The 60,948-nt window shown below is 53.2% G+C and overlaps 1 protein-coding gene and 1 pseudogene across 2 annotated transcripts; both read right to left on the bottom strand.

The window, feature by feature from the left end:
- Positions 1-12,368: 12,368 nt before the first annotated feature.
- On the bottom strand, positions 12,369-37,013 carry LOC149432961 (uncharacterized). 2 transcript variants are annotated; one of them, XM_089664760.1, is made up of 3 exons: positions 36,896-37,013; positions 21,291-21,395; positions 12,369-15,305 (listed from the first exon to the last, which is right to left on the bottom strand). In XM_089664760.1, exons 2-3 carry the CDS (start codon positions 21,325-21,327, stop codon positions 14,053-14,055), a joined length of 1,290 nt encoding a protein of 429 aa, XP_089520886.1. In that variant the 5' UTR covers positions 21,328-21,395; positions 36,896-37,013; the 3' UTR covers positions 12,369-14,052. The 2 variants fall into 2 exon arrangements, with proteins under 2 accessions (XP_089520886.1, XP_089520887.1); XM_089664761.1 differs by lacking the exon at positions 36,896-37,013 and adding an exon at positions 21,947-22,239.
- A 21,958-nt stretch (positions 37,014-58,971) lies between these two features.
- Positions 58,972-59,657, bottom strand: LOC149432960 (uncharacterized; annotated as a pseudogene).
- Positions 59,658-60,948: the final 1,291 nt, after the last annotated feature.

The following is a 60,948-nucleotide window of genomic DNA, read 5'->3' as shown; positions in this document are numbered from 1 at the left end:
CTCTCTCTGGATTGGAGGGTTTTGTCGGATCTCTTGGTGTTCGGATCCGCTGGGCTCTCTCTGGATTGGAGGGTTTGTTGGATCTCTTGGTGTTCGGATCCTCTGGGCTCTCTCTCTGGATTGGAGGGTTTTGTCGGATCTCTTGGTGTTCGGATCCTCTGGGTTCTCTCTCTGGATTGGAGGGTTTTGTCGGATCTCTTGGTGTTCGGATCCGCTGGGCTCTCTCTCTGGATTGGAGGGTTTTGTTGGATCTCTTGGTGTTCGGATCCTCTGGGCTCTCTCTGGATTGGAGGGTTTGTTGGATCTCGTGGTGTTCGGATCCGCTGGGCTCTCTCTGGATTGGAGGGTTTGTTGGATCCCGTGGTGTTCGGATCCGCTGGACGCTCTCTCTGGATTGGAGGGTTTTGTTGGATCTCGTGGTGTTCGGATCCGCTGGGCTCTCTCTGGATTGGAGGGTTTTGTTGGATCTCGTGGTGTTCGGATCCTCTGGGCTCTCTCTCTGGATTGGAGGGTTTTGTCGGATCTCTTGGTGTTCGGATCCTCTGGGTTCTCTCTCTGGATTGGAGGGTTTTGTCGGATCTCTTGGTGTTTGGATCCGCTGGGCTCTCTCTGGATTGGAGGGTTTTGTCGGATCTCTTGGTGTTCGGATCCGCTGGGCTCTCTCTGGATTGGAGGGTTTGTTGGATCTCGTGGTGTTCGGATCCGCTGGGCGCTCTCTCTGGATTGGAGGGTTTTGTTGGATCCCGTGGTGTTCGGATCCTCTGGGCTCTCTCTGGATTGGAGGGTTTTGTTGGATCTCGTGGTGTTCGGATCCGCTGGGCTCTCTCTGGATTGGAGGGTTTGTTGGATCTCGTGGTGTTCGGATCCGCTGGGCTCTCTCTGGATTGGAGGGTTTTGTTGGATCTCTTGGTGTTCGGATCCGCTGGGCTCTCTCTGGATTGGAGGGTTTGTTGGATCTCTTGGTGTTCGGATCCGCTGGGCGCTCTCTCTGGATTGGAGGGTTTGTCGGATCTCTTGGTGTTCGGATCCGCTGGGCGCTCTCTCTGGATTGGAGGGTTTGTCGGATCTCTTGGTGTTCGGATCCGCTGGGCGCTCTCTCTGGATTGGAGGGTTTGTCGGATCTCTTGGTGTTCGGATCCGCTGGGCGCTCTCTCTGGATTGGAGGGTTTGTCGGATCTCTTGGTGTTCGGATCCGCTGGGCGCTCTCTCTGGATTGGAGGGTTTGTCGGATCTCTTGGTGTTCGGATCCGCTGGGCTCTCTCTGGATTGGAGGGTTTTGTTGGATCCCGTGGTGTTCGGATCCGCTGGACGCTCTCTCTGGATTGGAGGGTTTTGTTGGATCTCGTGGTGTTCGGATCCGCTGGGCTCTCTCTGGATTGGAGGGTTTTGTTGGATCTCGTGGTGTTCGGATCCTCTGGGCTCTCTCTCTGGATTGGAGGGTTTTGTCGGATCTCTTGGTGTTCGGATCCTCTGGGTTCTCTCTCTGGATTGGAGGGTTTTGTCGGATCTCTTGGTGTTTGGATCCGCTGGGCTCTCTCTGGATTGGAGGGTTTTGTCGGATCTCTTGGTGTTCGGATCCGCTGGGCTCTCTCTGGATTGGAGGGTTATGTTGGATCTCGTGGTGTTCGGATCCGCTGGGCTCTCTCTGGATTGGAGGGTTTGTCGGATCTCTTGGTGTTCGGATCCGCTGGGCTCTCTCTGGATTGGAGGGTTTGTTGGATCTCGTGGTGTTCGGATCCGCTGGGCGCTCTCTCTGGATTGGAGGGTTTTGTTGGATCCCGTGGTGTTCGGATCCTCTGGGCTCTCTCTGGATTGGAGGGTTTTGTTGGATCTCGTGGTGTTCGGATCCGCTGGGCTCTCTCTGGATTGGAGGGTTTGTTGGATCTCGTGGTGTTCGGATCCGCTGGGCTCTCTCTGGATTGGAGGGTTTTGTTGGATCTCTTGGTGTTCGGATCCGCTGGGCTCTCTCTGGATTGGAGGGTTTGTTGGATCTCTTGGTGTTCGGATCCGCTGGGCGCTCTCTCTGGATTGGAGGGTTTGTCGGATCTCTTGGTGTTCGGATCCGCTGGGCGCTCTCTCTGGATTGGAGGGTTTGTCGGATCTCTTGGTGTTCGGATCCGCTGGGCGCTCTCTCTGGATTGGAGGGTTTGTCGGATCTCTTGGTGTTCGGATCCGCTGGGCTCTCTCTGGATTGGAGGGTTTTGTTGGATCTCTTGGTGTTCGGATCCGCTGGGCGCTCTCTCTGGATTGGAGGGTTTGTCGGATCTCTTGGTGTTCGGATCCGCTGGGCGCTCTCTCTGGATTGGAGGGTTTGTCGGATCTCTTGGTGTTCGGATCCGCTGGGCGCTCTCTCTGGATTGGAGGGTTTGTCGGATCTCTTGGTGTTCGGATCCGCTGGGCGCTCTCTCTGGATTGGAGGGTTTGTTGGATCTCGTGGTGTTCGGATCCGCTGGGCTCTCTCTGGATTGGAGGGTTTGTTGGATCTCGTGGTGTTCGGATCCGCTGGGCTCTCTCTGGATTGGAGGGTTTGTTGGATCTCGTGGTGTTCGGATCCTCTGGGCTCTCTCTGGATTGGAGGGTTTTGTTGGATCTCTTGGTGTTCGGATCCGCTGGGCTCTCTCTGGATTGGAGGGTTTTGTTGGATCTCTTGGTGTTCGGATCCGCTGGGCTCTCTCTGGATTGGAGGGTTTGTTGGATCTCTTGGTGTTCGGATCCGCTGGGCGCTCTCTCTGGATTGGAGGGTTTGTCGGATCTCTTGGTGTTCGGATCCGCTGGGCGCTCTCTCTGGATTGGAGGGTTTGTTGGATCTCGTGGTGTTCGGATCCGCTGGGCTCTCTCTGGATTGGAGGGTTTGTTGGATCTCGTGGTGTTCGGATCCGCTGGGCTCTCTCTGGATTGGAGGGTTTTGTTGGATCTCTTGGTGTTCGGATCCGCTGGGCTCTCTCTGGATTGGAGGGTTTGTTGGATCTCGTGGTGTTCGGATCCTCTGGGCTCTCTCTGGATTGGAGGGTTTCCCGTTTCCTGTGATTAGCGCACTTTCTGCGTCGGATTCATTACTTCCCAATCGTTGGGCGGAGTCCCGGCGTCACGCCATGATGGATTCCCCACTTGTGGGCGGAGTTGGGTGTTCTCACATTCCAGTTCCTGGAGCCGCCTCCTCCTCGCCATCATGGCCGCCCTCCACCCACATCAGCTATTTCCTGCGTTGGGCTGACTCCAGAAATGAGGACGCGGCGGGCTGTGCATAGTGTGGTCAGTGCGGCTTGCAGCGCTGCCATTGTGAGCTCACATCCCCGCGGGGCTCTGCATGGGGTGTGTAGGGTGATCTCCCCACCAATCAATACTGCCCGACACAGCGCTGGGCCGGCCCCTTCCAGCCTCCTGTGCATAGCGATTGGCCCTTGAAAATGGTGGACAACCTCGGCGACCAATAGCGAGGGAGGAGGCGGGTGGGAGCGTGCCAGCAGTGGCATCATAGAGCCCCGCGGGGGCTGGGCACCTCATTTCCCAGAATCCTCTCTGATTTAGTTCTGCCTTCATGGCTAAGCCCCACCCATTTGCCATGGCAGTGGGAGGAGCTCGGTGGCAGCAAGACTCCCTTGTAAAGTGTGACCCCGCTCTGCTCTATGGCCCATCCCCCGGGGGGTGGGGGGGAGTCCCCTCTCCATAGCAAAGTGCCCCCCCCCTCCCTATGCTGCTTGGGATGGACAGGAAGGTGGGGTCACTCGCTTGCCCCGCCCCCCCACACAGATTCCGGAGGGGACCTCACCTTTTTGTTCCTTGGTGTAGAGTTCCCCCCGAAACCTCCGATCCGGATTGGGGGACCCCCGCGCTGCCTTCATGTCAGTTCTTGTTTTACATCCTCAATCCCCTCTGACAGCAAGGATGACTCGTCGTTGCTAGGACGCTGGCGGGGCCCGGCTCCCTGACAACCAGAGACTCATCCCTGCTACTGACAGTCACAAGTTGTCACCAGAACAGGAAGTGGTAAGAAATGTACAATGTAACGTTGTCACCAGAACAGGAAGTGGTAAGAAATGTACAATGTAACGTTGTCACCAGAACAGGAAGTGACTGAAATGTACAATGTAACGTTGTCACCAGAACAGGAAGTGATAGGAAATGTACAATGTAACGTTGTCACCGGAACAGGAAGAGACTGAAATGTACAATGTAACGTTGTCACCAGAACAGGAAGTGACTGAAATGTACAATGTAACGTTGTCACCGGAACAGGAAGTGACAGGAAATGTACAATGTAACGTTGTCACCAGAACAGGAAGTGACTGAAATGTACAATGTAACGTTGTCACCGGAACAGGAAGTGACAGGAAATGTACAATGTAACGTTGTCACCAGAACAGGAAGTGATAGGAAATGTACAATGTAACGTTGTCACCAGAACAGGAAGTGACTGAAATGTACAATGTAACGTTGTCACCGGAACAGGAAGAGACTGAAATGTACAATGTAACGTTGTCACCGGAACAGGAAGTGACTGAAATGTACAATGTAACGTTGTCACCAGAACAGGAAGAGACTGAAATGTACAATGTAACGTTGTCACCAGAACAGGAAGAGACTGAAATGTACAATGTAACGTTGTCACCGGAACAGGAAGTGACAGGAAATGTACAATGTAACGTTGTCACCAGAACAGGAAGTGACTGAAATGTACAATGTAACGTTGTCACCGGAACAGGAAGTGACAGGAAATGTACAATGTAACGTCACCAGAACAGGAAGTGACTGAAATGTACAATGTAACGTTGTCACCGGAACAGGAAGTGACAGGAAATGTACAATGTAACGTTGTCACCAGAACAGGAAGAGACGGAAATGTACAGTGTAACGTTGTCACCAGAACAGGAAGTGACTGAAATGTACAATGTAACGTTGTCACCGGAACAGGAAGAGACGGAAATGTACAATGTAACGTCACCGGAACAGGAAGTGACAGGAAATGTACAATGTAACGTTGTCACCAGAACAGGAAGTGACTGAAATGTACAATGTAACGTTGTCACCAGAACAGGAAGTGACTGAAATGTACAATGTAACGTTGTCACCAGAACAGGAAGAGACTGAAATGTACAATGTAACGTTGTCACCAGAACAGGAAGTGACTGAAATGTACAATGTAACGTTGTCACCAGAACAGGAAGAGACGGAAATGTACAATGTAACGTTGTCACCAGAACAGGAAGTGACTGAAATGTACAATGTAACGTTGTCACCAGAACAGGAAGTGACAGGAAATGTACAATGTAACGTTGTCACCAGAACAGGAAGTGACTGAAATGTACAATGTAACGTTGTCACCAGAACAGGAAGTGACAGGAAATGTACAATGTAATGTTGTCACCAGAACAGGAAGTGACTGAAATGTACAATGTAACGTTGTCACCAGAACAGGAAGAGACGGAAATGTACAATGTAACGTTGTCACCAGAACAGGAAGAGACGGAAATGTACAATGTAACGTTGTCACCAGAACAGGAAGTGGTAAGAAATGTACAATGTAACGTTGTCACCAGAACAGGAAGTGACAGGAAATGTACAATGTAATGTTGTCACCAGAACAGGAAGAGACGGAAATGTACAATGTAACGTTGTCACCAGAACAGGAAGTGACAGGAAATGTACAATGTAACGTTGTCACCAGAACAGGAAGTGATAGGAAATGTACAATGTAACGTTGTCACCAGAACAGGAAGTGATAGGAAATGTACAATGTAACGTTGTCACCAGAACAGGAAGTGACTGAAATGTACAATGTAATGTTGTCACCGGAACAGGAAGTGATAGGAAATGTACAATGTAACGTTGTCACCAGAACAGGAAGTGGTAAGAAATGTACAATGTAACGTTGTCACCAGAACAGGAAGTGATAGGAAATGTACAATGTAACGTTGTCACCAGAACAGGAAGAGACGGAAATGTACAATGTAACGTTGTCACCAGAACAGGAAGAGACGGAAATGTACAATGTAACGTTGTCACCAGAACAGGAAGTGACAGGAAATGTACAATGTAACGTTGTCACCAGAACAGGAAGTGATAGGAAATGTACAATGTAACGTTGTCACCAGAACAGGAAGTGATAGGAAATGTACAATGTAACGTTGTCACCAGAACAGGAAGTGACTGAAATGTACAATGTAATGTTGTCACCGGAACAGGAAGTGATAGGAAATGTACAATGTAACGTTGTCACCAGAACAGGAAGTGGTAAGAAATGTACAATGTAACGTTGTCACCAGAACAGGAAGTGGTAAGAAATGTACAATGTAACGTTGTCACCAGAACAGGAAGTGACTGAAATGTACAATGTAACGTTGTCGCCGGAACAGGAAGTGGTAAGAAATGTACAATGTAACGTTGTCACCAGAACAGGAAGTGACAGGAAATGTACAATGTAATGTTGTCACCAGAACAGGAAGAGACGGAAATGTACAATGTAACGTTGTCACCAGAACAGGAAGTGATAGGAAATGTACAATGTAACGTTGTCACCGGAACAGGAAGTGATAGGAAATGTACAATGTAACGTTGTCACCAGAACAGGAAGTGGTAAGAAATGTACAATGTAACGTTGTCACCAGAACAGGAAGTGATAGGAAATGTACAATGTAACGTTGTCACCGGAACAGGAAGTGGTAAGAAATGTACAATGTAACGTTGTCAGCAGAAGAGAGAGAAAAACTATCAACTGTCTGAAAGGGGAAAGGGGGGGTGAGGGGCCTGACTTTGTAAAGATCTCATCTCACTTCCTGTTGTGTCTCCAGGACAGGAAGTGAAGGGAAATCTGACTAATGGGGACACAGACAGCAAAACATTTTTTAAAGGCCTGACGGGGGGTATTAACCCTTCGTGACTCCATTCCATGCTCTGTCTGGGCCATGACTGACCTCCAATCACCTCTCACTGCAATGCTGGCGATGGGGTCTGGTCGCTATGGGTTACCGCAGGCGGGGCGGATCAGTCGCTATGGTTACCGCTCTGCACGGCTGATGACTTTTTGTGTTGGTCAGGAAGTCGCATTCAGGAACAACCTCCCCCCACAGAGGAAGGGATGAGGTCATTGTGTACCGGCGACTCATCGGTGCCACGCCTGGGGGGGATTCTGTCCAATGATTGGATCCCCCCTCCCCCGCCCTGGAGCTGTGGAAGGATTGGAGCGACTCTGCCGCTGTGTGCGAATTCTGAGTCCCTGCGACTCCAACATCAATCCCTGCACTGCGTTCGTGCAGCTGCAGCACGGTGTGCATCGAAGTCGCATCAAACTCGTACTGAAGTCACTCTGAAGTCGCATTGAAGTTGCACTGAAGTCACTCTGAAGTCGCACTGAAGTCACTCTGAAGTCGCATTGAAGACGCACTGAAGTCACTCTGAAGTCACTCTGAAGTCGCACTGAAGTCGCACTGAAGTCGCACTGAAGTCGTATTGAAGTCGCACTGAAGTCGCACTGAAGTCGCATTGAAGTCACTCTGAAGTCGCACTGAAGTCACTCTTAAGTCGCACTAAAGTCGCATTGAAGTCGCACTGAAGTCACATTGAAGTCACTCTGAAGTCGCACTGAAGTCACACTGAAGTCGCATTGAAGTAACTCTGAAGTCGCATTGAAGTCACTCTGAAGTCGCATTGAAGTCACACTGAAGTCACTCTGAAGTCGCATTGAAGACGCACTGAAGTCACACTGAAGTCGCATTGAAGTCACTCTGAAGTCACATTGAAGTCACTCTGAAGTCACATTGAAGTCACTCTGAAGTCGCATTGAAGTCGCACTGAAGTCACATTGAAGTCGCACTGAAGTCACATTGAAGTCGCACTGAAGTCGCATTGAAGTCGCATTGAAGTCACTCTGAAGTCGCATTGAAGTCACTCTGAAGTCGCATTGAAGTCACACTGAAGTCACTCTGAAGTCACACTGAAGTCGCATTGAAGTCACACTGAAGTCGCACTGAAGTCACACTGAAGTCGCACTGAAGTCGCATTGAAGTCACTCTGAAGTCACACTGAAGTCACACTGAAGTCGCACTGAAGTCACACTGAAGTCGCACTGAAGTCACACTGAAGTCGCACTGAAGTCACACTGAAGTTGCATTGAAGTCACACTGAAGTCACTCTGAAGTCACTCTGAAGTCACATTGAAGTTGCACTGAAGTCGCATTGAAGTCGCAATGAAGTCACATTGAAGTCGCACTAAAGTCGCATTGAAGTCGCATTGAAGTCACTCTGAAGTCGCATTGAAGTCACACTGAAGTCACTCTGAAGTCACATTGAAGTCACTCTGAAGTCGCATTGAAGTCACTCTGAAGTCACTCTGAAGTCGCATTGAAGTCACACTGAAGTCACTCTGAAGTCGCATTGAAGTCGCACTGAAGTCGCACTGAAGTCACTCTGAAGTCGCACTGAAGTCACACTGAAGTTACTCTGAAGTCGCATTGAAGTCACACTGAAGTCGCACTGAAGTCGCATTGAAGTCACTCTGAAGTCGCACTGAAGTCACATTGAAGTCGCATTGAAGTCGCACTGAAGTCGCATTGAAGTCACACTGAAGTCGCATTGAAGTCACTCTGAAGTCGCACTGAAGTCACACTGAAGTCGCATTGAAGTCACACTGAAGTCACACTGAAGTCACACTGAAGTCGCATTGAAGTCGCACTGAAGTCACACTGAAGTCGCATTGAAGTCACACTGAAGTCGCATTGAAGTCACACTGAAGTCGCACTGAAGTCGCATTGAAGTCGCACTGAAGTCACACTGAAGTCGCATTGAAGTCACACTGAAGTCGCATTGAAGTCACACTGAAGTCACTCTGAAGTCGCTCTGAAGTCGCATTGAAGTCACACTGAAGTCGCATTGAAGTCACACTAAAGTCGCATTGAAGTCACTCTGAAGTCACTCTGAAGTCGCATTGAAGTCACACTGAAGTCGCATTGAAGTCACACTGAAGTCGCATTGAAGTCACACTGAAGTCACTCTGAAGTTGCTCTGAAGTCGCACTGAAGTCGCATTGAAGTCACACTGAAGTCGCATTGAAGTCACACTGAAGTCACACTGAAGTCGCACTGAAGTCGCATTGAAGTCACACTGAAGTCGCATTGAAGTCACACTGAAGTCACTCTGAAGTTGCTCTGAAGTCACACTGAAGTCACATTGAAGTCGCATTGAAGTTGCATTGAAGTTGCAGCATAGAGGGACTTTGAATCGCACGACTTTGGGGTGGCATTGATGTGCTCCGTGGCTGGCCCTCCTGTTCCTGTGAACCCATCACCCCGGCGCTCCTCCTCCACTTTCCTCTCTTCTTGTGTCAGTTTGTTGCCTATGGATACCCCTGTAGACCCTCAAGTTGCCCCTGAACTCCGACCCCAGTCTGTGACACCATCATTGGACGAATGTCCCAAGGATTGGCCCGGCCCGCCCACATCACCCCCCCCCCCCCCCCCCCCGTGTGTTCTCTAATACGATTATTTCCTAAATAAATAGCTAAATGCTCAATGTGGGGATTTGAAATGCCTCAATCAGTAAACAATACTGCATTCTGGCCACAAGGTGGAGCGCCGGCCATAGGAAATAATTGGAGATACTTCAGGGACGACTCGTACAGGACGGGCGCATGCTGGTGACATTCGTCCAACAAATGCTTTATAGACTCCAACGTGTCCCTTTCCTAGAACAGGCGGAGTCCCCCTTCAGCTCCCTCTCAGGGACCCCGGGGCAGACATGAGCAGTTCATTTTTGTTGATCGAATTACAATAGTAATAGATTTAAAACGAAGCCAAAATAACAAAATTTCGTCTGAAATAACGAATTATCCAAAAACAAATCCAAATGCGAAAATAAATTCGAAATGTAAACATATTACTGATTTCCTTCAACGACTCTGCGTATTAGAGGTAGAATAATGCCATCTTCTGAAATTCAAATTTTGAAAAGAAAAGAATAGAAATGAATAGAATAGAATAGAAAATAGAGCCATCCTCCAAAATTTTAATTTTGAAAAGAATAGAGTAAAACAGAATAGAACAGAAAAAAAAAAAAAAAAAACAGAATAAAATATAAAGGAATAGAATAGAAAAGTATAGAAAATAAAATAATAGGATAGAAAAAAAACAGAATAGAATAGAACCATCTTCTGAAATTCTAATATTGGGAAGGATAGACTAGAATAAAACAGAATAGATTGAAATAGAATAGAATATAGCCATCTTCCAAAATGCAAATGTTGAAAATAATAGACTGGAATAAAACAGAATAGAATAGAAAAGAGTAAAATAGAATATAGCTGTCTTCTGAAATTCGAATTTTGAAAAGAATAGAAAATAAAATAATAGAATAGAAAACAACAAAATAGATTGGAATAGAATAGCTAATATCCATCTTCCAAATGTTTAAAATAGACTAGAATAAAAGAGAACAGAGTAGAAAATAAAGGAATAGAATAGAAAAAACAGAATAGATTGGAATAGAATAGAATATAATCATCTTCCGAAATGCTAATTTCGAAAAAAATAGACTAGAATAAAACAGAATAGAAAAGAATAGAGCCGTCTTTTGAAATTTTAATATTGAAAAAAATAGATTGGAATAGAATGGAATATAATTGTCTTCCGAAATGTGAATTTTGAAAATAATAGTCTAGAATAAAAGAGAATAGAACAGAAAAGAATATAGCCGTCTTCTGAAATTCGAATTTTGAAAAGAATAGAATAGAAAATAAAATAGTATAGAATAGAAAACAACAGAATAAATTGGAATAGTATAGCATATATCCATCTTCCGAATTATGAAAAGAATAGAATAGAATAGAATAGAACAGAGTCGTCTGAAATTCAATTTTTTTAACTAAACGAATTCCGTTCCAATTGCAACAAACCGAAAGCAGTAATGTATCAAATCGATCCGAAATGAAACAATTGTTACTTGTTCTGCACATGTCTCCTCCAGGGACGAGAGCCCCGCCCCTGAGTTCCCGGCTCCGCCCATCTGCTGCATCCAGTAAGAGGAAGACTCACTATAGTGCTTTGTTGTTGTTTTATTCGATGGCTCAGAATGAGGCAGGAGGAGTGAGACTCTCCCGGTCTTTGCATTGGCCATGGAGGGAGAGCCAGGGACCATACCAGGGAGATGTCAGGAACAGGGGCGGACTGACAACTCATGGGGCCCCCGGGCAATAGGGGATCATGGGGCCCCCCGGGCAATAGGGGATCATGGGGCCCGTGTCCCAGCCCACACTCAAACCACACCAAAAAAAAGCCTATAAAAGGGTACCAGGGGCATCTCATGGGGCCCCCTACTGACCCCGGGCCCTCGGGCAGTGCCTGAGTTCCCCAATGGTCAGTCCGCCCCTGGTCAGGAATGGAGTTCCCAGGGGAAGCGGCCCGGCACTCCTCCCCCATAATTGAAATATCCGTTTTAGGTGGAAGCTCATCTCCGCAGTTATTGGACCAATCAGAAACCCAACCTGGAGAGCAACTGAGAGCCGAGCCTTGCCGGGATGGACTAGGGGCCACCAGGAGCGGGGGGGGGGGCTCATCTTCTAATAGGGGCCCCTTCTCTGGATAGCTGTCTTAGAGGGGATGTCCACCACCCAGGGGCGGACTGACCATTTGGGAACTCGGTGCTGCCCGAGGGCCCGGGGTAAGTAGAGGGCCCCATGAGATGCTCCTGGTACCTTTCATAGGCTTTTTTGGGTGTGGTTTGAGTGTGGGCGAGGACACAGGGTCCCCATGGGCGAGGACACAGGGGCCCCATGATCCCCTATTGTCTGGGGCCCCCATGGGTTGTTAGTCCACCCCTGCTTAGAGGGGATGTCCACCACCTTTGGAGAGATGTCCCCTCATTTCCTGTTTATATCTCCAAGGCAGGAAGTGAAGAGAAATCCACCCAGAGGAGAGTTCTGAGCGGTTCTGTCGTCTGTGTCCCCAAGGGGAGACTTCCCATCACTTCCTGTCCTGGACAACAAAACAGGAAGTGAGAGGAAATCTCCCCAAGCTGAGGGCCATTCCCTTCCCAGATTCTCCTCTCTACTTCTCTTCCAGTTTTTGGATGTCCCATCACTTCCTGTCCCCCTGAAGATGACCTCCGGGGGGGGGGGCACATCGACCTCCCCTCACTCCATATAAAACAAACAATAAATTGGTTTTAGATACATTTCCTACAAGTATGGAGATCCTGGGTTCTGGTTGTTCTGGATCACTCTGGGTTCTGGTTGTTCTGGATCACTCTGGGTTCTGGTTGTTCTGGATCATTGAAGATCCACTTGAGAGCCAGGCAGCCAGCAGTGCCGGGACATTGACCCCCCCTCCCCCCCAGGACAGGTACCCTTTACTCAGGAATAACGACATCGGGAATTCCAGGAATGTTTCTCACAATCGATTATTCTGGTTAAATATTAAACAGACGCGGCCCGGCGATGGCTCTGCTCCCTCCAAGGTGCGGCCACGGGCGCGGCCTACAGTGGGCGGGACTAACACAGGATCACCGGTACAAAGTGTGTAAACCGTACAATTCAGTAGTAACCAATAAAGCTTTGTGACAAATGTATAAAAATAAATATTTGCATAAAAGATTTAAACTGAGATAAAAACATAAGTCATTGTTTTCCTTCCGAAGAGTTGGACCCTTTCCTGATCGGTGTGCACCACAACGGGGGTCTCAGGCTGGGCCCGGTCTGATGGACCACAGCTGGCCAGTTCCTCAAAAATACGTCAGTGCTTTCCTTCCGAAGAGTTGGACCCCCGGCTTTCCTGATCGGTGTGCACCACAACGGGGGTCTCAGGCTGGGCCCAGTCCAGAAGGCCATAGCTGGCCAGCTCCTGAAAAATACGTCAGTGCTTTGAGTCGGATCCGGGCTCTTCCTGACCAATGTGCACCACAACGGGGGTCTCAGGCTGGGCCCAGTCCAGAAGGCCATAGCTGGCCAGCTCCTGAAAAATACGTCAGTGCTTTGAGTCGGATCCGGGCTCTTCCTGACCAATGTGCACCACAACGGGGGTCTCAGGCTGGGCCCGGTCCAGTAGGCCATAGCTGACCAGTTTGGAAATATAAGTCAGTGCTTTCTTTCAGAAGAGTTGGATTTGGGCATTACTGGCCAATGTGCACCACAACGGGGGTCTTAGGCTCCTCCTGCTCTTGTGGCCTATAGCTGGCCAGTTCTGCAATAGAAGTCATTGTTTTCTTTAAGACGAGTCGAATCCAGCAAGGGTGACCAATGTGCACCACAGTGGGGTCTCAGGCTGGGCCCAGTCTGGTGGCCCATAGCTGGCTGGATGTATGCAATAGGTCGGTGCTTTCTTTCAGAAGAGTGTGAATCAGGCATTCCCTAACCAGTGAGCACCACAACGGGGGTCCCAGACTGTGCCGGGTCTCATGGGCCACAGCTGGCCAGTTCTGCAAGATAAGTCATTATTTTCTTTCAGAAGAGTCGAATCCAGGCTTTCCTGACCAGTGTGCACCACAGCAAGGGCAAGGCTGTGACCGATCTAATGGCTTTCCTGACCAATGTGCACCACAGCAAGGGCGAGGCTGTGACCGATCTAATGGCCCATTTGGGCATCCCTGACCAATGTGCACCATATTGCACATTTTCCCTTCTATTGGCTGAACTGGATGGACTTCTGTCTCTTTTCAACCAGACCTGCTGTGCAATAATTGGGGTCTCAAACTGCCTGGTGGCCCATTGCTGGCCAGATCTACAAAATAAGTCAGTGTTTTCTTTCAGAAGAGTTAGAACCAGTTTTTTTTTTTTTACCAACATGCATCACAATGGTGGTCTTGGGCCATGACCGATCTGGTGGACCATGGATGGCCAGTTCCTTATTAAGAAGAGTCGGATCTGGGCTTTCCCGACCAATGTGCACCGCAATGGGGGTCTCAGACTGTGCCCAGGCTGGTGGCCCATAGCTGGCTGGAGGTACAAAATAAGTCTTTCAGAAGAGTTGGAACCATTTTTTTTTTACCAATGTGCACCACAACGGTGGTCTCAGGCCATGTCCAGTGTGGTGGGCCATAGCTGGCCGGTTCTGTTGGGTTTATAGAGTTTGTCTAGGTGAGGTCTACACTCTCATATTCACAATGATCCGAGTCCTCCAGCTCAATGCCGGGCACTAAGCTGTAATAGTCCGTAGACTGATTGAGGTAAAGCTTCTCTCGGTCTGTTGAGTCCTTCATGACCTCCGTTACGCTCACAGTGTCCACCTCTAACTCATCAGCCCTCAAGTCCACCTCTTCTTCCTCCTCTTCCACTGCCAAGGTCAGACCCGGGCCTTCCTGGCAAACCTGTCCTTCACCCTTCACTAAAGAGTCTGCAGAGGTTCCCAGTTTGATTTCCACCTCCTCATAGAGGTCGCGGATACTCCCAAGGAGAGCGGCAGAAGGTTTCAGTAGAATGGGGTCCTTGAACTGACCGGGTTCTGCTTCCCGCCGGTTCTTCTGGAAGTTTTGTTGCGGTTCATAGTGGTGATACTCCCCCCCCACATTTCCAGCGCCATTGCGGTCTACGGTGACCAGACTGCACTCTCGCCCCGCGTTGGTGTAATTCCCTTTATGTCTGCGGCAGCAGCAATACCAGCAGATGAAGAGGAGAAGTGCCACCAGCGGGATGCAGATGAGGGCTATGGTCAAACTGTGGGACCTACAAAGTCTCCCCCTTTCCACCTCCACAATGTGTAAGCCGCTGACCTCATTGGGCGCAGAGCAGATCACCTCCTCCAGCAATGACCGTGTGTGGTTGTCCTGGAGTTTGGGCTCCAGCTGGTTGTAGAGGACACATGTGCAGTCCAGGCTGTTGTTCAGAAAGCCGAGTCTGGTGAGGGAAGGTTTGAGGAGACCAGCGGGAAGGGAATCCAAGTCATTGGAGTTCAGGTGGATCTCCTCAATCTGGTCCGAGACCTTCAGGAAGTCAGCAGGAAGCCTTCGTAGTTTGTTGTGCTGAAGATGGAGGACCTTCAGGTGGGGAGCGTTGCTCAGGAACCCGTCAGGGAGGTCCTTCAGGTGGTTGTTATTCAGGTACAGATGCTCAATGTTTGTGCGGTTCCTCCCCTGCACGGCGTCCGTGATTTCCAGGATTCCAGAGCTGGAGAGGTCCAGGACCCTCAGACTGGCCAGTGAGGTGAATATATTCCATTCCAGGGTGTCAACGCTGAGACTGAGCTTCACACAGCAGTGGTCAGACATGAGCAGCGACCAATCGTAATCCGTCTGCAGGACAACGCATTTACAGGGGTCCTCCGCTGTGCCGCCCATCAGCACCCCGAACATCAGAAATAACAACGATCTATGTCCGGCCCGGAGAAGACCTGAAATACAAACATCATTATAGGCAGACCCTTACACATACCCACTCCTTCTACAAAGTTACAATGTACAGTCTGATCACTGTTGGAGGAGACTGAGGAAATGACTCCTCCTCCTTCTACAAAGTTACAATGTACAGTCTGATCCCTGGGGGAGGAGACTGAGGAAATGACTCCTCCTCCTTCTACAAAGTTACAATGTACAGTCTGATCACTGGGGGAGGAGACTGAGGAAATGACTCCTCCTCCTTCCACAAAGTTAAAATGTAGAGTCTGATCCCTGGGGGAGGAGACTGAGGAAATGACTCCTCCTTCTTCTACAAAGTTACAATGTACAGTCTGATCACTGGGGGAGGAGACTGAGGAAATGACTCCTCCTCCTTCTACAAAGTTACAATATACAGTCTGATCCCTGGGGGAGGAGACTGAGGAAATGACTCCTCCTCATTCTACAAAGTTACAATGTACAGTCTGATCACTGGGGGAGGGGAGACTGAGGAAATGACTCCTCCTCCTTCTACAAAGTTACAATGTACAGTCTGATCCCTGGGGGAGGAGACTGAGGAAATGACTCCTCCTCCTACAAAGTTACAATGTACAGTCTGATCCCTGGGGGAGGAGACTGAGGAAATGACCCCTCCTCCTTTTACAAAGATACAATGTATAGTCTGATCACTGGGGGAGGGGAGACTGAGGAAACGCGTCCTCCTTTTACAAAGTTACAATGTACAGTCTGATCACTGGGGGGGGGGGGGGAACTGAGGCAATTCTCCCTCCTGCCTGCAGCAGACTGATGACACCATCAAGGACGGCTTCTGAAAGGTGGCTCTACGCTGAATAATGATCCTATTGCTGTACATTGTGACCTATCAGAGGATTATGGGAAGAGACATCATCAGGGATCCTCCCACATCCTCGCCACCATCAGTCCCACCCCAAAAGCCAAAGTCCTGGGAGTCACTCTAGACTCCAATCTGTCCTTCCAGCCCCAAGTCCAATCATTGGCAAACTCATGCAGGCTCCGCCTCCGCAACATCTCCAAACTCCGCCCATTCCTAACACTAGACACTACTAAACTACTCGTTCACTCCCTCATCATATCACGTCTGGACTACTGCAACTCCCTCCTCAGCGGCCTCCCTCATCACCGGCCTCATCACAGACTATCCCCGCTTCAGTCTATCCTGAACTCAGCGGCCAGACTCATCCACCTCACCAACCGCTCCGCTTCTGCCACCCCCCTCTGTCATTCCCTCCACTGAATGGAGATTCAGTGTCCTCCACCCCCCTCTGCCAATCCCTCCACTGACCTCCATTCAGTGTCCTCCACCCCCCTCTGCCAATCCCTCCACTGGCCTCCACTCAGTGTCCTCCACCCCCCTCTGCCAATCCCTCCACTGGCCTCCACCCCCCTCTGCCAATCCCTCCACCTACCTCCATTCAGTGTCCTCCACCCCCCTCTGTCATTCCCTCCACTGACCTCCACTCAGTGTCCTCCACCCCCCTCTGCCAATCCCTCCACTGGCCTCCATTCAGTGTCCTCCACCCCCCTCTGCCAATCCCTCCACTGGCCTCCACCCCCCTCTGCCAATCCCTCCACTGGCCTCCACCCCCCTCTGCCAATCCCTCCACTGGCCTCCACCCCCCTCTGCCAATCCCTCAACTGGCCTCCACCCCCCTCTGCCAATCCCTCCACTGGCCTCCACCCCCCTCTGCCAATCCCTCAACTGGCCTCCACCCCCCTCTGCCAATCCCTCCACTGGCTCCCGATTGCCCAACGCATAAAATTCAAACTCCTAACTCTGACATACAAAGCCATTCATAACTCCGCCCCAAACTACCTCACCGACCTGATACCCAAATATAACCCAACCCGTAATCTTCACTCCTCACAGGACCTCCTACTCTCTAGCTCCCTGGTCTCCTCCTCCCACGCCCGACTTCTCCAGGACTTCCCCCATCCTCTGGAACTCCCTACCCCAATCCATCAGACTGTCACATACCCTCCTCACCTTTAGGTGCACCCTGAAAACCCATCTCTTCAGGGAAGCCTACCCCATCCTCACTTAACAACCGATCTCCTCCACTCCTCCCACCACTCCATCCCCCACAGCCACTTCTTCCTGAACCACTATCCCCTCCCTCCTAGATTGTAAGCTCCCGGGATCAGCCCCTCCCTCCTAGATTGTAAGCTCCCAGGATCAGCCCCTCCCTCCTAGATTGTAAACTCCCAGGATCAGGGCCCTCCCTCCTAGATTGTAAACTCCCAGGATCAGCCCCTCCCTCCTAGATTGTAAACTCCCAGGATCAGCCCCTCCCTCCTAGATTGTAAACTCCCAGGATCAGGCCCCTCCCTCTTAGATTGTAAACTCCCAGGATCAGCCCCTCCCTCCTAGATTGTAAACTCCCAGGATCAGGCCCCTTCCTCTTAGATTGTAAACTCCCAGGATCAGCCCCTCCCTCCTAGATTGTAAACTCCCAGGATCAGGCCCCTCCCTCTTAGATTGTAAACTCCCAGGATCAACCCTCCCTCCTAGATTGTAAGCTCCCAGGATCAGCCCCTCCCTCTTAGATTGTAAGCTCCCAGGATCAGGGCCTCCCTCCTAGATTGTAAACTCCCAGGATCAGCCCCTCCCTCCTAGATTGTAAGCTCCCAGGATCAGCCCCTCCCTCCTAGATTGTAAGCTCCCAGGATCAGGGCCCTCCCTCCTAGATTGTAAGCTCCCAGGATCAGGCCCTCCCTCTTAGATTGTAAGCTCCCAGGATCAGCCCCTCCCTCTTAGATTGTCAGCTCCCGGGATCAGGCCCTCCCTCTTAGATTGTAAGCTCCCGGGATCAGGCCCTCCCTCTTAGATTGTAAACTCCCGGGATCAGCCCCTCCCTCCTAGATTGTAAACTCCCAGGATCAGGGCCCTCCCTCCTAGATTGTAAGCTCCCGGGATCAGCCCCTCCCTCCTCGATTGTAAACTCCCGGGATCAGCCCCTCCCTCCTAGATTGTAAACTCCCAGGATCAGCCCCTCCCTCCTAGATTGTAAGCTCCCGGGATCAGCCCCTCCCTCCTAGATTGTAAACTCCCAGGATCAGCTCCTCCCTCTTAGATTGTCAGCTCCCAGGATCAGGGCCCTCCAGCTTAGATTGTAAGCTCCCAGGATCAGCCCCTCCCTCTTAGATTGTAAGCTCCCAGGATCAGGGCCCTCCAGCTTAGATTGTAAACTCCCGGGATCAGCCCCTCCCTCCTAGATTGTAAACTCCCGGGATCAGCCCCTCCCTCCTAGATTGTAAACTCCCGGGATCAGCCCCTCCCTCCTAGATTGTAAGCTCCCAGGATCAGCCCCTCCCTCTTAGATTGTAAACTCCCGGGATCAGCCCCTCCCTCCTAGATTGTAAGCTCCCAGGATCAGCCCCTCCCTCTTAGATTGTAAACTCCCAGGATCAGCCCCTCCCTCCTAGATTGTAAGCTCCCAGGATCAGCCCCTCCCTCTTAGATTGTAAACTCCCGGGATCAGCCCCTCCCTCCTAGATTGTAAGCTCCCAGGATCAGCCCCTCCCTCTTAGATTGTAAGCTCCCAGGATCAGGGCCCTCCAGCTTAGATTGTAAACTCCCGGGATCAGCCCCTCCCTCCTAGATTGTAAACTCCCGGGATCAGCCCCTCCCTCCTAGATTGTAAGCTCCCAGGATCAGCCCCTCCCTCTTAGATTGTAAACTCCCGGGATCAGCCCCTCCCTCCTAGATTGTAAGCTCCCAGGATCAGCCCCTCCCTCTTAGATTGTAAACTCCCAGGATCAGCCCCTCCCTCCTAGATTGTAAACTCCCAGGATCAGCCCCTCCCTCTTAGATTGTAAGCTCCCAGGATCAGGCCCTCCCTCTTAGATTGTAAGCTCCCAGGATCAGGCCCCTCCCTCTTAGATTGTAAGCTCCCAGGATCAGGCCCCTCCCTCTTAGATTGTAAGCTTCCAGGATCAGCCCCTCCCTCTTAGATTGTAAGCTCCCAGGATCAGGCCCTCCCTCTTAGATTGTAAGCTCCCAGGATCAGGGCCCTCCCTCCTAGATTGTAAGCTCCCAGGATCAGCCCCTCCCTCCTAGATTGTAAGCTCCCGGGATCAGGGCCCTCCCTCTTAGATTGTAAGCTCCCAGGATCAGCCCCTCCCTCTTAGATTGTAAACTCCCAGGATCAGCCCCTCCCTCCTAGATTGTAAGCTCCCAGGATCAGGGCCCTCGCCCCCCTCGTGTATTGTATTGTTCTGTCTTGTCTCATGTTCTGTCCCCCCTATAATGTACAGCGCTGAGCAAACCTCCTGCCGCCATATAAATCCTGTATAATAATAATAATGTCCCCTCCAGCAGGTCGGTGTTCTGGCCGCACAGAGCGGAGTTTCCCATAACAGGGAATGGAGTCATGCCGGATCCGGGACTCATCCTCGGGGTGATCAGGTCTGATTGGTGATGACATTTAGCCAATCCTGAAACAATGGATGACTTTGTCTCTTATTGGTCACAATTCAGCAGCTTCAGTGCAGTCCATATAGAAGGGCGGAGTCATAGTGAAGCTCAGAATCCCCCCTCCCCCCATCTATCTATTCCTCTATATAGATCTATCACTAGAGGGGTCACCGGCAGGAGGAAGGAGGTCCTGATTCCTCAATATAAATCCTATCACTAGAGGGGTCACCGGCAGGAGGAAGGAGGTCCCGATTCCTCTATATAGATCTATCACTAGAGGGGTCACCGGCAGGAGGAAGGAGGTCCCGATTCCTCTATATAGATCCTATCACTAGAGGGGTCACCGGCAGGAGGAAGGAGGTCCTGATTCCTCTATATAGATCTATCACTAGAGGGGTCACCGGCAGGAGGAAGGAGGTCCTGATTCCTCTATATAGATCCTATCACTAGAGGGGTCACCGGCAGGAGGAAGGAGGTCCTGATTCCTCTATATAGATCCTATCACTAGAGGGGTCCCTGGTGGGAGGAAGGAGGTCCCGATTCCTCTATATAGATCCTATCACTAGAGGGGTCACCGGCAGGAGGAAGGAGGTCCCGATTCCTCTATATAGATCCTATCACTAGAGGGGTCACCGGCAGGAGGAAGGAGGTCCTGATTCCTCTATATAGATCTATCACTAGAGGGGGTCACCGGCAGGAGGAAGGAGGTCCCGATTCCTCTATATAGATCTATCACTAGAGGGGTCACCGGCAGGAGGAAGGAGGTCCCGATTCCTCTATATAGATCCTATCACTAGAGGGGTCACCGGCAGGAGGAAGGAGGTCCTGATTCCTCTATATAGATCTATCACTAGAGGGGTCACCGGCAGGAGGAAGGAGGTCCTGATTCCTCTATATAGATCTATCACTAGAGGGGTCACCGGCAGGAGGAAGGAGGTCCTGATTCCTCTATATAGATCCTATCACTAGAGGGGTCACCGGCAGGAGGAAGGAGGTCCTGATTCCTCTATATAGATCCTATCACTAGAGGGGTCCCTGGTGGGAGGAAGGAGGTCCCGATTCCTCTATATAGATCCTATCACTAGAGGGGTCACCGGCAGGAGGAAGGAGGTCCTGATTCCTCTATATAGATCTATCACTAGAGGGGGTCACCGGCAGGAGGAAGGAGGTCCCGATTCCTCTATATAGATCTATCACTAGAGGGGTCACCGGCAGGAGGAAGGAGGTCCTGATTCCTCTATATAGATCTATCACTAGAGGGGTCACCGGCGGGAGGAAGGAGGTCCCATTTTGAATCTAAGAACATGGGGACATGACCTTAAACTAGCAGGAGGAAAATCTGACCTTAGAAAGTATTATAGTCCAGAAAGGGTAGTTGATGGTTGGAATAGACCTCCAGCAGAGGTAGGTTGTCAGTCTACAGTAAGTTGATATATTTTGGGACAAATAGAAAAAGAACGAAATAAAAGAGGCAGACAAGTTGGACCGCTTGGTCTTCTTCTGCCGCCATTCTATGATCTATGATCCCTGGGCACAGATAACTCACCAGACATGGCTGGATTGGGGTGGAATGTGAAGACCATGAATGATTCCGGTGGCTAGTTACATTTCCAGGGGCATCTTCCATCCATCTGTGGCCCTCTCATGTCTCCTAAAAGATAAACATAAACAGGAACCTGTAAGAAATTCCACCTGTAGCTCCATCATCTCATCACATCCATCCAAACTGAGGACCTAAATGATCTTTACCAGACCAGAAGTAGGGGCATCAGCCAAACGAAGCGTATGGTGGAGGAGACCCCAGTATGTTGTTACCCCTAACCGTCCTCTGAGGTCCCTGGTTCCCTCTACACCGGCCCTGAAACGGATTCCTCACCCTATGGTGGAGGAGACCCCAGTATGCCAATACCCCTAACCGTCCACCGAGGTCCCTGGTTCCCTCTACACCGGCCCTAAAACGGATTCCTCACCTTATGGTGGAGGAGACCCTAGTATGCCAATACCCCTAACCGTCCTCCGAGGTTTCTGGTTCCCTCTACACCGGCCCTGAAACGTATTCCTTACCCTCAGTACAATGATGTCCTCACAGGCCGGGTGTGATATTACCCGTAAACACAACTGTCGCCTGGAGGACTCAACGGTTCATTGGAGCATTGCCTGTCTGATTAACCCTTTGCTGTTGGGGTTCCTCTTGCGACTCACCTGAGTTCTCTGCCGTCTCATTGGACGCCTTGTTCCTGACATTTATCAGACGAGGGAATTCTCCAAGTCCACCGCTGGGAAATGTGAGAAGATAGTGATGGATGGTGCTGAACGGATTCCTCACCCTATGGTGGAGGAGACCCCTGTATGCCGTTACCCCTAACCGTCCTCCTAGGTCCCTGGTTCCCCCTACACCGGCCCTGAAACGGATTCCTCACCCTATGGTGGAGGAGACCCTAGTATGCCGTTGCCCCTAACCATCCTCCGAGGTCCCTGGTTCCCTCTACACCGGCCCTGAAACGGATTCCTCACCCTATGGTGGAGTAGACCCTAGTAAGCCGCTACCCCTAACCGCTCTCCGAGGTCTCTGGTTCCCTCTACACCGGCCCTGAAACGGATTCCTCACCCTATGGTGGAGGAGACCCTAGTATGCCGTTACCCCTAACCGTCCTCCAAGGTATCTGGTTCCCTCTACACCGGCCCTGAAACAGATTCCTCACCCTATGGTGGAGGAGACCTTAGTATGCCGTTACCCCTAACCGTCCTCCGAGGTATCTGGTTCCCTCTACACCGGCCCTGAAACGGATTCCTCACCCTATGGTGGAGGAGACCCTAGTATGCCGTTACCCCTAACCGTCCTCCAAGGTATCTGGTTCCCTCTACACCGGCCCTGAAACAGATTCCTCACCCTATGGTGGAGGAGACCCTAGTATGTCGTTGCCCCTAACCGTCCTCCGAGGTATCTGGTTCCCTCTACACCGGCCCTGAAACGGATTCCTCACCCTATGGTGGAGGAGACCCTAGTATGCCGTTACCCCTAACCATCCTCCAAGGTCCCTGGTTCCCTCTACATCGGCCCTGAAACGGATTCCTCACCCTATGGTGGAGGAGACCCTAGTATGCCGTTACCTCTAACCGTCCTCCAAGGTCCCTGGTTCCCTCTACACCGGCCCTGAAATGGATTCCTCACCCTCAGTACATGGATGTATATTACCCGTAAACACAACTGTCGCCTGGAGGACTCAACGGTTCATTGGAGCATCGCCTGTCTTATTAACCCTTTGCTATTGGGGTTCCTCCAGCGACTCACCTGAGTTCTCTCATTGGACGCCTTGTTCCTGGCGTGTATCAGACGAGGGAATTCTCCAAGTCCACCGGTGGGAAATGTGAGAAGATAGTGATGGATGGCGCTGAACACAAGCCAATCTCTATGGAGACGTTACACAGAGCCTCGGCCCCGGGGCATCATGGTTACCTGGGAAAGCTTCAGGTTACTGTGGATGGCAGGTTCCCCTGCAGAATACTGAATGGGCGGGGCTATGGGAAAGGTTTGTTTGGGGTGGAGTACGGACAAGTGATCTCAGTCTTCCCGAATCTGATACAAAGTAACTCCCAGAAAACATAATATTCCTCCGGGTGACACCAACGTCCTCCTTCCAGGCGGTGACACCAGAGCATTTACCCGAGGATCACACGCTGACTTCAGTGCGTCTTCCAGTTTGCAGAATCGCTCAACAATCCCTTTTACATGGTTTCCTAGCAGGGGAGGACTGACAACTCATGGGGCCCCCGGGCAATAGGGGATCATGGGGCCCCTGTGTCCTCACCCACACCCAAAAAAAGCCTATGAAAAGTACCAGGAGCATTTCATGGGGCCCCCTACTGACCCTGGGCCCTCGGGCAGTGCCTGAGTACCTGAATGGTCAGTCAGTCCGCCCGTTTCCTAGGAATCTGTGCGTTTTCAGCCGCTGTGTTTTCTGGAAAAGGAACAGGGACTATTCCCCTGCAGCAGACTGCGTTTAATAGATTTCAATGGAGCCGCACCAGAAGGGCAAGTGGTGCGTTTTTTATACATTTTGCTTTTTTATTTTTTTGCTGATAGGAAAGTATGACAGTTCTGCTCGTGTAGTCACATAGTTAGTCTGGCTGAAAAAAGACAAAAGTCCATCCGTGTAGTGCGTCTTTGTTGCGTCTTTGCACTCTCTGGCACTCAAGCAGCATCAAAATCACATCAAAGTCGGACGACATGGATGGACTTTTGTCTTTTTTCAGCCAGACTAACTATGTGACTACACGAGCAGAACTGTCATACTTTCCTATTCGCCAAAAAAAAAAGCAAAACGCAGCAAAAACGCACCAGAAAAACGCATCAACAGCAGCCCGCATAGATGTGAACCTGGCCTTAAGGACAACCCAGCAACACCAAAGGGGACCTGAAATAGAATACAAAACCCCCCAAAATCCCCGAGAAATGAAAACTGTATGAAAAAACAACGATTTTTATAAATCACGACGCCATATAAATGAGCCCCCCTCCCCCCCCCCAGGTATATCCCGACGGTTATAAATAATTAAAACATACATTTCTCAAAAAAATATTCCCTGTATGCAGTGGCGTCCCGAGGCAGGTGCGGGGGTGCGGCCGGGTGACACCTACTGCACGGGGTGACACCGAACCCGCTCCACGAAGAGGTAAGTTGTAAAGAAAGCCGACGCTCCCCGCAGGATGGATCGGATCTGCGGATCGGGGCCCACATTGGATCAGAGTCCGATCCATAATGCTCAATCCGCAGATCCGATCCATTCTGCGGGGATTGTCAGAGGGGTGACACCAAGTGTTACCGCACCGGGTGACACCAACCCCAGGGACGCCTCTGCCTGTGTGAGATTATTATTCTTTGGGGACCTCTAAGGCCTCATTCACATCCATCCATATTGCGGACAGAATTGCGCCATGTTGCCGTGCGTCTGTAGCGCCCCCTCTAGACAGCCAGGGGGAGATAGTTGCTAATTGTTAGTTGGAAAGGCTGAGCAGCAGCCTGGGAGTAGTCAGCTGGGTCATATCAGGGCTGAGAGGCTCTTCAGAGCAGTTCCTTAATAGCTCCCCCTGCTCTAGAATCTTGGAGAAGATTCTAGAAGCAGTGGGCGGTGGTGAGGAGGGGCTGATCTTCGTGCTTAGGGGATCCTGACCAATCCCCAGACAGGAGGCTTGGCATGGGGTCAGGACAGCCCTTAAGTATGACTGAGCCTGCTCAGCAGCAGGAGAGTTCGGGTGGAAGATGTGGAAGAAGAAGAGATGCAGGGAGGGGGCCCGGTGGGAAAGGGGCCTATCTACAGGCTGGGACTTGGACAGGAGGATTGCTCAGCCTCTCCTATCCCTGGAGGGAGGACTACCTGTGGAGCCAAGAAAGGAGCCAGCCCAGCCTGAAGGCAACCACCAGGGGCGGACTGACCATTCGAGCACTCGGGCACTGCCCGAGGGCCCGGGGTCAGTAGGGGGCCCCATGAGATGCCCCTGGTACCTTTTATAGGCTTTTTTGGGTGTGCTTTGAGTATGGGCAAGGACACAGGGGCCCCATGATCCCCTATTGCCCCATACGTTGTCACTCCGCTCCTGGCAACAACCTACCTACACCAGCTCACAGGACGGAGACTGAATGAGTGGTCCTACACCCCCTGGGCCAGCTACGGGGAAAGAGCGCTCTGGGGGGAACCTGATTCGTTCCTTGCCCGGGACTGGTCATTATAAAGTGGCCGGCATTGGATCCTCTTGTCCAGGGAGTCCTCCAGACAGCTGGAGAGAAGAGGACTATCTGGGGTCTGGGGTGGTGCACCAGGAGAGGTTGGAGGGCTTCCAGAAGAGACTTGTCCACAGTCGCCAGGAAGTTGTCCTCAGTCTGCAGTTCTGTTGGTCCTCCCAGACACCCCTCACCCCATCCAAGTTCAGATCCCCTAATAAACCTGAACCCCCCCCCCCAAGCTCAAGGACCGTCTCTGGAAGGCAAGCCTGTGAGAAATGCCTGGCTGTGCAGGACTATAGGGGGACCCAGATCTTCAGCGACTCCTAAGGGGCGGTGCTAAACGTCTTTGCGTTGTGCTCATTGGTCAGACCATTTCAATGGACTTCCCTACGCACGGCAAGCCTGGGGAAGTAGCTCATGTGACCCATTCAAGCCAATGGAGCCACAACCATGCCATGCAGCGCCGCGGTGCCGTGTGGCCTCCTCACTGCCTGTCCTCTGAAAAGCGATCCGACCACACATTGCTTTCAGGGGCACGGCAATCCTTTCCCATGTGTAGACCGAGGCGAGCCCTGGAGGACGTCGTATACATAGTCCAGGTATTATAATACGCCAACCAGGGGCGGACTGACCATTCAAGCACTCGGGCACTGCCCGAGGGCCTGGGGTCAGTAGGGGGCCCTATGATCCCTTATTGCCTGGGGGCCCCATGAGATGTCAGTCCACCCCTGACGCCAACTGATACAAAGTCCAATCCGGGGGTCCATGAGGGAGATGGAAGGCATCAAACAGAAGAAAAGGAAGCAGAATTGAAGGCACATTTTTGGGGGGAGTAAAGGAGGGTGATACCCCCCACCACACGTTCCATCGGGGAGATTTCCCTTCACTTCCTGTCCCATCGCCAAACAGGAAGTGAGGGGAAATCCCTCCAAAGTAAGGGAATCCCTGGCTGTCACCAGAACTAGTGTCCCCATTGGAAGATTTCACTTCCTGTCCCATAGCCACAGCAGGAAATGAGGGGAAATCCCTCCAAAGTGAGAGGAACTCTCTGATTGTCTCCAGAATTGGTGTCCCCAGTCAAAGATTTTCCTTCACTTCCTGTCACATACCCACATCAGAAAGTGAGAGGAAATCCTTCCAAAGTGAGGAAATCCATGGTTGTCTCCAGAACTGGTGTCCCTGTACAAATATTTTCCTTCACTTCCTGTCCCATAGCCACAACATGAAAGGAGGAAATCCTTCTAAAGTGAGAGGAAGTCTCTGGGTGTCCCCATTGGAAGATTTTTCTTTACTTCCTGTCCCATAGCCACATCACAAAGTGGGAGGTAATCCCTGTTTGTCACTGGAAGTAGTGTCCCCAATGGAAGATTTTCTTTCATTTCCTGTGCCGTATACAGCAGGAAGTGAGGGAATCCCCGATTGTCACAAGAACTAGTGTCCCCATTGCAATATTTCCCTTCACTTCCAGTCCCATAGCCACAAAAGGAAGTGAGAAAGCGAGGCAACCTGTCACCAGAACCAGTGTCCCCATTGGAAGGTTTCCTCTCTCTTCCTGTTCTGGTGACAACCCAAAATGCGAGATTTTCTTTCACTCTCAGGACAAGTAGAGAGGATGAATCTCCCTAACGGGGACACAGACAGCAATAAAAACTTGGCAGGGGGGGTCTCTTCCCAACAATGACAAGGGGGGTCTCCCCCCAACACTGACAAGGGGGGTCTCACCGCTCACCCTCCATCCAACACTGACAGGGGGTCTCCCCCCTCCCCAACACTAAAAATAAAGTTTTGTTTGTAGTAACTTTAATAACACCAAGAAACCAACAACAACCAACAACTGAATAAAATATATACACAAAATAAATGAAGGAAGGAAAGGCGGAGTCTCCGGATTGGAGGTGAATATGATGGGGGGAGGGGCTCAATGTGGTAATCATACCCTGGTGGACTACAAGTCTCAGCAGGATCATCGGAAGACTCTCCATTCTGCAGACTGATGTGCCCCCCATCCCCCCCCCCCCCCGCAGGATTCCATTTGCGGTGTATTTTTACGCGCCGCGCCCTCGTGACGTCACAATACGTTGCGTCTGGCAGGAATGCGCTCGCAGATTCAGAATTCTTCAGCAGAATCCCAGGACAGGATGCGGCTCCTTCTACAGGAAGTCCCGGGGGCCCCTACATGCAGCCGGAGGGCCCCAATTCCCGTAAATATCACGATCTCTCCATAAAGAGGACCTGTCACTGCGCACAGCTACCATTAGGGGCTCCTGATAGCAATAAAGTTAAATGAAGAAAAAAAAAGTGTAAAAAAAGTTTAAATAAGTAAGAATATTAAAAAAAAAAAATTAAAACCATGATCACCCCTCCCCCCCTCTCCTCCCCCCCCCCCCCCCCCCGTTTTATTCTCCAGGGTCTCGGCTTTCAGGAAATATTTCACATTTGGGGATTCTAAGCAACTTTCTGTAAAGAAAATTCTGATTTTATCGTTTGTGCGAAAATTGTTTTTTAAAAAAGAAAATGGGGTGTGATTTGGTGGGTGTGGTTAAATGCGGGCACAGCCAATAGGATGCCTCCAAATTTGATTTTGAAAATCTGGAGGGGCCGGCAGACGCACAGGTGGGTGGAAACACCCAAAAGTGGGTGGGGACATCCAGAGGTGGGCGGGGACACCCCAGTCTCCCAGCTGGACAGGAGCAGAGCTGGGAATCAGGGCAGGAGACCTCAAATGTTGGAGGATTCAAATCTGGGACTGGCTCCGCCCATCAGGCTCCGCCCATGAATAAAATGTTGGTTTCCGGGTGGACGCATTTAGCCTGCTCACTTTCTGGGTGGACGCACCCAAAACACACCCACTTATGGGTTGGTCTGCCCAGACTCCACCTCTAAATATGTTGGGAACCCCCAACTGCACCCCTGGATCTCAGGACACTGTTAACCCCGCCCATGGTACATGTTTCACCCGCCCACTTTCTCTGTGGGTGCACCCAAAACACGCCCACTCTATGGGTTGTCTGCTCAGACTCCGCCTTTAAATATGTTGGGACCGCCCATTTGCACCCCTGAATTCAGGGATACTGTTAAGCCCGCCTACAGTCCACATTTTACCCACCCACTTTCCCTGTAGATGCACCCAAAACACGCCCACTTTATGGGTTGGTTTTCCCAGACTCCGCCTTTGAATAGGCTGGGACCGCCCAGTGGCAGCCCTGATCCTGCAGTTAATGCCGTTGTGATGTACTGCACATGGGCAGAATCCAGAATACGATTGGTGCTGCGATTCCAGGACACAGCCCGGGACACGGCGGGACAGAGGGCCAAAATGCGGGACTATCCGGGCAAATCCGGGACTGCTGGCATGTATACCAGTGAGAGAGACGGCACACTAAGGTTGGCTCATCTATCTCCCTGTCCCAGTGACACCCATTCCACCCCATTCCCAGTGACACCCATTCCACCCCATTCCCAGTGACACCCATTCCACCCCATTCCCTGTCCCAGTGACACCCATTCCACACCATTCCCTGTCCCAGTGACACCCATTCCACCCCATTCCCTGTCCCAGTGACACCCATTCCACACCATTCCCTGTCCCAGTGACACCCATTCCACCCCATTCCCTGTGCCGATGACACCCATTCCACCCCATTCCCTGTCCCAGTGACACCCATTCCACCCCATTCCCTGTCCCAGTGACACCCATTCCACCCCATTCCCTGTCCCGGTGACACCCATTCCACCCCATTCCCTGTCCCAGTGACACCCATTCCACCCCATTCCCTGTCCCGGTGACACCCATTCTACCCCATTCCTTGTCCCAGTGACACCCATTCCACCCCATTCCCTGTCCCGGTGACGCTCATTCCACCCCATTCCCTGTCCCAGTGACACCCATTCCACCCCATTCCCTGCCCCGGTGACACCCATTCCACCCCATTCCTTGTCCCAGTGACACCCATTCCACCCCATTCCCTGTCCCAGTGACACCCATTCCACCCCTTTTCCTGTCCCAGTGACACCCATTCCACCCCATTCCCTGTCCCGGTAACACCCATTCCACCCCATTCCCTGTCCCGGTGACACCCATTCCACCCCATTCCCTGTCCTGGTGACACCCAATCCACCCCATTCCCTGTGCCGGTGACACCCATTCCACCCCATTTCCTGTCCCAGTGACACCCATTCCACCCCATTCCCTGTGCCGGTGACACCCATTACACCTCATTTCCTGTCCCAGTGACACCCATTCCACCCCATTTCCTGTTCCAGTGACACCCATTCCACCCCAGTCCCAGTGACACCCATTCCACCCCATTTCCTGTCTGGGTGACACCCATTCCACCCCATTTCCTGTCCTGGTGGAAGTGCAGGGAAATCTCCCCAATCAGGACAGAAATAAGAACTCGATTCTCTGATTTTCCACTGCTGATTACTCGGCAGAGTCCATGTAATGGGGGCTTTGTGTTCATCGTCTCCATTGTTTGGCGGTCCAGCTGGGACCCCCCGGAACTGCTCTGCCTGCTCCCGGCCAACACTGACACCATTGCATCCTGAAAGAAGAGGCCTCTGTGTTCACCAATGCAGGGAATCCCCTCCCCCCCACCGCCTGCCGCGTTCCTGATAAATCAGGTGACGTTTTTCCGCTCGTTGTGCTGCGTTGGGGGACATGTTGGGATGCGGTTGCACGTGAGTTGGTGAAAATGCCGCACGCATGTATTTGCTCCATTGAGTGATGCGTTGGGCGGCTGGAATGCGACAAATGCGCAGAGGACCAGGAACCGCAGTCCAGATAATGCTAGCCCCACCCCCCCCCCCCCCCCCCCACTGGCACCGCCATCTTTGAAAGTCCTTTACCTGGAAGAGACCTTCGGTACATCTGGGCACACTCAGGATCCCCCCCCCCCCCCAGGAATGGAGGGAAAACATAGATCTGGGGTCTTCATAACAGCACCAGCTTTGCGCATGCGTGTGGAACCCCCCTCCCCCCCCCCATGGGCTGAAGCCGTCTTCCAGGTTCCAGACTTTCAAAGATGGAGGTGCGTGGGGGGGGGGGGGGGCAGCATCAGCCAGACTGAAGTTCCTCTTTAGAGCCCTCCAGCACAGCTGCGTATGCGTGGAATCGAGCGCAGCGCCATTCTTGCCTAGGCCAGAACACAGGAAGTGCGCAAAAAAGGCCGAAGCACCGAAAAAGAAGAGGAAAAAAAATCTAATTGTGGAAGGGGGAGGGCCCAAAAGGTCAATTTTGGGGGGTGAAGGTCGCTATGAACCCCAACAGTGACCTTCTCTTCTTGGCTCCCTGTGGTTTGTCATGTACATTTTACCTGTTGATCCCGCCAGGAACCAGTGAGCTGACAACTTCCTGTGCTGTTTGAGGACTACAGAACACCTCTGCCCTATGTTGTGGATATAAGGATAGGGGGACGTGTTCTGTAGTACCATCCTAGGGTGACAACACTGCTCCTGCACAGAAACAGTACAGTGAATGTTGTCACCCAAAGGCAGAACTACAAAACACCTCCCCCTTTCCTCATTTCCACATAATAGCATAAAGGTGTTCTATAGTCCTGTCCTAGGATGACAACACTTCTGCATAGAGTACAGAGTGTTGTCACCCTAGAACAGGACTACAGAACACCTCCCCCTTCCTCATCTCCACATAGTAGGCTACAGGTGTTCTATAGTCCTGTCCTAGGGTGACAACACTTCTCCTCCATAGATAGAGTACAGAGTGTTGTCACTCTCAGGACAGGAAGTGAGTTACTGGCAGGATCACCGGGTGAACAGAAAGGAAAGACTGAAACACAGAAAGTGAATGCAGCCGAGACGAGCATTCACCGGGCGTGCTGGAAATGGGGACCTGCAGGCCAGACACCACACCTCTCCTGTCCCCCAGCAGCAGCTCCGAGTACAGGAACTGTCCCGCCTGATCCAGGAATTTCCTGTATGACTCCGGCACAATCCCGCCTCCTGACCCTGCGATCCCAAATATCACCGAACACGGAACCCCGAGGACTTCCGACAAATATCGTCCCATACTGGGACACCGGGAAAACAGGACACCGGGACACCGGGACACCAAAACACCAGGACACAATGGACACCAAGACACCAAGACTTCAAGACACCAGGACACCAAGACACCGGGACACCAAGGTACCGGGACACCAAGGCACCGGGACACCAAGGCACCGGGACACCAAGACACCGGGACACCAAGGCACCGGGACACCAAGACACCGGGACACCAAGGCACCGGGACACCAAGACACCGGGACATCAAGACACCGGGACACCAAAACACCAGGACACCGGGACACAATGGACACCGGGACACCAAGACTTCAAGACACCAGGCCACTAAGACACTGGGACACCAAGACACCGGGACACCAAGACTTCGGGAAACTGGGACACCAAGACACCGGGACACCAAGACTTCGGGAAACTGGGACACCAAGACACCGGGACACTAAGACACCAAGACACTGGGACACCAAGACACCGGGACACCAAGACCTTGGGAAACTGGGACACCAAGACACCGTGACACCGGGACACCAAGACCTCGGGAAACTGGGACACCAAGACATTGGGACACCAGACACCGGGACACTGAGACACTGGGACAACGAGACACCGGGACACCAAGACACCGGGACACCAGACACTGAGACACTAAGACACCGGGACACCAAGACATCAGGACACCAAGACACCGGGACACCAAGACACTGGGAAACCAAGCCACTGAGACACTAAGACATCAGGACACCAAGACACTGGGACACCAAGACATCAGGACACCAAGACACTGGGACACCAAGACACCGGGACATCGGGACACCGGGACATCAAGACACCGGGACACCAAAACACCAGGACACATGGACACCGGGACACCAAGACACCGGGACACCGAGACACCAGGACATTGGGACACCAAGACACCGGGACACCAAGACACTGGGACACCAAGACACTGGGACACCAGACACCAAGACACTGGGACACCAGACACCGGGCCACTGAGCCACTAAGACACCGGGACACCAAGACACCAGGACACTAAGACATTGGGACACCAGACACTGAGACACCAAGACTCTGGGACACTAAGACACCAAGACTTCAAGACACCGGGACACCAAGACACTGAGACACCAAGACACTGAGACACCAAGACACCGGGACACTAAGACACCAGGACACTAAGACACCAAGACACTGGGACACCAAGACACCGGGACACCAAGACCTCGGGAAACTGGGACACCAAGACACCGGGACACCAAGACACCGGGACACCAAGACCTCGGGAAACTGGGACACCAAGACATTGGGACACCAGACACCAGGACACCAAGACACTGAGACACTAAGACACCGGGACACTGAGACACCAAGACACCGGGACACCAAGACACTGAGACACCAAGACACCGGGACACCAAGACACTGAGACACTAAGACACCGGGACACCAAGACACTGGGACACCAAGACCTCGGGAAACTGGGACACCAAGACACCGGGACACCAAGACACCGGGACACCAAGACCTCGGGAAACTGGGACACCAAGACATTGGGACACCAGACACCGGGACACTGAGACACTAAGACACCGGGACACCAAGACATCGGGACACCGAGACACCAAGACACTGAGACACCAAGAATTCAGGACACCAAACACTGGGACACCAAGACTCCGGGACACCAAACACTGGGACACCAATGGTAACCAGATAGTCCACGTTCTTCACTTCACCTGTCAGCGGTCAGGATGTTCTGGCTGTCGGTGTATATATATATATACTGTATATAGATCGGTGAGGATTCCGGGGACTTCACTGATTTATTTGGCTGGAGATGGAATGTTTCTGTTCTCATTGATAGAGAATATATACCCCATTGTAGGGTGGATGGGGGGAGGGGGGGGAGGGGCGGGGGGTTATTATGGACATTTTAGAAGAAAGCATGCCAGGAATGTTCTGTTATAATAAATAGAATTTTCTGAGAGATCTAAAAATAAAATGAGAATTTTTCAGAAGGTCGCGTTCACATCGCACATCATGAATGGGTGTTCCCGCTACTCGAATTTTTCAAAGAGCGATTCACACGCGATTCTGCATTGGTCCAGCTGCCCTGCGTGCGTTCAGCACCCAGAAAGAAGCTCCGCCTCCTCTGTGGGCGATACGCTTCATGCGATTTCTGAAGGTGAGCTTCGCCTCGCAATCCTGCTGGCCGACAATCGCGGCAGAATCGCATCTCATTTGGGTGTCATTGAAGGATAACGCACCTGAAGACGCATTGTGCAGCGATGACCGCGGAACGGAGTATTAGAGGAGATCACTATATACCCTCCTGATACCTGTATACACATCATGGTGCCGCTATTACCCCCCCCCCCCCATGTCTCTATACCTACCTGATACCCATATCCCCCCCCCAATGCCTCTATACCCTCCTGATACCTGTATACACATCATGGTGCCGCTATATACCACCCTAGTGCCTATATACCCTACTGGTACCCCCCCATGTCTCTATACCTACCTGATACCCATATCCCCCCCCCCCAATGCCTCTATACCCTCCTGATACCCCTATACCCCCCCCATGTCTCTATACCTACCTGATACCCATATCCCCCCCCCCCCCCCCAATGCCTCTATACCCTCCTGATACCTGTATACACATCATGGTGCCGCTACTACCTCTACCCCCCCCCATGTCTCTATACCTACCTGATACCCATATCCCCCCCCCCAATGCCTCTATACCCTCCTGATACCTGTATACACATCATGGTGCCGCTATTACCCCCCCCCCCCATGTCTCTATACCTACCTGATACCCCTATACCCCCCCGATGCCTCTATACCTACCTGATACCCCTATACCCCCCCCATGCCTCTATACCTACCTGATACCCATATCCCCCCCCCAATGCCTCTATACCCTCCTGATACCTGTATACACATCATGGTGCCGCTATATACCACCCTAGTACCTATATACCCTACTGGTACCCCCCCCCCCCGATGCCTCTATACCTACCTGATACCCCTATACCCCCCCGATGCCTCTATACCCTCCTGATACCCCTATACCCCCCCCAATGCCTCTATACCCTCCTGATACCTGTATACACATCATGGTGCCTCTATATACCACCCTAGTGCCTATATGCCCTACTGGTACCCCTATACCCCCCCCCCCGATGCCTCTATACCTACCTGATACCCCTACCCCCCCATGCCTCTATATACCAACCCTAGTACCTATATACCCTACTGGTACCCCCCCCCCCGATGCCTCTATACCTACCTGATACCCCTACCCCCCCCCCCCAATGCCTCTATATACCAACCCTAGTACCTATATACCCTCCTGATACACATCATGGTGCCGCTATATACCACCCTAGTGCTTATATACCCTACTGGTACCCCTATACCCCCCAATGCCTCTATACCCTCCTGATACCCCTATACCCCCCCCAATGCCTCTATACCCTCCTGATACCCCTATACCCCCCCGATGCCTCTATACCCTCCTGATACCCCTATACCCCCCCCCCAATGCCTCTATACCCTCCTGATACCTGTATACACATCATGGTGCCTCTATATACCACCCTAGTGCTTATATACCCTACTGGTACCCCTATACCCCCCAATGACTCTATACCTACCTGGTACCCCTATCCCCCCCCCCCCCCCGATGCCTCTATACCCTCCTGATACCTATATACACATCATGGTGCCTCTATATACCACCCTAGTACCTATATGCCCTACTGGTACCCCTTTCTTAACCTGGTGCCTATATACCCTCCCAATGCCATTATACCGATATACTCCCCTGGTGTCTCTATACCCTCCTGGCACCCCTATACCCCCCCCCCCCGATGCCTCTATAACCTCCTGGTGCCCCTATACCCCCCCAAATGCCTCTATACCTTCCTGGTGCCCCTATACCCCCCGATGCCTCTATACCCTCCTGGTGCCTCTATACAACCCTAGTGCCTATATACCCTCCTGGTGCCTCTATACAACCCTAGTGCCTCTATACCCTCCTGGTGCCTCTATACAACCCTAGTGCCTATATACCCACCTGGTACATCTATACCCTCCCAGTGTCAATATACCCTCCTAGTACCCATATACTCCCCTGGTGCCAATATACCATCATTGTGCCTCTATACCTTTCCAATGCCAATATACCCTCCTGGTACCCATATACTCCCCTGGTGCATCTATACCACCCTAGTGCCTATATACCCACCTGATGCCTATAAACCCTCCTGGTACCTCTATACCCTCCCGGTGCCTCCATACCCTCCTGGTACCTCTATACCCTCCCAGTGCCTCCATACCCTCCTGGTACCTCTATACCCTCCCAGTGCCTCCATACCCTCTTGGTACCTCTATACACCCTACTGCCTATATAAGCACCTGGTCATTTTCTCTGATGGATCCCCTTTCCGATTGTTTGGGGCATCCGGAAGAAACCTTGTCCGGAGAAGAAGAGGTGAGCGCTCCATCAGTCCGGTGTCATGCCAACAGTCCTGAGACCATTCATGTGTGGGGTCACTTCTCAGCCAAGGGAGTGGAGCTCACCCACAATTCTGCCTGAGATCACCGCCATGAATAAAGACGGGTCCAAAAACCTCCTCCGAGAGCAACTTCTCCCAACCATCCAAGAACCGTTTGGTGAGGAACATCGCCTTCTCCAGCAACTTCTCCCAACCATCCAAGAACCGTTTGGTGAGGAACATCGCCTTCTCCACCATGATGGAGCACCTTGCCAGAAGGCAGAAGTCATAACTAAGTGTCTTGGGGAACAAAACCTCAGAAGTTTGGGATCCATGACCAGGAAACCACCCAGACCTTCATCCCATTGGGAACTTGTGGTCAATCCTCAAGAGGCGGGAGAACAAAAAACCCCACAAATTCTGACCAACTCCAAGCCTTGATGATGGAAGAATGGGCGGCCATCAGTCAGGATGTGGCCCAGAAGTTGGACAGCATGCCGGGGGAATCGCAGAGGTCTTCACAAAGACGGGTCAACACTGCAAATATGGACTCTGCATACATGTCATGTCAATGAAAGCCTCCGACACGTATGAGATGCTCGTCCTTCTACCTCATATACCAGAGGAACATCTAAACATCGAACACACTGAAGCCGACGACTTTGTGACAATAATATTTGTGTCATTCTGAAAACGTTTGGCCAGGGCTGTGCCCCCCTTAGTGTCTCTACACCCCCCATGGTTGCCCTATACCCACCTGTCGTATATACCCTCCCGGTACTGTGTGCCCCCTGCACTGGCTGCTGATCCTGGAGAAGTTTGTCCTTGGCACAGGGCTGGCCAGGTGGGTTGGTAGTTGGGGAAGATAGGTGATGAGACCATGTGACTCCTACCTTGTCCTCCAACGTATGGATGGTGTCCAGATATTGGGCCGTATCTGAGAACCTCCTGCCTGGTCTGATCCGTCCCTAGCAGTGTGCGCTCCTCTCACTCTGTGCTCCTCTCTCTCTGTGCTCCTCTGTGCCTCCCCCTCCCTCCTCTCTCTTCCTCTTTCTCCACCCCTGAGCCGAGCCCTAGATTCACTGAGCCACCATCCTCCCCGCCTGGCCTTCTAGGGGTTAAATTCGGTTTCACTTCTCCAAGGGAGGGAAGGAGTTCATGAAAGCGACAGTCGCCCATCGATTGCTAAATCTTCTCACCTATAAGGTCAACAAGGAGTTAATTATTAACCTGACTGCGCTTTGGCCAACGTCCGCGAAGCGCGTCGGCCCGCCATTTGTGTAAGCGCGCCGGGCGTACTCAGGTACACGCCTCCCTGTGCCTGGAAAAGTCAGATCATTCTGATCCCAAATGAGAATTTCCTGGAACAAAACGTTGTCCAGCACACAGGGAATTTTTTGCAACTGAGTTGCCAATTTTTGTTTCCAGCAGTGAGATTCTCCCACCACCACCATTCACAGTTCTACCCCACTGCCACAGCTGCAGCAACACCAATCGATGATGTCCCCCTCCCTAGACAGAAAGTCCGGCTGTGAGCGACACAAATATGACATTCAGCAAAGTCTGGACCCTCCCCATTGTGAGCAGATACTTCAGGAGCCTGCACAGGGAGAGCCCAACCGGGGAAGGACGTCCTGAGATCCAGAATATACACAGAATATCATCTGCCCAGATCACAGAGCCGGCCGATATCGGGGGAGGAGACAATATTCAATTCCCGCGTGCCAACCGCGTCAGCTGCGCCTTTTATCTTGTTTGTGTACGCCCCCCCCCCCCCCCCGGGGTGTGCAGAGATACCGACGGGGGCGGCGGCAACTGGAATGTTGACCTACAAGTTATGTGTCACCAACCGACCAGAGGAACCAGAATCACACTTGTACTGCGCTGCGGTATATGTCAGAGCTATATACATCTATTGTAGTGTGTGACTGCGGGGGAGGGGCATTAGAGTGTAAGCTCCTCTGGTACAGACTGATGGGACTGGGGGGGAGGGGACATTAGAGTGTCAGCTCCTCTGGTACAGAGACTGATGGGACTGCGGGGGAGGGGACATTAGAGCGTAAGCTCCTCTGGTACAGAGACCGATGTGACTGTGGGGGAGAAGACATTAGAGTGTAAGCTCTTCTGGTGCAGAGACTGATGGGACTGTGGGGGAGGGGACATTAGAGCGTAAGCTCTCTGGTACAGAGACCGATGTGACTGTGGGGGAGAAGACATTAGAGTGTAAGCTCTTCTGGTGCAGAGACTGATGGGACTGTGGGGGAGGGGACATTAGAGCGTAAGCTCCCTCTGGTACACAAACTGATGTGACTGTGGGGGAGAAGACATTAGAGTGTAAGCTCCTCTGGTACAGAGGCTGATGTGACTGCGGGGGAGGGGACATTAGAGCGTAAGCTCCTCTGTACAGAGACTGATGGGACTGCGGGGAGGGGACATTAGAGTGTAAGCTCCTCTGTACAGAGACTGATGGGACTGTGGGGGAGGGGATATTAGTGCGTAAGCTCCTCTGGTACAGAGACTGATGGGACTGTGGGGGAGGGGACATTAGAGCGTAAGCTCCTCTGGTACAGAGACTGATGTGACCGGCTCAGTGACCTCTGTACAGCACTGCAGTATATGTCAGAGCTATATACAGTTCGGTCCATATATATTTGAAATTTTAGGAACTGTGACCATTTGTATACACCGTCCCTCCATTGTCAGGGCTGACATGTGATTGGACAATTGAATATAATCAGAAATAAAATGTTGATTTGTAATATTTTGTTGAGAATCCTTTACTGGCTATGACTGCCTGAAGTCCGGAACCCATGGACATGACCAAAGACTGGGTTTCCTCCTTTCTGATGCCTTGCCTGCAGTCCGGAACCCATGGACGTGACCAAGGACTGGGTTTCCTCCTTTCTGATGCCTTGCCTGCAGTCCGGAACCCATGGACGTGACCAAGGACTGGGTTTCCTCCTTCCTGATGCTTTGCCTGCAGTCCGGAACCCATGGACATGACCAAAGACCGGGTTTCCTCCTTCCTGATGCTTTGCCTGCAGTCCGGAACCCATGGACATGACCAAAGACTGGGTTTCCTCCTTCCTGATGCTTTGCCTGCAGTCCGGAACCCATGGACGTGACCAAGGACTGGGTTTCCTCCTTCCTGATGCTTTGCCTGCAGTCCGGAACCCATGGACATGACCAAAGACTGGGTTTCCTCCTTCCTGATGCTTTGCCTGCAGTCCGGAACCCGTGGACATGACCAAGGACTGGGGTTTCCTCCTTCCTGATGCTTTGCCTGCAGTCTGGAACCCATGGATGTGACCAAAGACTGGGTTTCCTCCCTATTGATTTGGCCGCTCCTAATGTTGCTGCGATCTCTCTGATGGATTTGTTTAGTTTTTGAACCCTTACAATGGCCGGTGTCACTTGCATGGACGGCTCCTCTGAACACATGATGGAGGTTCACAGCAATAGATTCCAAATGCAAATCCCGCCCTTAGAATCAACTCCAGACCTTCTACCTGCTTAATTGGTGAAGAAATAACGGAGTAGCCCACACCTGGCCATGAAACAGCTTTTGATTCAACTGTCCAATTACTTTAGGTCCCCTGAAAAAGGGGGGATGACTACTCTTAAGAGCTGTAATTCCTAAACCCCTCCCCCAATGTGGATGTACATCCCCTCCAATTACCCCGGAGAGTGCGCACTGTCCGCCCAGATCCATCATAGAACTAGAGCTGGAATGGGTTCTGGGAAATTCCTGAAAAAAACTAAAAATGGTTCCTGTGTCCAAATATACTGGAAGTGAGACTCGGGGTGCCAATCTCCTCCACCATCACCAGATCTGGACCAAGGGAGGTTACCAGAGGGTGTTGGAGCTGCCAGCGGCCACCGTGCCAATGATGTACCGGCAAACATTCCTCATAGAAAGGACGTCTCCGATGCAGGGGTGGACTGACAACTCATGGGGCCCCCGGGCAATAGGGGATCATGGGGCCCCTGTGTCCTTGCCCAAACTCAAAAAAGCCTATGAAAAAGGTAGCAGGGGCATCTCATGGGGCCCGCTACTGACTCCGGGCCCTCGACCACGGGCAGTGCCCGTGTTTCCAAATGGTCGGTCCGCCCCTGCTCCGATGGCGTGAATCATCCAACGTCACCCAAATAAAACAGCAGTAACATGATACAGTATCGCTGCCACTGAAATCACATGCGTGCTCGATGACATCAGCGGCCAGCTATCTTCCCTACGCGTTTCGGCATCCATGGACTTCCTCAGGGGCCATGGACCCCAAATCAATCTGACTCTTTATGAATACTAAGCACATTAAAGCCTATCTCCGGCTGCGTCTGCACTGCGGGGGTTCCAGCACACCTTCACCCTAAAGGAAGTCTCACATAGCCCCGCCCCCTCGCCCCTCCCTCTCTCACAACCAGACATACATTTTTTTTCCTGCACAGCAGCTCTTCCACATTTCTCACCTGGTGCAAGGAGGAGGATTGCGCCCTCTGCTGCCCGGATTCTGCGTGTGCAGATGTGCTGCAGGGTTCAGGTCCAGCCCCGCGGCGCACACGTGGGGGTTCCCTCAGTACATCTGGGAACGCTTCCCCTGCGCAGGCACAAAGGCGACAATTAGGCTTCATTCGCACCTCTGCAGGTGCAGCGGCATGCATGCGGTTGTGCGAGTCGCATTTAGCGCAGCCCATTCCTTTCAATGTAAGAAGTGTGACCCTTTCCTGTTACCCGCCATATTGTCCTGTGCGCAAGGTGCATTGGGGACAGCCGCAAAAGGGGGGGGCGCCTTCTTCATGCATCGAGTGAATGCGCACAATTTTGCGTGCGTTCCCGCGTCATACAAATGTGAACAAAGCCTTTCGGAAGCCCAAATACATTGCCATCTATGTGCGTGCGCAGAGGTGCCGGAGAACTGGGCCGGGACCAAAAGGGTGGGCGGAGCCTTTTAACACATGTGCGCATGTGCCATGATGGAGGCACCAGGGGGGCGGAGCCATACAAAAGGGGACTGGAGTTCCTCTTTAATTGTTTAGATTGAGGACAGAACCCCCCCCCCCCCGCCCCCAGGACATGGATCGGTACCGTCCGTGGCCTCCTGATTTCACACTTTACCAGCTGTTCATTCCCGGCTGCGGTAGGCAGTGTGGTGTGCAATTCAGCGCATCACATGGCTCCCCCCCCCCTTTTTTTTGTATAAACTTTATTTTTAGTGTACAAAACGTACATTTCATTCATGGCAATCTGCAGCAGTGCGATGCTTTTAAACTAACATGTTATACTCACCGGCTCTGAAATGGTTTCACACAAAGGAGCCCCAATCCTCCTCTTCTCGGGTCCCCCGCCGGCACTCCTGGCTCCTCCCCCTGACCAGTGCTCCCAATAGTAAGCCGCTTGCTATGGGGCCACTGGTGTGTGCTCGCTCCTGAGCCCCGCTTTATGCCTCCATAAGCTGCGTCTCCGCGCCCCGCTCCCTCCCTCACTGGCTGTGATTGACAGTATTGGGAGCCAATGACTCCCGCTGCTTTGTCTGAGCCAATGAGGAGGGACAGACGTGGGAGAGCCGAGGCTCCCGCGCACAGTGCTGGATCGGGACTGGGCTCTGATAAGTATTGGGGGGCTGGGGGGGGGGCTGCACTGAGAAGGCTTTTCACCTTCAGACTTTCCAGTCACCTGACACCAGACATGACCCTTATTTCCAATGCATTTCGATGTGCGAAGTGCGTCAGCCTGCGGTGCAGCACAGCCGGTGAGGTGGGGTGGCACTGAAAGCCTGGGGGGTGTGAATGAGCCCCATTATTGGGGTCCCCACACCCACCTTATCACCCCCAGCATCTGCAGAGTATCACCCGATTCCTGAGTGCAACCCTCTCGTCCAAAGAGCTGACAATCCAAATACACAGACAATATCAGCGAGAGGTCAGTTCCCATCTCTGTGTGATTCTGGATCATCAGAAGAAGGAAAGCACATGCAGACTCCATGCAGACATGCCAATGAGCGGCTTCACTTCTCTTGTGGCGGAATATCCGCTCTCCCTCCAAATCACTGCTTAGCATATACCGCCCCCTGATGGTGGGTGAGGGGAGGGCAGGAAAGTGACAAAAAAAGAAAATTGAATGAAATATTTCCCATAATTTCCCTTTCCTGGAATCCATAAAACCAAAACGTATGCTGCAGGGGCGGACTGACAATTCACGGGGCCCCCGGGCAATAGGAAATCATGGGGCCCCTGTGTCCTCACCCACACTCAAACCACACCCAAAAAAGCCTACCAGGGGCATCACATGGGGCCCCCTACTGACCCCGGGCCCTCAGGCAGTGCCCGAGCGCCCGAATGGTCAGTCCGCCCCTGATATGCTGTCATCGTACCAGGAAAACACACTTCAGAAGGAGGCGATTACATTTCCTGGCCTGTGACCCCCATGGGGGGATCTTTCCCTCACTTCCTGTTCTTGTGACACCTGTAGAAGAAATGGGACATCAGGACAGGAAGTGAGAACATCCCCAGAAGTTGGGATCCTCCCGTCCTCCACTACTGTTTGGCTTCTTACAGACATATGCAATTCATTGCGATACGAGTCCAAATTCGGATGAATTCATGTTATGAGGAGATTCGGATGTATTCGGGGGAGCTGAAGGCTCTCATGCGAGGCCAGAGGAGCCGATTCAAGAACTGTGGCCGAGTCCCCATCATCCCCCAGCAGCCACCTTGTCCATAATACTTGTACAGGTCAGGAAGAACGTAACCCCCCCCCCTGGCCCCGGGGTCCCTGTAGGACTTGTAGCCCAATTCTAGGAGGCGAGGATCCCCAAATAAAGAAACGAAACGAAACGAAACGTGCGATGTAGTGTGTAAAGTAGGATCGGGGCATCCATACCGGGGCATCTATACCGGGGCATCTATACCAGGGCATCCATACCGGGGCATCCATACCGGGGCATCTATACCGGGGCATCCATACCGGGGCATCCATACCGGGGCATCTATACCGGGGCATCTATACCAGGGCATCCATACCGGGGCATCCATACCGGGGCATCTATACCGGGGCATCCATACCGGGGCATCCATACCGGGGCATCTATATTGGGGCATCCATCCATACCGGGGGCATCCATACCGGGGCATCCATACCGGGGCATCCATACCGGGGCATCCATACCGGGGCATCCATACCGGGGCATCCATACCGGGGCATCCATACCGGGGCATCTATACCGGGGCATCCATACCGGGGCATCCATACCGGGGCATCCATACCGGGGCATCTATACCGGGGGCATCTATACAGGGGCATCCATACCGGGGCATCTATACCGGGGCATCCATACCGGGGCATCCATACAGGGGCATCCATACAGGGGCATCCATACCGGGGCATCCATACCGGGGCATCCATACCGGGGCATCTATACCGGGGGCATCTATACAGGGGCATCCATACCGGGGCATCTATACCGGGGCATCCATACCGGGGCATCCATACCGGGGCATCCATACAGGGGCATCCATACCGGGGCATCCATACCGGGGCATCTATACCGGGGCATCCATACTGGGGGCATCTATACCGGGGCATCCATCCATACCGGGGCATCCATACAGGGGCATCCATACCGGGGCATCCATACCAGGGCATCCATACCGGGGCATCTATACCGGGGCATCCATACCGGGGCATCCATACCGGGGCATCTATACGGGGGCATCCATACTGGGGGCATCTATACCGGGGCATCTATACCGGGGCATCCATACCGGGGCATCCATCCATACAGGGGCATCCATACAGGGGCATCCATACCGGGGCATCCATACTGGGGGCATCTATACCGGGGCATCCATACCGGGGCATCCATACCAGGGCATCTATACGGGGGCATCCATACTGGGGGCATCTATACCGGGGCATCTATACAGGGGCATCCATACCGGGGCATCCATCCATACAGGGGCATCCATACCGGGGCATCCGTAGAGGGGCATCCATAGAGGGGCATCCATACAGGGGCATCCATACCGGGGCATTCATCCAGGGGCATTGCATATGAAGTTCAGGAAAATCGTTCATTTTCAAAGGCAAGTTCTGCCAGAAGTCAGTTGGGGGAAGCAGTTTGATGATAAGTAGTCAGCAGGAGGCAGTGATAAGACCCCCGAATATGTAAAGTGTGACACCCGTTGGAGGGGCAAAGTGGCATCTGCTACCTTCCGGGTGTCACGGTCCAAGGGCAGAATAATGAATTTGGTGCAATTCAGGGCCATGGATAAGGGGGTACCACCAGTCCTCCTGTACGGGGCCCAGGACAGCAGGGGGCCCAGACAGCTGAGTGAATTGGATGTGGGCAGGAAGGGTGATCGGCACAGCGGGGTGGGGGGGGGCAATTACTGGAACCGATCCCCTGTATGGCTCTCTCTGCAGCAGCTGTAAACTGGCTTCTTCTCCTTCCTGCTGGCTTTCAGCTGCTGCAGAGAGAACCATACAGGGGATCGGTTCCAGTAATTGCCCCCCAGTGTACCCATCACCCTCCCTGTGCACCATACATTTCCATGTTGCCCCCCCCCCCCCCCCCCCCATGTACCCCCACCCCGGCAGTGCTGCCGGCTTCCCTCCTCTCCCTCCCACCAGCAGCTGCAAGCACACAATAGGATCCTTAAGGATGGAGAGCGGGGGAAGGGAATATGTCACATTTACCAGCCCCTTCCTGAATGAACACAATGAGTGACTGATACCGATCACCTATGTGTTCATTCATAACTGAAGCATAGTAAATAGTTTTTTTTTGGGGGGGTGGCCTGTCAAGTTGTCTGTATGGGACCCCATGGTTTCTAACAGCAGCCCTGGTCCAATTCACCTGGAGACCAGAAAATTTGGCAAAATCATCCAGAATTTTCAGGGAGGGACCACGATCGTTCAGAAACAGAAACAGATCCTCTGCAAAGAAGACATTCTTTGACTTCCCACTTCCAGGGGCTTCACGTCAGGCGACAAACACAGAGCAACGGCCAGAAGTTCGATCATGATGGAAACTAGAGAGGGCGAGATTTGGCGAGACTTGGGCTGAGACGAGGTTGGCGCCCTCACCGGACTTGGGCTGAGACGAGGTTGGCGCCCTCACCGGACTTGGGCTGAGACGAGGTTGGCGCCCTCACCGGACTTGGGCTGAGACGACGTTGGCGCCCTCACCCGACTTGGGCTGAGACGAGGTTTGTAGCCATCGCGGGACTTGGGCTGAGACGAGGTTTGTGGTCATCACAGGACTTGGGCTGAGACGAGGTTTGTGGTCATCACAGGACTTGGGCTGAGACGAGGTTGGCTCCCTAGCCGGAGTTGGGCTGTGAAGAGGTTGGCGCCCTCACCGGACTTGGGCTGTGAAGAGGTTGGCGCCCTCGCCAGACTTGGGCTGAGACGACGTTGGTGCCCTCACCGGATTTGGGCTGAATCGAGGTTGGCGCCCTCACTGGACTTGGGCTGAGACGAGGTTGGCGCCCTCACCGGACATGGGCTGAGACGACGTTGGCGCCCTCACCGGACTTGGGCTGAGACGACGTTGGCGCCCTCACCGGACTTGGGCTGAGACGACGTTGGCGCCCTCACCGGACTTGGGCTGAGACGACGTTGGCGCCCTCACCGGACTTGGGCTGAGACGACGTTGGCACCGTTGCCAGACTTGGGCTGAGACGAGGTTTGTGGCCATCGCGGGACTTGGGCTACGACGAGGTTTGTGGCCATCGCGGGACTTGGGCTACGACGAGGTTTGTGGCCATCGCGGGACTTGGGCTGAGACGAGGTTGGCGCCCTCACCGGACTTGGGCTGAGACGAGGGTGGCGTCCTCGCTGGACTTGGGCTGAGACGAGGGTGGCGCCCTCACCGGACTTGGGCTGACATGAGGGTGGCACCCTCGCCAGACTTGGGCTGAGACAAGAATGGCGCCCTTGCTGGACTTGGGCTAAGACGAGGGTGGCGCCCTTGCTGGACTTGGGCTAAGATGAGGGTGGCGCCCTCGCCGGACTTGGATTGATACAAGGTTAGTGCCCTTGCCGGACTTGAGCTGAGACGAGGTTGGCGCCCTCGCCGGACTTGGGCTGAGACGAGGTTGGCGCCCTCGCCGGACTTGGGCTGAGACGAGGTTGGCGCCCTCGCCGGACTTGGGCTGAGACGAGGTTGGCGCCCTCGCCGGACTTGGGCTGAGACGAGGTTGGTGCCCTCGCCGGACTTGGGCTGAGACGAGGTTGGTGCCCTCGCCAGACTTGGGCTGAGACGAGGTTGGTGGTCATCACGGACAACTCCAAGCCCTTCACCCAATCTGTAGAATAAATGGAGATCAAAGTTTTGGGTATAATTGAGGCCGTCCTAATCTTTCCATAATTGGATATTTTAGTGGCGCTGGAATCAGTGGTAGTGTGCGGCCATTCTGGTGCTGAGGAAGTCGTGTGCCTGGAAGGGGTGCAAGGAGCCCACAGTTCCCAAATATGACCAGCAGAAGGCAGTCAGCACCCATATATCGGGTTATAGAATCAAAATTCAAGGAGGTGCCGTCCTCCAGCAGAGGGCGCCTAATAGCATGTTTGTACTATGAGTGTCAGCTCCTCTGGTACAGAGACTGATGTGACTGTGGGGGAGGGGACATTAGAGTGTAAGCTCCTCTGGTACAGAGACTGATGTGACTGCGGGGGAGGGGACATTAGAGTGTAAGCTCCTCTGGTACAGAGACTGATGTGACTGTGGGGGAGGGGACATTAGAGTGTCAGCTCCTCTGGTACAGAGACTGATGGGACTGTGGGGGAGGGGACATTAGAGTGTAAGCTCCTCTGGTACAGAGACTGATGTGACTGTGGGGGAGGGGACATTAGAGTGTCAGCTCCTCTGTACAGAGACTGATGGGACTGTGGGGGAGGGGACATTAGAGCGTAAGCTCCTCTGGTACAGAGACTGATGTGACTGTGGGGGAGGGGACATTAGAGCGTAAGCTCCTCTGGTACAGAGACTGATGGGACTGTGGGGGAGGGGACATTAGAGCGTAAGCTCCTCTGGTACAGAGACTGATGGGACTGTGGGGGAGGGGATATTAGAGTGTCAGCTCCTCTGGTACAGAGACTGATGTGACTGTGGGGGAGGGGATATTAGAGTGTCAGCTCCTCTGGTACAGAGACTGATGTGACTGTGGGGGAGGGGACATTAGACTGTAAGCTCCTCTGGTACAGAGGCTGATGTGACTGCGGGGGAGGGGACATTAGAGTGTAAGCTCCTCTGGTACAGAGACTGATGTGACTGTGGGGGAGGGGACATTAGAGTGTAAGCTCCTCTGGTACAGAGACTGATGGGACTGGGGGAGGGGACATTAGAGTGTAAGCTCCTCTGGTACAGAGACTGATGGGACTGTGGGGGAGGGGACATTAGAGTGTAAGCTCCTCTGGTACAGAGAATGATGGGACTGGGGGGGAGGGGACATTAGAGTGTAAGCTCCTCTGGTACAGAGACTGATGTGACTGCGGGGGAGGGGACATTAGAGTGTAAGCTCCTCTGGTACAGAGACTGATGGGACGGGCTCAGTGTTCTCTGTACAGCGCTGCGGTATATGTCAGAGCTATATAGATATACAGAATACAGCCACAATGAATTCTGGGTACATGGGTGACAAATTCCACAGTGCATACAATCTCTGCCATGATCTCCATTGTGTGTGATCACATGAGGGGGGGGGAGATCACATGGGGGGGGGGACTTCCCTTGTCTGTCTCCTGTGGACAGATACTTCTTTACTTCTCTAGTTCCACACAGTGTGGTGAGGAGTGGGGGAGGGTCAGTAACGCAGAATACTCCCGGAAGAGTTGCCCTGTCAGGTTTTTATTGCTGTCTGCGTCCCGTTGGGGAGATTTCCCCTCATTTCCAGTCCTAGAGACACGGCATAGAGAAGTCGGAGCCCCAGGTGTCATGGAAAGTCTGGAGAATTGTACTAATAATAGAAGTATTGGGAAATATCCGACACGTTTTGGGGTCTTCATGGTTCCCCCTTCATCAGGGCTCGGATACAGATGTCGTCGGGTGAATACGTAGTTTGTGATTTTGTGTGACGACTGACCTGACTTTTCCTCTCATTTACATTCCAGGGTAAAAGGTTCTGGACATTTGTATGATATTGGATCAGTTCCTCCTTTGGGGGACCAAAGGTTCTTTGGTGGGGGGAGTGGGTAGACGGGTGCCACAGGCTGTGTGGTATTCGCCCGCCCACCCCCTTGTGTGATTGGTGACAGAGGAGGCTGTGGGCTCTACACCTGCTCTCCTTCTCATCGGAACGGCTCGGTGTGAAATCGCTCCGCTCGCTCCTTCTCCCTCCTGGCCGCAGAGGACCTGAGCCAATCAGGAGGCAGGAGGATGTACTATGCAGCCATCATGGATTCTGGAAAATGTAGTCCTCAAAGACGCATAGTGCAATGTAAGTGATGGGAGATGAGTGGACTGTGTAATACAAGGGGCATAAGCAGGGGCCGACTGACAACTCATGGGGCCCCCCGGGCAATAGAGGATCATGGGGCCCGTGTCTTTGCCCAAACTCAAAAAAGCCTTTGAAAAAGATACCAGGGGCATCTCATGGGGCCCCCTACTGACCCCGGCCCCTCAGGCAGTGCCCGAGTTTCCAAATGGTCAGTCCACCCCTGGGCATAAGGCTTTGCACCATGGAGGAGGAGAGAGCAGAACCTTCCCCGGCCAAATTACGAGAGATCGGGGCAGACAGTGCAGGGAAACCGGGCCGTGAGGACCTGCTGCTGGGAAAAAAGCCCGGTGTCCATAGAAGCCGAGGACCGAGCTACTGAGAGCCTTTTGTGCTGCGGACTGGGGGGCATAGACTTGCTGCTCTTACCTGTCTGTGCCCACCCTTAGAGGGACTGATCCAGAGAGAACCAGTGACAGTCTAACGCAGGGATTGGGCCTTGTGAGAGCCGCATCATGAGGCCTGGATCGCGAGGACTGAGCCTTCTGGGACGACTGACCACCAACGCATGGGATTGGATCCATTGCACACCAGGAGCAGTCAACGGATTTACAAAGCTTAGTTCCTTACAGCCCACGGCTAATGCCAAGGGAGACTGCTCCTGACTCAACAGCCAAGGATCTCTTGTGTACAGTCTTAAATGGGCAGAATCACGTGCACCACCGTACAGAAAGGCCTCAAGGTTAGCCAGCTTAAATCTGCTAATAAACACGCCAGGTATCTCACACCCACTGCTAGCGGGGTGTGCGCAGAGTGCACTCGGGGACACTTTTTTGAATAGATAATGCCAGGAGAGAACAGCGAGACTGTTTTTTTTTTTTTGCTCTTCCTGCTTTTGAGGTTGATGTTGTTCTTACCAATGCTGTGTGTACAAGTCTATTGGGATCAGGGCAGTGGATAAGGGGGTACCACCTGTCTTCCTGTAAGGGGCCCAGGACAGCAGGGGGGCCCATGCAGCTAGGTGAAATCAGATGTGGGCAGGGATGGTGATCGGCACAGTGGGGGGTGCAATTACTGGAACCGATCCCCTGTATGGCTTTCTCTGCAGCAGCTGAAAGACGGCTTCTTCTTCTCTCCCTCCCACTGGTTTTCAGCTGCTGCAGAGAGAACCATACAGGGGATCGGTTCCAGTAATTGCCCCCACCACACCCATCACCCTCCCTGTGCACCATACATTTCCCCCTGTTGCCCAGGCCCCCCTGTGTGCCCCCCACCCCCGCAGTGCTGCCAGATTCCCTCCTCTCCTTCCCACCGGCAGCTGCAAGCACACAATAGGGTCCTTCAGAATGGAGAGCGGGGGAAGGGAATATGTCACATTTACCAGCCTCTTCCCTTCCTGAATGAACACAGTGAGTCGCCAATACTGATCACCTAGGTGTTCATTCGTAGCTGAAGCATAGTAAACTGTGTGTGGGGGGGGGTCTGTCATGTTGGCTGTATGGGGCCCCGTGGTTTCTAATGGTAGCCCTGAATGGGGTTCGATCTTATCGCAGTGTAAGTCAATGGCTGTAGGTGAGGCTCCCTCCAGGTAAGTGAACGTATTCATCCCCCGTTCGCATTCTGCTTGCCCTTGATACCTTTCCTTTGTTTCCCATCAAGCAGCTTGTGGCCGGATATAATGATGGCTGAGCTAACCTCCGTCCAGGGTCATCAGAGGGGCCCAAGCGGGACCGAGTCATGGCCGAGGACAAAGAACCCATCATACCAAGCGGCTCCTCCGGGGGAAGCGCCACACAGAGAAAACAACATGCTGGTCCATGGCAGGTGTCCTTGAAGGGATCATGATAATGTGTAGCACCTTGCTGAGGTCAAGAAGAGGAGAGGGGGAGGTGTTCTGTAGTCCAGTCCTAAGGTGACAACTCTGCTCCTCCAGAGATACAGTACAGTGAGTGTTGTCACCCTAGAACAGGAAGTGTGTCACTGGCAGGATCAACAGGTGAAAAAAGAGGGGGGGGGATAAAAATAAAAGGAATGCAGCCGCCACCTCCAAGGATCAGTATATATTACACGCGCTGTAACCCTTTGTCATCCAAACGGCCTGGAACTCAAATGGGTGAAGGACTGGTATGGCCCCGTCTAACCAATCAGAGAGCTCTGTGGAGCCGCCCGATCCCTCTTACTGTATTGTGAAGTCGCAGCTTCGCCCCCCCCAGCCCCCATCCCCACCATAGTTCCGGCCTTTCCTGATCTTCCAGGGACCCCAGGACCACGGAAATGATGTCAGGCCTGTGCTTGGATTTGGATTGGCTGAGGTGGGGAGCAGAGGGGACAAGGGGGGGGTCTAATAGTCTCCATAAAGAGGGCCTGTCACCTATCACATATTAGTCTTGTTAGCCCCCCCCCCAGTCATAGCAATGCATTTAAATGAAAAAAAAAAAATGAAAGAAAGTGTTACAAAATGTCAAAATGAAAATCAACATTAAAACAATAAAAATAATTTAATCAGAACATCACCCAAAAGGGAAATTCTGCTGGTCTGCCCCCGTCCCCTCCCCCGCACTGCCACATTTGGCACTTTTTTGGGGGGGGGGCAGGTGGGAGCGGGTACCTGGTTTTCAGCCCGTCTTCCTTCCCCACACAGCCTTCTGGGACACACAGGTCCCAGAAGACTCCACAGTCACACAGCGCGGCGCGGCTCGCACATGCGCAGCAGGAATCCGGCTGTGAAGCCGCAAGGTGACCCAAGATGGCGGCAATGGAGGAATCGGCTCAGGTGAGGACATCGCTGGATCCCTGGACAGGCGAGGACATCGCTGGATCCCTGGACAGGCGAGGACATCGCTGGATCCCTGGACAGGCGAGGACATCGCTGGATCCCTGGACAGGCGAGGACATCGCTGGATCCCTGGACAGGCGAGGACATCGCTGGATCCCTGGACAGGCGAGGACATCGCTGGATCCCTCGACAGGCGAGGACATCGCTGGATCCCTCGACAGGCGAGGACATCGCTGGATCCCTGGACAGGCGAGGACATCGCTGGATCCCTGGACAGGCGAGGACATCGCTGGATCCCTGGACAGGCGAGGACATCGCTGGATCCCTGGACAGGCGAGGACATCGCTGGATCCCTGGACAGGCGAGGACATCGCTGGATCCCTGGACAGGCGAGGACATCGCTGGATCCCTGGACAGGCGAGGACATCGCTGGATCCCTGGACAGGCGAGGACATCGCTGGATCCCTGGACAGGCGAGGACATCGCTGGATCCCTGGACAGGCGAGGACATCGCTGGATCCCTGGACAGGCGAGGACATCGCTGGATCCCTGGACAGGCGAGGACATCGCTGGATCCCTGGACAGGCGAGGACATCGCTGGATCCCTGGACAGGTGAGCCCCGCTTCACACTAAATGCCACTTTGAAATCTCACTAATTCACTGGAAGTGGTGTGATTTCAAAGCCGCAGATCGGTGCAATTTGTACCTCCGAGTTCACTGCGGCTTACAGCTTCATGTACCAGAAGCCAATGCAATCTGAAAAAGTAGTGCAGGAACTATTTTTGAAATTGTGCGACTTCAAATCGCACTGATTACGACGGTGCCATAGAAATACATTAGATGCAACTTCAGGTACATTGCATGTTGCACCAGAAGTCACACCAGAAGTCGCATCAGAATTTGCACCAGAAGTCACAAAAGAAGTTAAACCAGAAGTCGTACCAGAAGTCACATCAGAATTCGCACCAGAAGCCGCATTAGAATTCACACTAGAAGTCACACCAGAAGCAGCACCAGAAGTCACACCAGAAGCAGCACCAGAAGTCACACCAGATGTCACACCAGAAGTTGCACGAGATGTCTCACTGCGGTAAGTGTCCTTAAAATAACAGTTAGCAGCTCCAGCATTTGTAATTTTTTGAGGAGACTGGAGCTTCACGTTAAAACTAAAAGTCCCCCCCCCCTCGCCCTGTGCATACATGTACACGTATGTGAGCCGTGATTGCGACACGCGAGGTATCGCGGCAGACGTCGGAGCGGGATCATTCTAAGGCCATAAATGACGGTTTTCGGGACAACGCTTTTAGAGCGCCACCTATAGACAACTGAGGCTTGACGCGTTTGGTATCCACTCCCACGATGCAACCCGATTGGGCAATATATGACGTTTCTGTGCGATAAATGCGTTTCGGTGTTCTCTCTCCAGAATATCTACATTTCATGAGCAGCGGCACAAATGTGGCCTGACATAAATTAGCAGCAGCCGCCATTTTGTTCTGCAGGGCCTCGGCTTTCAGGAAATAGTTTCGGGGAGATTTGGACACGTTTCTGAAAACATTAAAAAGAACTGCGGATGCCGAGCGGTTTACATGTGTCCGGAGGCCCTCCCGTGTGTGATAGATACATACATACATATATGTGGATAGAACGCCGCTTCCAATTGTCTCATCTGGAAAAGTTGTCACCAGTGAAGACAACGCCCCTCCCCCCCCAACGCCGGTCCATTGACTACACAGGAACTCTCCATGTATGGGGTCAGGATTCCGGGAAGGGTCGTCCTCGGACGGGTGAGGCTGCCTGTGGCTGTAGCGCAGTACACAATATTTATACAGATAAGGTGATAACGAGGAAATGAGGCCCACACACCGAGGTGACCACATCCCAGGATGGAGGACAGTGTCTCCTCTCGGAGGTGTCACCCAGCAACCCAGGATGTGACACCAATGACTGCATCTCCATATGAATACCATGGGGGCCCAGACCTCCGGGGGGGGGGGGGCATCCTTCACATCCTCCTACAGCTCCTAATACAAATATCTATGTGACACATCAATGATCATCAATAATCAATATATAATCAATAAGAAGCGTCTCCGGAGCCGCACTGCAAAGCTTTACAGGTTGTTCCCAATCTAAAGCAGCCACAGCCTGAGTGGAGAAGCCTCTCCCCTGCCAGCGTGCTGCTGGGCCCTCGCTGTGTGTGAAAGCAGTGGTCTCCTTGCAGAGGTCCGACACCACCCCCCCCCCCCCAGCAAGTCACACCTATAGCTCTCCAATCAGCAGGCAGCACGCGATTCACTAACTGACCCCCAATCGAATTTCCAGCTAAATACATTGCAAAGTGCAAAGTCTTCTGCCGGCCAGACATGGTTCAAATTCCAAACGCTTTTCGCTCTGTTAGTGGGGCGATGGCATCGGGCGATTTTCGTGGTTCCTCCCCTTTTCGTTTATCGGAATGCTGGAAAATTAATGAAAAATGACCGATTTTCGAAATCATTGGTGGCGCCATCAGATTACAGAACGAACGCTTTGATTTTTGGAAGAAAAATTGTTTGGAATTTGAACCACGTATGGCCTGCAGTACATCTCATTTCCTTTAGAAAGCAGCCACAGCCTGAGTAGGGAAGCCGGTCCCCTGGCCAGCAGGCTGCGGGGAAGGACCCTTGCTCTCTGCGTGGAAGCAGTGGTCTCTCTGCAGAGGTCTAGCATGCCCCCCTAATGAGTCAGAACCAGAGCTGCCCAAGGAGTTGTGTTAATGGAGAAGTGATAGCTGTACCTCTGCAGAGAGACCGCTGCTTCCACACAGAGAGCGAGGCTCCCCCTCCGCAGCATGCTGGCCGGGGACTGGCTTTTATACTCAGAAAACTTTTGCAGACTTTTGCTGATTTAAGTTAAATTGGGGTTCAGTCAGTAACGCTCCAGCCCCCCAATGATTGGTGTTAGAAGTCTGACACGGCAGGACACCTCTGCGGAGAGACCACTGCTTCCCCCAAAATGTATTTAGTTGATTTAACCTGAAAGTTCAGTTGGGGTACAATCTGTAAATGTCAGCCCCGGGTGACTGCGGAGGTGGGACACAGCAAGAGGCATGCTGGAGCTCTGCGGAGAGGCCGCTGCTTCCCCTGATATGTATTTATGTGATTTACATTTCATTTGGGCCGGGGAGCTGCATTATATATGTTCTGTTCCTCAGTTCAGATACATTTTCGGCAAACACTCCTCTGCGACTGAACTCTGCTACTTGGAACCCGAATCTCTGCGTTTTATGCCAAACGTTTTGCTGTATCTCCTGGAAAAAGGCCGACAGCAATTCTTCTGTGAAGAACTACAAGTGCCAGCATGCCATCCTGCGGCCTCCCCTCTGAGACGTATTGAGAGTCAAGTGACTGTCCTGTCATGGAGGTTTTGTAGCCATGTGACATGAAACTCCCACCGGGGTCCCCCCAGGTCTCACTTCCCCTTCTCGCCTGTTGTCCCGGGCCGGCCGGGGGAGGGGAACTGTGTACAACATATGGGAATAATAGATACATTGTATCTGTAGTGTGACCTCCATCACTTCCCATTGTGACCCCAGAGTCATAGAATTCCGTCTGGGAGTCCCAGAGATGACCACAGAGACCAGGGAGACAGGTCCTCTTATCCCCCCCCCATACCCCAACCAGGGAGACAGGTCCTCTTATCCCCCCATACCCCCAACCATGGAGACAGGTCCTCTTATCCCCCCCATACCCCCAACCAGGGAGACGGGTCCTCTTATCCCCCCCATACCCCCAACCGTGGAGACAGGTCCTCTTATCCCCCCCATACCCCCAACCGTGGAGACAGGTCCTCTTATCCCCCCCCATACCCCAACCAGGGAGACAGGTCCTCTTATCCCCCCATACCCCCAACCATGGAGACAGGTCCTCTTATCCCCCCCCATACCCCAACCAGGGAGACAGGTCCTCTTATCCCCCCCCATACCCCCAACCATGGAGACGGGTCCTCTTATCCCCCCCCATACCCCCAACCGTGGAGACAGGTCCTCTTATCCCCCCCCATACCCCAACCAGGGAGACGGGTCCTCTTATCCCCCCCCATACCCCCAACCATGGAGACGGGTCCTCTTATCCCCCCCCATACCCCAACCAGGGGACAGGTCCTCTTATCCCCCCCCATACCCCAACCAGGGAGACGGGTCCTCTTATCCCCCCCCATACCCCCAACCATGGAGACGGGTCCTCTTATCCCCCCATACCCCCAACCGTGGAGACAGGTCCTCTTATCCCCCCCCATACCCCAACCAGGGAGACGGGTCCTCTTATCCCCCCATACCCCCAACCAGGGAGACGGGTCCTCTTATCCCCCCCCCATACCCCCAACCAGGGAGACAGGTCCTCTTATCCCCCCCCCCATACCCCCAACCAGGGAGACGGGTCCTCTTATCCCCCCCATACCCCCAACCATGGAGACGGGTCCTCTTATCCCCCCCATACCCCCAACCGTGGAGACAGGTCCTCTTATCCCCCCCCATACCCCCAACCGTGGAGACAGGTCCTCTTATCCCCCCCATACCCCCAACCGTGGAGACAGGTCCTCTTATCCCCCCCCCATACCCCAACCAGGGAGACAGGTCCTATTATCCCCCCCATACCCCAACCATGGAGACAGGCCCTCTTATCCCCCCCATACCCCAACCATGGAGACAGGTCCTCTTATCCCCCCCATACCCCAACCATGGAGACAGGTCCTATTATCCCCCCCATACCCCAACCATGGAGACAGGTCCTCTTATCCCCCCATACCCCCAACTGTGGAGAATGGTCCTCTTATCCCCCCCATACCCCCAATCGTGGAGACAGGTCCTCTTAACCCCCCATACCCCAACCAGGGAGACAGGTCCTCTTATCCCCCCCATACCCCCAATCGTGGAGACAGGTCCTGCTATCACCCCATACCCCAACCGTAGAGACTGGTCCTCTTATCCCCCCCATACCCCAACCGTGGAGACGGGTCCTCTTATCCCCCCCATACCCCAATTGTGGAGACAGGTCCTCTTATCCCCCCCATACCCCCAACCGTGGAGACAGGTCCTCTTATCCCCCCATACCCCCAACCGTGGAGACAGGTCCTCTTATCCCCCCATACCCCCAACCGTGGAGACAGGTCCTCTTACCCCCCCATACCCCAACCATGGAGACAGGTCCTCTTATCCCCCCATACCCCAACCGTGGAGACAGGTCCTCTTATCCCCCCATACCCCAACCGTGGAGACGGGTCCTCTTATCTCCCCATACCCCAACCGTGGAGACGGGTCCTCTTATCCCCCCATACCCCAACCGTGGAGACAGGTCCTCTTATCCCCCCATACCCCAACCGTGGAGACGGGTCCTCTTATCCCCCCCATACCCCAACCAGGGAGACAGGTCCTCTTATCCCCCCATACCCCAACCGTGGAGACAGGTCTTCTTATCCCCCCCATACCCCAACCGTGGAGACAGGTCCTCTTATCCCCCCATACCCCAACCGTGGAGACGGGTCCTCTTATCCCCCCATACCCCAACCGTGGAGACGGGTCCTCTTATCCCCCCATACCCCCAACCGTGGAGACAGGTCCTCTTATCCCCCCATACCCCCAATCGTGGAGACAGGTCCTCTTATCCCCCCATACCCCAACCGTGGAGACAGGTCCTCTTATCCCCCCATACCCCAACCAGGGAGACAGGTCCTCTTATCCCCCCCATACCCCCAACCATGGAGACAGGTCCTCTTATCCCCCCCATACCCCCAACCATGGAGACAGGTCCTCTTATCCCCCCATACCCCCAATCGTGGAGACAGGTCCTCTTATCCCCCCATACCCCAACCGTGGAGACAGGTCCTCTTATCCCCCCATACCCCAACCAGGGAGACAGGTCCTCTTATCCCCCCCATACCCCCAACCATGGAGACAGGTCCTCTTATCCCCCCCATACCCCCAACCATGGAGACAGGTCCTCTTATCCCCCCCATACCCCCAACCATGGAGACAGGTCCTCTTATCCCCCCCATACCCCCAACCATGGAGACAGGTCCTCTTATCCCCCCCATACCCCCAACCATGGAGACAGGTCCTCTTATCCCCCCCATACCCCCAACCATGGAGACAGGTCCTCTTATCCCCCCATACCCCCAATCGTGGAGACAGGTCCTCTTATCCCCCCATACCCCAACCAGGGAGACAGGTCCTCTTATCCCCCCCATACCCCCAACCATGGAGACAGGTCCTCTTATCCCCCCCATACCCCCAACCATGGAGACAGGTCCTCTTATCCCCCCCATACCCCAACCGTGGAGACAGGTCCTCTTATCCCCCCCATACCCCCAACCGTGGAGACCGTGATATGGGCACCCTGGATGTGACTGGGGTGCCAGGAGGTCACAGGACAACATACACTGGATGACAATGGGGTACCTACAAGGTCAGTTGGGGTCACAGGGTGAGATGGGCAAACTAGAGACCCGGCACCCCCCCCCCCCCCCCGCCATGTATCACCCCGGCCCCTCCTTACATGGACAACTGCTCATTGAGGACACTTTCCAGCTTTTGTACATTTGGAGGAAACTCTGAAGGTCGGGGATCCCTCCCCCCCAGTAAAATGCCCCCCCCAGTACAATCCCCCTCCCCAGTACAATGCCCCCCACCCAGTAGAATCCCACCCCCCAGTACAATCCCTCCTGCCCCAGTACAATCTCCCCACCCAGTACAATCCCCCCCACCCAGTACAATCCCCCCCACCCAGCATAATCCCCCCCACCCAGCATAATCCCCCCACCCAGTACAATGCCCCCCACCCAGTAGAATCCCACCCCCCAGTACAATCCTGCCCCAGTACAATCCCACCCCCCAGTACAATCCCTCCTGCCCCAGTACAATCTCCCCACCCAGTACAATCCCACCCCCCAGTACAATCCCACCCCCCAGTACAATCCCCCCCACCAATACAATCCCCCCCACCAGTACAATCCCCCCACCCAGTACAATCCCACCCCCCAGTACAATCCCCCCACCCAGTACAATCCCACCCCCAGTACAATCCCACCCCCCAGTACAATCCCCCCCACCCAGTACAATCCCCCCCAGAGAAGAGATGGAACTTCCTCTTTCTGTTCCTGTTGGGGGAACATTCCGGAGTCTACTGGAGGCTGCAGAGTTCAGAGGAAGAGCGGAGCCGGGGAGTATGGAGCTTCCAGGGGCCGACTCCGCCCACTAGGCTCCACCCATAGTTAAAACACCACTTTTGGGTGGATTGTCCCTGTAAATAGTCCTGTCCAGCTGAAGCAGTTTGGTGTCATAACTCACCTCTCAGGGGGGATTTCAGCCCCTATATGAGCTTTTGTTTCAGATTCTGCCTGCCTGGAGAATGTTTGCCTGCAGAGCTGACAATCTATAACCTCTGAGTCGGATGCAGCGAGGAGGGGGGGGTGGGATCACCGGTGTCTCTGTTGTTCTCTATGTACAGGGTGGAATCTGATCCCGTGAGTGAGGATTCCTCCCCGAGTCGTCTCTTTCGTTTCTCTGACCGGATCTAAAAGCCTGACATTCCAGCCCGACCACAAACACCCCGGGGTCACCTTCCCCCGCCACGGCCCCGCATCGCCCTTCATAGACGCCCTATGACTGCCAGCTGCTTCATAGTGTAACTGCGAGATGGACTCTCATAGATTGTCAGCTCCCAGGATCAGGCGCTCCCTACCCTCTTGTATTCATCTGCATTGTCTCCCATTATATTGTACAACGCTCAGCACACTGTTGGCGCCATAAATCCTCTATAACAATATGTACTAGGAGACTGTGTACTACGGGCTACGGGACTACGGGTTGCGGGACTACGGGCTACGGGACTACGGGCTGCGGGACTACGGGCTACGGGACTACGGGCTGCGGGACTACGGGCTACGGGACTACGGGCTGCGGGACAATGGGCTACGGGACTACGGGCTGCGGGACTACGGGCTACGGGACTACGGGCTGCGGGACTACGGGATGCGGGACTACGGGATGCGGGACTACGGGCTGCGGGACTACGGGATGCGGGACTACGGGATGCGGGACTACGGGCTGCGGGACTACGGGCTACGGGACAATGGGCTGCGGGACTACGGGCTGCGGGACTACGGGCTGCGGGACTACGGGCTGCGGGACTACGGGCTACGGGACTACGGGCTGCGGGACTACGGGATGCGGGACTACGGGATGCGGGACTACGGGATGCGGGACTACGGGCTACGGGATGCGGGACTACGGGCTACGGGATGCGGGACTACGGGATGCGGGACTACGGGATGCGGGACTACGGGCTGCGGGACTACGGGCTGCGGGACTACGGGATGCGGGACTACGGGATGCGGGACTACGGGATGCGGGACTACGGGATGCGGGACTGCGGGCTGCGGGACTGCGGGCTGCGGGACTGCGGGATGCGGGACTGCGGGATGCGGGAATACGGGATGCGGGACTACGGGCTGCGGGACTACGGGCTGCGGGACTACGGGCTGCGGGACTACGGGATGCGGGACTACGGGCTGCGGGACTACGGGCTGCGGGACTACGGGATGCGGGACTACGGGATGCGGGACTACGGGATGCGGGACTACGGACTACGGGCCAATGGGTTGTGGGACTACGGGCTGCGGGACTACGGGCTGCGGGACCACGGGATGCGGGACCACGGGTTGTGGGACTACGGGTTATGGACTACGGGACCACGGGTTGTGGGACAATGGGTTATGGACTATGGGCAATGGGTTGTGGGACTGCGGGGTATGGACTACGGGTTGTGGGACCACGGGATGTGGGACCACGGGTTGTGGGACCACGGGTTGTGGGCCTACTGGTTATGGACTACGGGCTGCGGGACCACGGGTTGTGGGACCACGGGATGTGGGACCACGGGATGTGGGACCATGGGTTGTGGGACCACGGGATGTGGGACCACGGGTTGTGGGACTACGGGTTGTGGGACTACATGTTGTCGGACTATGGGTTGTGGGACTACGAGTTGTGGACTACGGGCTGCGGGACTACGGGACTCTGGGATTTGTAGTGTGCACAGAGCAATGTCCTTGACTGCAACTAAAGTGTATTGCTCATTCCAAACAAATGGACGTGAGGGGGAGAAGGAGAGGTCTGGCAGGTCACCACAGTGCAGACACCAACACATGTAAAGCACATTGCAGTAGTGGGCGGTAACATGCATGTTATCTGTAACACCATTGCATGAATTGGCCCTGAAACATGTCAGGCTGAGAGCACCCTGTGTGACGATTGCGGCGTCAGACCCCCACCCTTCTCACCAACTTGTGACCAAAGGTCTAACCAATCTAAAACCGTGATGTCACGTGTGTAACAATGCCACGCCCAGCTGCCCCCTGCACAAAGATTTTCCAGCTAATGGACCACAATCGATGTACCGGCAGCCTGAGAGATTGCTATTGGGTCAGGGTAATTACGCAATTAAACCCTTCGCACTGCCACCACCTCCTTTTTGTACAGAAAAGGAGGAAACTCGGCGATCTCAGCAATACACTAAGATGGTTGGATAATCGTCTGTATACCACAGTCACCGCAGGCCGGGTATACAGAGGGTTAAACACACACAGTAGCGCTCTTCAGAGACAGGGAAAATAGGATTTATTACTAAAAAGGTCAAAATGGTGCAATAGAAGTATTTACAGAAAAAGGTGTATCCAATATACATATGTAAATCCAGAGAGCA

This window comes from Staurois parvus, unplaced genomic scaffold, assembly GCF_062004578.1.
Source record: "Staurois parvus isolate SC_StPar_1 unplaced genomic scaffold, SC_StPar_1.0 ptg002025l, whole genome shotgun sequence".
NCBI lineage: Eukaryota > Metazoa > Chordata > Amphibia > Anura > Ranidae > Staurois > Staurois parvus.
This window is presented reverse-complemented; position numbering and strand designations above follow the sequence as displayed.

Bases quoted from the DNA above. Each gene is read 5' to 3' on its own strand.
- LOC149432961 (XM_089664760.1), bottom strand. From the start codon at position 21,327: ATGGTCTTCACATTCCACCCCAATCCAGCCATGTCTG. The intron at 15,306-21,290 runs GTGAGTTATCTG...TTTGTATTTCAG, and splicing joins CCCCAATCCAGCCATGTCTG to GTCTTCTCCGGGCCGGACAT.